Here is a 60,416-nt window from a genome sequence, read left to right on the forward strand (position 1 = left end):
GAAAAAAAAGCCAGATTTGAAAAAGAATTAGACATTATGGCCAAGAAAGATTTATCCCAGGAATGCAAGGCTGGTTCAATATCTAAAACTGCAATCAATGTCACATACTTTCTTTTCAGACGCTTCTGTGGCATGTGAAAGTTCCCGGGCCAAGGAGCAAACCCATACCACAGCTGTAACCAGAGCCACAGCGGTGACACCACCAGATCCTTAACTTGCTGAGCCACCAGGAAACCCACGTAATACATACATTAACAGAATAATTAGAACACCACACGCAATCATGCTGACAGTCACAGACACAAAAAGCATCTGCCGGACTCCAACATCCCTTCCTGATGAAAACACTCCTCAAAGCAAATGGAGGGGGACTTCCTCAACCTGAGAAATAAAACCCCCACTGCCCACATCGTACATATTCGGTGATGAAAGACTGGGTGCTTTTCTCCTAAGAGCAGAAACTAGACAAAGATATTTGCTCTGCCACTTCTGTTCAACCTTGTGCTGGAGGTGCTGCCAGGAAATTGGGCGAGGAGAAAAGGAAGAGGTGCAAATATCTATTCACAGATGTCATATCCTATATAGAAAATCCTAAGGAACCCTCAAAAACAAACAAACAAACAAAAACTAATAAGGTTGCAGGAAACAACCCATCCTTATTATCATCCAGATCAATAAACCCCCCGGAGTTGCCCTCTACCTCCTCCTTCTTCTGCTCTTCACACACCCCCTCCCCATTCCTTTCCTTGTCCTTCCTACCGCCAAGTCTTCATCCAGGAGCCAGAGTGACCCCTCTAAAGGGGTCCTTTCTCCTGGCGCTCAAAGTCCCTCCTTGGCTTTCTGTCTCACTCAGACTGGGTCACGGTTCTCACTGTGCAGGATCTGCCCCCACCCCACCCACGGCCCTTTCCTACCAGCGTCTCTGGATCCTGGGTTCTGGGTTCAGTGCCTCATTTCTTCCAGCACCACTGACTCAGGGTCTCTACGGGGCTGTACCCCTGCCCAGAACCCAGCTGCCCCAGCTAAGTCCTGCCTGCCCCTCACTTCCTGTGGGTCTTTGCACAAATGTCCTGCTGCATTTTCCTTGCCCGCCTGCCCCCACACCCACCCGCCTAGCTTTCCATGGCAGGGATTTGTGGTCTGCTCTCTGCTGTGAGCCAGAGTGAGGCCATGCCTGCACAGGAGTGTTCGTGGATGACTGGCTGTGGCCCCCGGACTGGTATCACTTGATAACCTGGGGCTTCCCTCCGGCTTCAGATGCTGGGTGAAGCGGAGGCTGGGAGCCGTTGTGGCCTTCACTCTCAGGGCACCCGACTCACAGGACACTGTTTCTTCTTGCTGTCCTCCAGGCTTGGGGTTCTTGCACCCTGGTGTTTTGTACAGTAGCCAGTAGCCCTTCCTTAGTTCAGCTGTGGGGTCCTCCGATAACCATCACTTACACAGACGGTTTCATGGTGTTATTATAATTATTAGCCCAAGGGAACGCCCATCCTGGCTCAGTGGAAACGAATCCCACTAGTATCCATGAGGACACAGGTTTGCTCCCTGGCCCCGCTCAGTCAGTTAAGGATCTGGCACTCCAGTGAGCTGTGGTGTAGGTTGCAGATGCCACTGCGATCTGGGGTTGTTGTGGCTGAGGCGCAGGCCCGTGGCTGCACCTCCAATTAGACCCCCAGCCTGGGAACTTCCATATGCTGCCGGTGCGGCCCAAAAAAGACATATATATATGTGTGTGTGTGCATATATATGTATAAATTAGCCCAATACAGGCCCTCTGACGCCCACTTTGCCGGGACGAAGCCAGCCCCCTTTGGGATGTCCCTATGGCTGCCCTCGGGGTAAGAACACCGCAGTTGGTCTCAGGGGTCCAGACGCCCACCTTCCCTGGACGGTGCCCCGGAAGCCATGGCTAGTGCCCAACGGGGGCGCTCCCAGGGACAGGTGCTGCTGGCAGGCCCTACGCGCTGCGGGGGCGGGGGTTTCCCTGGCTGTCAGTGCTGCGGGGGACGAGGTGGGGAAGGGGTATTCTAGAGGCTGCTTGCAGGGTGGGGTCCCCGGGCTCCCGCCCCGCTACGGCAGGAGGCGCCCTCAGGCTCCTTCAGTTGGGTAGGGGGGTCTCTAGGCCCGAGGGCCGCTATGAGGGGAGGCGTCCCAGGGCGCTGCGCTCCTGGAGGGAACCCGTCCCCGCCCCCCGGGCTGCTTCTGGGGCGCGGAGGCGCGGGCTCCGAGAGCATCCCGAGGTCGAAGTCAGCCTGCAGAGGAGCTCGGTCGGTCCGGTGGCGGCTGAGGGCCCGTGGTCCCGGCGGCCCAGTGTCAGGGAGCGGTAGGCGCGGCCCAGACAAAGAGATGCTGCGGGACCCGCCGGGGCCTGTCCACCCGCGCCGCCCGCGCCGCGCGCGACCACGCGCCCGCGCCAAGGGGCGGGGCCTCGGGCGGCGCCCACTGCGCCTGCGGAAGGGGGCGGGGCGAGCCCGGTCGGCCTCCACTGCGCCTGCGGAAAGGGGCGGGGCGGGCGCGGGCCGGCGGCCGCTCCCACTGCGCCTGCGCCGGCCTCGGCGGTGCGCGCGCTCCCGCCGGTTGGCCGCCTCCTCAGCCTCCGCCGCCGCCCCCGGGTCCGCGCACGCGCCCCCCGCCCCGGCCCGCGGCCCCGGCCCGCGCCCCCCGGCTCGCCGCCCCCCGGCCCCGCGGGCCCCGGCTCGGCCGCGCAGCATGCAGCAGCAGCACCCGCGGCGGCGGCGACGGCGGCGGCTCTGAGGTGAGGCCGGGCGGCGGCGGCGGCGGCGGCGGCGCGGGCGCGGGCGGCGGGGGGCGCGGGCGGTCGGTGCCGGGCGGCCGGGCGTGGGTCCCGGGCGCGGCGAGGGTGCGGCGCCTTTGTTGCGGCGGCCCCGGCGCCGCCCGCGCTGCAGCAGCGGCCCTTTTGTGTGCAGATGGTGGACGCGGGCGGCTGCCCGGCCGGGGAGGGCTGGAGGAGGATGGAGGCCGCGCCCGACGGCGCCGTGGACATCGTGCCGCTGGACCGCTACGACCCGGCGCGGGCCAAGATCGCCGCCAACCTGCAGTGGATCTGCGCCAAGGCCTACGGCATAGGTGGGCCGGGGGCGCGAGGGAGGGGCGGCGGGCGCCGCGGGCCTTTGTGCGGTGGCGGCCGGCGCGGGGGCGCGGGGGCGGCGGGGGCCGGCGCCTCCCGCTGCTCGCGGGCGGAACCCCTCGCGCTCGGGCGGGGGGCGCGGGCGGCGGGGGCGGGAACCCTGGGTCCCAGCCGCTCCCGAGCCTTGGGGACGTCAGGTGTGGAACGGCCTGGCGAGGAGGGGCCTGGCCGTGGAAGGCGGCGTGGGAAGCGCTCCCCCCGGTGAATCCCCGCGGCGCCGAGTCCAGCTTGGGCGGCCTAACGTGCTTAGGGGATTAGGGCGCTCCTGTTTCCAGCTCTGGGCGCGTTGCAGACGCAGCGGTTCTCCTGGTTGCTGGGCTCCGACGGCTTCCTCGTGTGAATTTCAGGGGCTTTGTTCCAGGGTTAGCGCTCAGACTTAGTGCTGTGCAACCTTCTCTGAATTTGAAACGTGAAAAAAAAGACCGTCCAGGGGACGACATTCCTGAGTCTAGAGCCGGACCGAGGTGGAGGGAGAAGCCTTTCAGGAAGGCCTGTGGTTGGTCAGTTTGGGAAACTTGCTGAGCAGGTGTCGCCCTGGGACAGGCCCTGGCCGGTCGGGGTGGCCCGGGCGGGGGACGGCCTCCGCCGTGAGCACCCAGGGGCCCCGCGGGCCTCAGGGCCGAGGCCCGCGTCTCGGTGAAGGTGGGCTTTAGAGGCGCGAGGAGAGCGTGTCCCCCGCGCTTTGGGAGGTTCCAGCGGTGCAGCTCTGTTTTGTTCTCCCACGGAGCTTTATTCAGTGTCCACATATGTGATAGCGAAACGCTGCTTTGGGGACCACACGGAAGGGCCGAAAAGCGCGTACCAAGTTTGAGAGGCTCTGGGTGTGCAGCGGGCAGTGTCCTACGCGGCCGGGCCGGCGGGGCCGGCCGGGCTGGCGGGGCAGCGAGCGGCGGTCCCCTGGCCGCCCCTTCCCTCGAGTCTCGCGTGGGCTGTCGTTGGCTTTTCTGTCCGTCTTGCCGCCCTCGTTGACATCAGTAGACTGTATGGTTTCGAGGTTCGTGTTTTGCACCCGTCCTAGCGCCCGCTTCATTCCGCTCGGTTCTTGCGCTCTCCCGACCGCCGCCTGGTCCCCACCTGCTTTTGCCCTGCTGTGTCGTATTTCCCAGGAAGCCTGACCCCTGCGCGCGCGCGCCGCCTCCCGTCCGCCGCTCTTCGGGGCTGTGCGCTCTTGGGCATGGCTCTTGGGGCGCATGTGCAGCGTTCACTCCTGTGTGTGTGTGTCTTTTAAGATTTTGCACATGGAGGAGGCCAAGGTTCTGGTAATGAAGGCCTTGTAGACACAGATACTCTGAAAAAGCTCTCTCCTTGTTTGCGCTCGTTTCTTAGGCTTAGTGGATGCGTTTCCGTCCTGTCGCATGTCGCTCTGTCGTTCTGCGTGGGGTGTGCCAGCTCTCTGGCAATAAACATGCATCTCTCGGTGTCACTGTCGGATTAGCCGAGTTTTATTTCCAAATTGCTCTTGAATACTTGCTGACTCTGGAGATAATTAACTCAGAATCTGATATGAAAATTGGCTTTAAAGCCTGGGAATGACGAAAGGTGGGTATTTATAGAGCCGAGCGGGAACAGGGGCTGAGGGAGACTGGAGGCCCGCTGAGGTCCTCCGCCTGGGCTGCGTCTGACCCGTTGGCTGTGGTGTGCTCGTCAGACACTGATTGCAGGACGTCTGCTTCCCAGTCACTTTTGCAAAATGAGACTGCTTTTCTGTTCCATACCTTGCTTAAGGAAGGGAAGCAGATGTGTGTGTGTGTGAGGCTGCTCTTTAAGTTTACAAATTCGGGTGATTCCGATTCTGCTGACCAAGAAGACTGGCCTCGGCTCCACTGAAGTGATGTCATCAATTTCACCGGCACGTGGGCGCGTGGGAGCAGCGGCAGCTCCGGCGGGAGGTTCTTTTCTCGGCCCCTGGCTGGAGGTCCTGGCTTCCGGGAGGCGGGTGGGGGACGGGAGGGCAGTGTAGCCCTTGCCTCCCCACACTCTTCCTGGTCCCGGGGCCTGTTCCTGTCGTCTTTTGGACGTCTCCGTGCGCCTCCGCTGAGCTTTGAGTGGGGAGGCGTCATCCTTTCAGTCAGCGTGCTTGTTAATTGTTAATTAATTATTTACAACCATGTAAATCAGCTCTTGGGGGTGATGGCGAAAGTTGCTGAAATCTGGGCGTGTCAACGCACTTGTTCGCTAAGTGGCTCAATGGAACCCAACCGCCTTTTCTTCGTGTAGGAATTGAAAGCGCGCAGACACTCTAGGCGGCCAGGTGCTCTGAGGCTGCGTTGTTTTGCCTTTGCCTTTTGGGAGTCTTGGGGTCCCTGGGGTCGCCGCCTGAACCTTGTAGTGAGGGGGGGGCCCAGGAGGGCTCCCCCTTGGCCAGGCCTTGAGGTGGCATGTGGTTGTGCCGAAACGCTTCCTCCGGGTTTCTTCATCTCTGCTGCCACAGCCAAGAACTGTGGGCCGGCCTGTGCTCTTATTTTTAGATTCTTCTCCTCCTCTTTGGGGGTAACTCTTGTTTCATTGACAGTGTTTTAATTATTCCTTTAGAAATAATATATTGGACACGCTGAAAGGTACTCGCTTCACAGGATCTAGTGTCTGTACAGGGTCGTAGAACCTGTTTAACTGGAATGTTTTCGTGATGTCCTTTTGGGTGAACATTGTAATTAATTGGTAAGTTTAAGAGGGTGACCTGAAGTTTATTTTTAGACTGGAGCGCTAGACTGGGGCTACTGCATTCCTGGCTTTTGGTTCTAGTCCATGACCTCAGGAAATTGAAAGGTGTTTAGGCCTTGGTTTCAGGGCCGCTGGGGGAGTAATAGCTTCTGTTATCTCCCAAGGAGCAGGTTGGAGAAGTAGCCCAGGAAAAGCGCTGGTGCTGCTCCGTCGCTCAGTGGTGGGGGTTCCACCCGCTGAGCAGCCCTGGAAACCCAGGTGCAACTCACTGGAGCTGAGCTGCCCTGAACCCGGCAGGCGGGACAGAGGGGCCACCGGGTCAGTCGTTCCTGGCAGCAGGCGCCACAGGGCTGTGCAGAGCCCACTGCCAGGGAGGGGCTGACACCCGTGTCCTGTCGCTCTCGTTAATTAAACTACGGCTGTGGACGCCTGTGTGGCACGCGGAGTCCGCCTGTGGCCCCTTTGGCCTGTGTGGCCGTTGGCGGGCGGCGCGTCAGGCCGCTGATTCTGGCTGATTCTGGCTGTCTCTGTGTAGGCGTCCCTGTCTGTAGGAGCAGAATCCCTTCTTTGCCACCTCCAGGGGGTCAGCGCCTTCCTTTGTTGTGCCCGAGCTTGGTTAGAATGGACAGCCTGCCCGGGACCCCTCTCCAGGCCCAGCACTGGGGGTGAAATCCGCCGTGACTCCCGTGCCTGGACCAGTGGGAGGTGTCACTGGGGAGTCCTAGTGGGAAGGCCTGCATCGGAAGCTCGTCGCCAAGGTTTTTATGCTGATTCCCCCAGGTTACTGGTGTGTGAGTTTAGATTGTATGTTTCAATAGTCGTGTGCTTAGCAAGGGATCTGGGTGCTGCTGAGTTGGGCGGTTCCAGGGCAGTGTGGACGCACCTGCTCCGTGGTCCTGGCTCCCAGGGGCTGGGTGCTGGCCGGTCTTGTAGCGCGGCCTCCCCTCTGCTTGGGCGGGCTGAGAGCCGTCCGGGGCCCGCGAGGTCCGGGGTTGTGGTCGTCCCGTCTGGGACAGAGTCGGTGCTCCGGGGCGCGTCGGATGGGTAAGAGTCGGGACGCCTTTGGCACGGGTGGGATGGGAAGATGTGCTGGGCGGTTCTGTCCCGGTGGCCAAGGGTGGTGCCGTTTTATTTCCAAAGATAGGCTAGTCTGTCCACGTGCTCGTTCTTGTCCTGATGCCACAAATTAAATGCCAGCCAAAGAATGTGCGTCTGTCTCTACCTCACACGGTCCTGATCCTTTAAATCCGAGCCACCTCAGAAGGGCTGTGCTCTGCGCTGCTGTTCAGGTGGTGCACCTTTTCTTCCAGAAGCCCCACTGCTTCTTGGGCCTCCGGATGGCTCACAGGCCCTCCTGCTGTCGACTCTCTTGCTGGCCGTATCACATTCATAGTGCCAGTGTCCTTTTTATTTCCTCGTTAAACTGTTAAAAACTCAGACTGTTGTCACTTTGCATGTGGTCTGAAGGTCCCCAGGCTGGAGCCGATGTCATGTTCATTGGGCAGGACCACCCTCGGAGCGTGTTCTGCACTAAGAAGGTGCAGCGGGGAAGCTCGTGTGCTCTCATTAGTTGCTTAAAATTCCCGTGGTCTGTTGACACGTACAAAGGAGAATGAAATGCAGGGACTGGAGTTCCCCTTGTGGCCCAGCAGGTGAAGAACCTCATCGGTGTGCATGAAGATGTGGCCTCGCTCCCTGGGTTAAGGATCCGGTGTTGCTGCGAGCTGTGGTGTAGGTCGCGGTGGGGCTTGGGTTTGGTGTTGCTGTGGCTGTGGTGCAGGCCGGCAGCTGTAGCTCTGCTTTGCCCCCTAGCTTGGGAACGTCCATATGCCGCGGGTGCAGCCCTAAAAAGACAAAAAAAGAAAAGAAAAGAGATGCAGAGACTGAAAGATGGCAGCTGTGTTGAGGTAGAACGTGGGCTGTCAGGTGGGCACATGGGGACCACGGTGCCTGGGCTGCAGGGGGCAGGGGGCGCCGGCGGAGGGCCGCTGGGGGAGGCTTTGGCGGATGCTCATGTTTGGGCAGAGTGGAGGGCGTCCAGCCAGGCTGCCTGCAGAGGAAGCCGTGTCCGTGGGCACTGAGTCGATTAACCTCCTTGTGACAGAGGATTTGTGGCCTGAAATAGTAGGTGATTAGTTTGGCCATCAGAGTGGGCCAGACTGTTCGTGGCGTGCCGAGCTGGCTGGGGTTTCTCCTGGTGCGTGCCTGGGAAGGTTTTTGCGTGTGTGGGCAGGGGGTGATGTGAGCGAGAGCCTCCTGGCAGGGGGCAGTGGGTAGAGCTGCGGCCCCTGGGATTTGCGGGGGCTCGTCCTGGCCCCCTCGGGCTGCCAGGGCAAGAGCCCCTGGACGCGGTGCTCAGGAGCGTCAGGCGTTCATGTCTCACAGTTCTGGAGGCTGGCCGATCAGGACGAGGGGGCTGGGAGGTTCGGGGTCTGGCGAGAGCTGCTTCCTGACTTGAGCGGGAGCGTCCTTGCGGGGCTCGCATCCCACTCACGAGGGCTGCACCCTCAGCCCCCACTGCCTGCCAAAGCCCCGTCTCCTGATGCCTTCACCCGGGGCTTCGTCTCAGTATGCCTGGGGGGCACCAAGTCCATGGCCGAGCTGAGGTCACTTGGCTTCAAGTACCAAGGCCTCGGCCAGGCTGTCCGAGTGGGAATAGGAAAGGCTGAGCCAACAGGTGTGACGAAAGCAGAGTCCTCAGCCTGGGCCGGTCGGCGCGTGGGGGTGGGAGGTGGGCCGGCACGAGGAGGTCAGCTGGGGGGCCGCCAGGAAAGGGAGCCAGAGAGACTCCCCAGAGGGGCCCTGGAATGTTCCATTCGGGAAGGTAAAGCTGCGTGTGGCTCAGGAGGGCAAGAAGCAGGTGAAGGAAAGGGAACAGAGACACCAGGACGGAGGGACGCCGCGTCCTCCCTGCTGGCGGGAGCCCAGAGGCCCGCTGGGGTGCGAGTCGGGGTGCACGTGCGTCCACTGCTGCAGGGTTGTGGGGAGGGGCGCCCGGGGGAGGGCCGGGGCGGGGCCTCGGGGTGCCCAGAGCTTGCGGTCGGGTGTGGGCGGGGGCCGTGGAAGGTTCTCAGGAGGGCAGAGCTGCGCCACATCCACACGGGGGCTCTTTGGCGAAGTCTCTGCCGGGTGGGGGGGCAGGGCCGGTGTTTGGACACGGAAGAATTTTGTTTTGAACCTTTGAGGAGACCCGCTCTGTGGAGGGTTACTTTCCAAACAATAAAACGCACACATTTCCCCCCTTTGTGGGCCGAGCTGCGGCCTGTGGAGTTCCTGGGCCAGGGATCAGACTCGCGCGGCAGTCGGGACGGAGCCGCTGCTGCCCAGCGCTGGATCCTCAGCCCCCCAGATGCTGGAGAGCAGCCGGGTGCCGCAGGTCCCCTCGCGCGCCGCGGGGACGCCTAAATAAATGCACTCGCTTTTGAGGGCATCGTCCGGGAGCGCCCGTCGGGGCGCAGCAGAAGCAAATCCGACTGGGATCCGTGAGGATGCGGCGTCCAGCCTGGCCTGGCTCGGTGGGGGAGCGCCCGTGTTGCGGCGGTGCAGGCCCAGACTTGGAGCCGATCGCTCGTTGCCGTGGCTGTGGTGTAGCTGCAGCTCCCATCCACCCCTGGCCTGTGTTAAGCCGATGGAAACGCCCCCGAGGACAGGACCGCAGGGACGGCAAGACACGGTCATCACCTCCAGGGGTTCCCTTGAGCCCCCCCCCCCCGCCCCCGGCTTCCAGCTTCTGATGTGCCCGTGGCTGCAGAGCAGGTTGGTCTTCGTAGCGAGTCGTGTGCCTCTGACGCCCACGGCAGAGTCGTTGGCTGTGGCTGCTCTGGGGACTCCTCCGCGTGTGCGGCTCTCTCGTGGGCGCTGGCGGTCGTTGTCATGGTTGGGTACCTCCATTTTCGTCCCTCGCTCACTGGTGGGTGACACTTGGTTGGCTTCCCGTTTCGGCTGCTGTGGCCGGAGTCCCGATGGCTGCCCGGGGAGGCTCCTGCCGTCTCACCGCTGTGGCTCTAGCTGCTGCTCGGCAGCGTGGGTTCGACCCCGGCCCAGGAATTCCCACGTACTGCCTGTGTGGCAAAAAAGGGAAAAAAATGCCAAAACAACCCCATACCAAACGCCCAGGAGAGAACTAGTTTTGTCTGCTGTGGAGAAAGCTGTGAGTGTTCAGGTCTTCGTGTGGACATAGGTTCGCACTGGTCTCGCTAGACGCCTGGGCGCCGAGGTCCTGGGTCACCCGAGTGTTTAACTCCTCCGCTGCTTTTCAAAGCGCCTGTGTCGTTTTTTATTTTCAGCAGCGAGTGTGAGAGCTCCGGTTGCCCGGTAACCTTGCCAACACGGGGCACTGTCGGTCTTTTTAACAGTAGCCCTTCAAGTGCCAGGGTGGGGACACCTCCCTGTGGTTGTGGCAAGTGCGTTTCCCTGGTGACCAATAACGGTGAGCGTTTCTCAAACCTGTGCTTACGGGCCAGCTGAATCTCTTTTTGCAAAGTGTCTTTTTAGATTTTTGGCCGACTGAAAAAATGACACTTTTATTTTGAGCTAATCGGGTGCTGACGTGCAGTTGATCGTAGGGTCTTGGGCACCTGCAGCACGTTTCCCCCGAGGTAACTTCTTGCAAAACCTCGATGCATCACAGAGGGAGTATTGACGGTGTTTGATTAGATACAGCGCCTCCCACCCCGCAGGACCTCGTCCCTCCCCGAGCCTTTTATAGCTGCACCTGCCGCCCTTCCGTTTGCTTTGGGCTTATTTTGCCCTGCTTCTGGTTTCTTGTTTTTTCTTTCTTTCTTTTTTCTTTTCTTTTTTTAGGGCCACACCCACAGCATATGGAAGTTCCCAGGCTAGGGGTAGAATGGGAGCTGCAGCTGCCGGCCTACACCACAGCCACACGGCAACACGTGATCCAAGCCGTGTCTGCGACCCACACCACAGCTCACGGCAATGCCAGATCCTTAGCTCACTGAGCGAGGCCGGGGATCGAACCCGAGACGCCATGGATTACCGCTGAGCCACAGCAGGAACTCCTCCTTCTGGTTTCTTGAGCGTGGGGCTTAGATTCTTAGTTTGAGGTCTGTCCTCTTTTCCAGTGCTCTGAGTTTTCTCTGTGGTGCTGCCATGTGTTGATATGTTGTATTTTCATTCTGTTCTCTGTATTGTTCTTTTGTATTTTTTGGTATTTTTTTTTCCTTTGATACTTTGCATTTGATTCATGAATGATGTAGAGGTGTAATTTCCAATTGCTGAGATTTTGCTGTTTTGGATTTCTGTTGTTAGTCTGATTCCGTTATGGCAAGAGAACATGCTCTGATTTCTGTTCTTTTAAAGTTGTTTGGGTTTGTTTTACGGCCCAGGACAAGGTCCGTTTTGGTGACTGTTCTGTGGGTGTTTGAAGACCTGCGTTTTCTGTAGTTGGGTGGCGTGCTTTACGTGGCAGTTAGATGCTTTTTATTGGTCGTGTGGTTCAGAAGGCTCTCCTCGTTGATTTTATCCCTTGTCAGTCCCTGATGGGGGATGTTTGAGGCTCTGTACTTGCAGTGCCTATTTCCGTCTTAGCTCTCTCTTTCTTTCTTAAGTGAGTTCTGAGGCGCTGTAGTTTGGTGCACACACATTTAGGATTGCAAGTCTTCTTGGCGGATGACTCGTTTACTCGCCCTGTCTCCAGTAATTCTCGTTCTCCTTTATCAGATATTAATGCAGCTGGTCTGAGGCTTTGGAGGCTTTTTTCCACCGTATTTGTCTGGGTAGCCTTTTTATGCCTTTACTTTCAACCTACCTGCATCGTTGAATTCGAGGTAAGTTTCTGGTAAACACCGTATAGTCGTGTCGTGCTTTTTAAAGCCACTCTGCCAATCTCTGTCTTTTCCTTGGTGTCTTTAGCATATTAATGGTTAATATAATTACTGCTCCGTGACTGCGTATGTCTGCCTTTTCTTCGGCTGCTCCACCGCATGTGGAGTTCTTGGGCCAGGGATCCGATTGGAGCCGCTGCCCCAGCAGTGCCGGAGCCTTCAGCCCACCGTACTGGGCCAGGGGTCAAACCTGCGTCCTGGTGTTGCAGACACCACGGATCCTGTAAGTGCCACAGAGGACTCCAAGCCTGACGTTTTATTATTTATTTTCTGTTCGTTTTCTGTTTCTTGTTTTGTGTGGGTTTTTTGGGGGGCCTTCTTGTGGATTACTTGGCTGTTTTTTATGATTCCATCTTGATTTATTTGCATCGTCTTGGGGTATGTCTCTTTCTATAGTTTTCTTAGTGGTGCTCTGCGTATTACAGTACACTTGTGACTGACAGCAGTGGACAGGTATTGTTCTACCATTTTGAGGGTGATATGGGAACCTTTTTTCCATTAGGTTCCTCTGCTCCCCCTGCTTTTAAATATCACCATTGCCTTGAGCACCTGAAAGTGTTGCAGTTTTTCTTTTTTTGGCTGTGTTTGTGGCATGCAGAAGTTCCCGGGCCAGGGATTGAAGCAGCACTACAGCAGTAACCAGAGCCACAGCAGGGACAGCATGAGATCCTTAACCAGCTGAGCCGCCATGGAACTCCCATGTTGTAGATTTTGCCATCAGATATAATTGAGAAAATTCTTGAGGAAAAGGATAACCTATTTATATGTAGAACCCATTTCTGTATATTTTTCTTCCTGATTCTCTGGATTTTTTTGGTTGGTTTGTTTGTTTGGCTTTTGTCTTTTTAGGGCCGCACCTGCAGCATATGGAGGTTCCCAGGCTAGGGGTCCAGTCAGCGCTGCAGCTGGCAACCTGTGCCACAGCCACAGCCACATCAACGTGGGATCCACGCCATGTCTGTGACCTACACCACAGCTCACGGCAGTGCCGGATCAGCCCACTGAGCGAGGCCAGGGATTGAACCCTTATCCTCAGGGATACTAGTCGGGTTCGTTAACAGCTGAGCCATGATGGGAACTCCTCTGATTCTCTGTTTTTTTAAAAATCATTTTCTTTCTGTTTGGAGAATTTCTTTTAGACATTGTTTTAAGGTTTGCTAGAGACTTTTTTTTTTTAAGTTTTCCTTTGTCTGAGGATGTCTTTATTTCTTCTTTATTCCTTAAGGATAATTTCACCAGATATGGAGTCAATTGACAGTTGTTGCCTCAAGCACTTGAAAAACGTGCATCGCTTACTTCTGTCCTCCACGGCTTCGAGGAGAAACCTGCTGTCACTTGAATCGGTGTTCCTTTATCCATAATGTGTTATTCTTTCTCTCGGGTTGCTCCAGAATATTTTCCTTGTCTTCAGTTTTCCGAAGTCTGATTATGATGTGTCTTGGTGTGGATTTCTTTGGGTTTGTTCTATATGGGGTTCACTCAGTTTTGTGAAATCTCTGGGCTGGTGTCTTTCTCCGTATTAGGAATAGTTTTCAGCCATTGTTTGCTTAAATACTGTTTCAGCCCTACTCACTTTCTTTCTTGGGACTCCAGAGATACACACGGTGGATCTTTTTTGTTCCTGGACATGTCCCGGAGGCTCTGTTCATTTTATGACTTTGAGTATGTTTTCTCTGCTGTTCACATCGGGTAAATTCTGCGTCTTACTCCTCAAGTTCACTGATTCGATTCTCTGTCCTCTCCACGTCAACTTACTTTGGCCACACCTGTGGCATGCAGATGTTCCCAGCCAGAGATGGCCCCCATGCCACAGCAGCAACCTGAGGCATAGCAGTGACGACACTGGACCCTTAACCCTCTGGGCCACCGAGGAATTCCGCCACTTTAACTATGGAGACTAGTGAGTTTTAAAATTTGTTATTCTGTTTAATCAGATTTTGTTATTGTTTTTTCATTTTTAGGGCTCCTTTTGTGGCATATAGAGGTTCCCAGGCTAGGGGTCGAATCGAAGCTACAGCTCCCAGCCTACGCCGCAGCCATAACAACACCACATCCGAGCCCACCTGTGATCTGCCCCAGAGCTCATGGCAACGCTGGATCATTTAGCCCACTGACTAGGGCCAGGGATTGAACCTGCGTCCTCATGAATACTAGTTGGACTCATTACCACTGAGCCACAACAGGAACTTCCAGTTTATCAGTTTTTATACTTTGTTCTTTTTATAACTTATTTGCTGTTTTTTTTTCAGTTTTCATTTGTTTTGTAATTGTTGTAGATTCATATTTCGGACGTTGTCTAAAGGCCTTTGTTGGATAATCCAGCATCTGACTCATCTTGGTGTTGGTGTCAGTTGATTCTCTCCTCATTAAAGGCTTATTTTCTTGGTTCTGGGTGTGATAGGTGACTTTCTTATTGTTTGCTGGTCATTTGGCTGTCATGCTAGGAGACTCTGGGTGCTCCTGAGGTTTTTTGTGGAGTAGGCAGACTCCCGCTCCTCTCCTGCCCACGTGTGGACATGGTTCCAGTGGCAGCCTAATGTTCACCGTCCTTGTGAGGCACCTTGTTGTGATGGTGGGTCTGGTGCCCCCGCTGCGCCTGCTGGTGCTGCTTTAGGAGGGGATTGCCCGGTGCTTCTGGGTGGGTGGGAGGCTGTTCTCTGCTGCAGGACACGGAGCGTCCAGGCTGGGTGCTCGTTATGGTGGGGTCCTGGTCCGACCGCTGGACTCCCCTGGTGCAGAGTGATGAGAGGGTATTCCAGGGCTGAGGGGGAAGGATGGAGCTTCCAGGCTGGGTGCCTTGCTGAGGCAAGTGTCCAGGCTGCTGCTTAGTGGGGCGTCCTGTTGATCCCGTGCTGGTTCTGCCAGCCTGGCCTCTGTGGCAGGTCTGGGGCAGGAACGAGCGTGTTCCACTCACCTTCTATTTCTAGGCTGAGGTCGGGAGGTACCAGGCTGGGGTCACCTTTTGGTGGGGGTCGTGCGGCCCTCTTGCTGTGCTCCTCCAGTCCTGGCGTCCCAGACCGGTGGGCCGTCCTCTTCCAGCTCTTGGAGTCCCTCTTGGTAACCCTGTAAGTTATTTCCAGGGTTTGCGCTGTGCCAGGGAGCGAGGAGTGTCTGGTCTCGGCGGCATGTGCTCCTGGCTGCTCTCAAGGTTTTCCTTTGTCTTTGGGTAGGTCAGTGTTACTGCGAGGTTCTTTGGTGTGTGGATTAACTTTTTTTGTAAACCCTGCCAGGGTTCGTCCCCGTCTGCCCCGTGTTTTCTTTCCTTTCTGCCGGGGTCTCTAGTCACCCCTGTGGCGCTCACAGGGTCTGTCATTTATCGTCTCGGCTGTGTCTTCTCTCCTCTGTGTGTGGCGTGCTGCTGAGCAGCCCTGGGTATAAATCCAGTGGCTGCACTTTCCTTGGTGTAATTCTTACTCGGTTCTTTTTCTGCTCTGCCGAGCGCTCTCTCTCTAACAGTCTCCATGTTTCTACCAAATTTAGGAGTCTTGTCTCCTCTCCTGCCACCGTTCGAGGCACAGGCATTGAGGGTCTGCCGGATGCCTCCCGTTGGCGTCCTCTGGCCCTGGGCTTTTCGTTTTATTCCGTCAGTTTTCCTCTGCTCTTTAGATGGACCGTTGCCGTTGATCTGTCTTCAAGTTCACTGACTCTTTCCTCTGCCGTTCTCTTCACCTCTTTTTGTTTTTTGTTTGTCCTTTTTTGGCCGCACCACGTCGTACGGAGTTCCCAGGCCAGGGATCAGATCTGAGCCGCGCTGGTGACCCGTGTGGCAACACTGGATCCTTTAACCCACTGTGCTGGGCTGGGGACCGAACCGGCATCGTCCTGGTGCTGTAGAGACGCTGCCACTCCTGTTGTGCCACAGAAGAAACTTCCATTTTTGCTTCTTAAAAATTAAATTTAATTATTTATTTGCTTTTGCACTTTTCAAAGGTTGCTTTCCACGTGCGGTTATTACAGGCCGTTGGCTCTGTTCCCCGGGGTGTGCAGCACATCCTTGAGGCTGTCTTGCACCCAGTTGTTTGTACCCCCAGTCCCCCCCACCCCCTGCCGCCCCGCTGGTAGTCACTGGTTTGTTCTCTGCATCTGTGAGCCCACTGCTGTTTTGTTCATCTTTTGAATCTGTTGTTGAATTTCTCGTTGACAAGTATTTTGCGTTTCTGAAAGGCGGTTTTTTGAAGTAGGTTTTGCTGGTCTGTCAGTGTCTCTCTGTCCACTGTGTCGGGAGGGCCCCGCAGCGCCGTGCTGTGAGAGCTGCGGTCTGGGTCCCTCAGGCCTGGCTGCTGTTGACGCTCCTTCCCCCCGAGAATGGGTCGTGTTTCTTGTCTTTGTATGTTGAGTGATTATGGATTGTGTCCCGGACATTTTGAATGTCGTGTTGTGAGGCTGTCTTCTGGGTGCTGCTACCGTCTTTGGGATGATGTTGGAATTTTTTCGGTGGCTTGTTTGGCAGCTGGGTGGCCGTAAACGTCGTCAGGCTCAGACCAGAGTCTGGTTTGCCGTCTGTGGGCGGTGGTTTCAGTTCTGTCCCCTGGACCCGCCCGCGTACTCACGCCCCGCGGCTGTGCAGGTTCACGTGGGAGCCTGAGGTCCTCTCCCGGCTCTCTCTGGTCTGGGACTCTTTCTACGCCTTCTGGCTCCAAGGGACCCTCCTCCTTGCCCTCTGGCTTTGTACTTCAGCTGCCCACTCTGTCACCATGCGGTTCTGCACTGCCAGGGCCACCGCTGGGGCAGCCCGCTGAGGGGAGGGGGGAGAACAGCAGGCACCCCTCACGCCCCCCAGGCCAGTTCTGTGGGTTCTCTTAGTGCTCTGGCTGCCTGTGCTGTGACTGCAGTTCGGGGAGCAGGAGGCTGGGACAGGGATCAGGGACCCCCCCCCCCCGACTCTCCGGCTTGCAGGGCTCCCTTCCAGTCCTCTGTCACGGCTCTGGCAGAGCCAGGAGAGGAGAGGGGCTCTGCCCCGTGCCCTCGCCCGCTCTGGTTTGCCTTCAGAACCCCAGGGGTCCAGAGTGTTAGCTGTGGTCCGTGGCAGCAGCTGACCCAGGCTGTCGTCACCTTGGTGGCAGCGCGGTGGGGCCTGCTTCTGTCGCTGCTTGTCTGCTGGCTTTGGTGCCAATGCCTGGTCTTTCTGCTTTCCTGCTTCTGCTCATCCACGCTGCGTGTTTAAGGCATTTGACCATCGTAGGCGTCACGCTTGGGCTGTTTCCTTCCTCCAGGAGGAGGCTACGTTTGCTTCCTGACCCCACGGGCCCTGACCCTTTGCTCCAGGGCACGGGTTGGGGTTCTTCAGAGCTGGGCCGGAGGCCGTCAAGGGCTGCCCCCCTTGAGGGTCCCTCTTTTTAGGGTGCTGCCTTTGAGGGTCCCAGCCCGGAGTATGTGGGGGGCTACTGGGGTCCCTGCTCCCTCGTCAGGTCCCGGAGTCCACATCCTGTCCCTGAACCTGGACGTGGGCAGCGTCCCCTCGTTCCTGGCTCCCCGGAGCGGCCGGTGACCCTGCCCTCTGGTGACCCCACCCCGGCGGGTCCGTTACGTCTGTGCCGCCTTGGACTTGTCACGCTAGACGAACGGTCTGGCTTCGGGCTCCACCTTGCCGGGAGACGCTCCGTGTGTTTGGTCGCCTTTCGATCGGCGGCCCTGCGGGGTAAGGGGGTTCCGCCTGTGTCTCTTGGCACTGGGGGTGCTCCCGGGCGCCTGGGTTGGAATCCCGGCTGCTGGCCGTGGGCAGCGTTGCTCATCCGGGGAGAGGGGCTGCGGTTAGTGCCCGGCCGAGGCTTTGAGGTGTGAGCCGAGCGGGTCCTGCCTCAGGTGGCAGAGACCCGGGCCTCAGCGCGCACGCAGCCGTGCTCCTCAGCCTTCCCGCTGAGCGGTCCTGCCCCGCGGGGCCGCTCCCCTGCCAGGCCCTGTCCTGCCCCGGGAGGGGCTGTCCCCAGGTTGCTCTCAGGGCCTCAAGATGGAGGCGGGGGGGGGTGTTGGGGTGGCCGGTCTGCCTCCCTCCCCAGCCGGGTTCCAGGGCGTCCCCGGGTCCCGCCGCCTGCCCCTGCCCGGCCAGCGCTGCGGGTGGGGCCCCGGGAGGGGCTTTTCTGCAGCCCTCTCCTCAGCAGCAGCCGCCTCCTCTGTGTTAGGTTTTTGTTCCCTTACAGAATGTTAGCTCTTCCCTCTTGGAGCGTGGGGGGTACACCTGCGGATGTCTTTGGCAGGTTCTTTTTTTTTTTCTTCCATTTTTGGAGCTCCCAGGCCAGGCATCAGAGCCGAGCTGCAGTCGAGACCGGAGCCATAGCTGCGGCAGTGCTGGATCCTTGAGCCACTGTGCCGGGGCCAGGGAGCGAACCTGCGTCCCAGTGCTCCCGAGGCACCACCGAGTCCACTGAGCCGCAGCAGGAGCCCCTTTGCCGGGCTCTTTCGGCCTCTGGGTCGCTGTGGGTTGGGGTCTGTGGCCTTCGCCCCAGCAGCAGTAGGCTTCCTCCCTGTCTTCTTCATCGGCTGCATTTGGACTGTGTTGGACATTCTGACTCTTACATGTGAGGCTCTGGGTCCTGTTGACATCTAGAGAAGGTTGACTTTTTAAAAAGCAGGTGGTTGAGTCAGGTTGAGGTGTGGGTCCCGATGCCCCGCCTGCTGTGGGCCGTGGTTCTGGTGGGTGGATCCCTGGCACCCTCGGGAGCCCTCCCTTCTGCCCGCGCTCGTTAGCTCTCAGTGTCTGGGCCACGCTGCCCTCAGCTGGGGTCCCACGTGGGCCACTTGGGGCATCCCGGACAGTAGCCACGGGTTCAGGGTTCCTGATCCACCCCTCTTCTCTGTGATCTGCACCCCCCCTCCCGCCCCGCCAAGGACCCCCCGGCGTCGCCCTTCCTGGCTTTTGTTTTTTTTAAGTAGAGTTGGTGTGCAGTGTTCCTTTAATTTCTGCTCTACAGCAGCTTGACCCAGTCTCTCTCGCCCACACCCGTATATAGACACACATTCTGGCGTTCGTATTCTGTTCCACGTGTTCTAACCCAAGAGATTGGACACAGTTCCCTGTGTTGCAGTGGGACCTCATTGCTTAACCATCTAAATGCAATAGTTTGCAGCTACCAACCCCAAATCCCCGTCCATCCTACTCCCCCACACCCCCCCGGCAAACACAAGTCAGCTGTCCATGTTTGTAACCCGTTTCTGTTCTGTAGGTGCATCATTTGTGCCACATAGTAGATTCCACATGTAAGAGATACCTTGTGGTATTTGTCTTTCTCTTTCTGACTTTCTTCACTTCGTATGAGACTCTCTGGTTGTATCCATGTTGCTGCAATTGGCTTTATTTTGTCCTTTTTTATGGCTGAGTAGTATTCCATTTGTGTGTGTGTGTGTGTGTGTGTGTGTGTGTGTGTGTGTGTACACTGCATCATCCCTTTTTTTCCATCTTTTTAGGGCTGCATCTGCATTGTATGGAGGCTCCCAGGCTAGGGGTCTCATCAGAGCTGTAGCCGCCAGCCTCCATCACAGCCACAGCAACACAGGATCCGAGCCGCATCTGCAACCCACACCACAGGTCATGGCAACGCCAGATCCTCAACCCACGGAGCGAGGCCAGGGATCGAACCTGCGTCCTCATGGATGCGAGTCAGATTGGTCTCTGCTGAGCCACGACGGGAGCACCTCCCACATCTTCTGAATCCATTCATCTGTTGATGGACGTTTGGGTTGTTTCCTTGTCTTGGCTATTGTGACTAGAGCTGCAGGGAACATAGGGCTTCGTGTGTCTTTTTCAAGGAGCGCTTTGTCCGGATACATGCCCAGGAGTGGGGTTGCTGGGTCGTGTGGTGGGTCTGTATTTAGGTTTCTGAGGAACCTCCATGCTGTTCTCCATAGTGCTTGTACCAGTTTACAGTCCCACCAGCAGTGTGGGAGGGTGCCCTTTCTCCACACCTTGTCCAGCATTTATTTGTGGACTTGTTAGTGAGGGCCATGCTGACAGGTGTGAGGTGGGGCCTCGCTGTAGTTTGGATTTGCGCTCCTCTAATAATCCGTGACACGGAGCATTCGTTCGTGTGCCTGGGCCGTCCGTGAGTTTTCTCTGGAGAAATGTCTGTTGAGGTCTTCTGCCCGTTTTTCGATGGCGCTGTGTTGTTTTGCTGGCGAGTTGTAGGAGTTGTCTGTGTCTTTTGGAGATTAGGCCCTTGTGGGGTGTATCGTTCTCAAAGATGTCTCTCATTCTATGGGTGGTCTTTTTGTTTTTTACGGTTGCCTTTGCTGTGCTGGCTTTTTGACCAGAAGCCAAGCCTGCGTATCCCTGCAGCTGAGCTGCCTCAGCAAAGGGGGACAGAGAGCCTGTGGCGCCCACCCACCCTGACACTGTCACGATGCGGTTTTGTTACTGGTGCTCATTTGGTGTGTGGGGGGGCGGTGGGCTCTGCCCGGGGGGGCCAGCTGGCAGCTGTTCTCTCTCTGCCCTGGCGTCTCTGGCCTAGAGGTGGGTGTGGGTAGGGTCCAGAAGTAGGAGGGCTGGGAGCTGCGTCCTCCTTCACTCTCTCTCTCTCTTTTTTTTTTTTTTGGTCTTTTTGCTATTTCCTGGGCTGCTCCCACGGCACATGGAGGTACCCAGGCTAGGGGTCCAATCGGAGCTGTAGCCGCCAGCCTACACCAGAGCCACAGCCACGCGGGATCCGAGCCGTGTCTGCGACCTACACCACAGCTCACGGCAACGCCGGATCCTTAACCCACGGAGCGAGGGCAGGAACCGAACCCGCAACCACATCGTGACAGTGGCAGAGTGGGTGGGCGCCACAGGCTCTCTGTCCTCCTTTGCTGAGGCAGTTCAGCTGCAGGGATACGCAGGATTTTTATTTTTTCCATCATAGCTGGTTTGCGGCGTTCTGTCAATTTTCTCCTGTGCAGCAAGGTGACCCAGTCACACATACATGTATACATTCTTTTTTCTCACACTATCCTGCTCTGTCATAAGTGACTAGATACAGTCCCCAGTGCTACACAGCAGGATCTCATTGCTTATCCACTCCAAAGGCAATAGTCTGCATCTATTAACCCCACATTCCCAGTCCATCCCACTCCTCCTCCTTCCCCTTGGCACCATAAGTCTGTCCTCCGAATCCATGAGTGTCTTTTCTGTGGAAAGGTCCATTTGTGCCATCTATTAGATTCCAGACATGAGTGATGTCATATGGGATTTGTCTTTCTCTTTCTGACTCAATTCACTCAGGATGAGAGTCTCTAGTTCCATCCATGTTGCTGCAGGTGGCATTATTTTGTCCTTTTTCACGGCAGAGTAGTATTCCATTGTGTATATATACCACTTCTTCCTCATCCAGTCGTCTGTCGAGGGACATGTGGGTTGTTTCCATGTCTTAGCTGTTGTGAATAGAGCCGCAATGAGCATGCCAGGGCATGTGTCTTTTTCAAGGAGCGCTTTGTCTGGATATATGCCCAGGAGTGGGGTTGCTGGGTCGTGTGGTGGTTCTGTATTTAGCGTTCTGAGGAACCTCCGTACTGTTCTGCATAGTTGGGTTGAACCAGTTTACAGTCCCACCAGCAGTGCAGGAGGGGTCCCTTTCTCCCCAGCCTCTCCGCTTTGGGGAGCTGCGGCCCTGGTAGGGTGGCCATGCTGACAGGTGTGGGGCGGGACCTCGGGGCAGTTTTGATGGGCGTTCTCGCCCACGCGGGGATGCTGGCCCCCTCCTCCTGCGTGGAGCCGCCGTCTTCCTCGGCGCCGTGGAGCCGCGTTCTCAGTCCGAGGCGCCGAGCCGAAGCCGGGCGCCCGCAGGCCCTTCTGGCTCGGTCTGGCGTGGGGCTGGCCCCGGGCCGTGTCCGAAGCTCTCGGGTGACGGAGGCTCATGGTCTTTGTTTTCCTCGGGCTGCGTTTGAGCCTGTCTCAGGCTTCAGGTTGGGGTGGCCCCCGCAAGGGCACGTGCCCGGGGCTCCTGGCCCATTGCTGGGTGACAGGACGGGACAGAGTGTGATGGGCGGTGGCAGGGTCAGTGCTTCCCTGACAGTCCCTCGAGCCTGTGGGTAGTAAGAATGGTCCCTGACACCAGCGTGCGTTTCACGGGGCACCAGGCCCTGCTCTTCGTCTTGACTTTGATTCCGTCCTCGCCCAGCCCAGCCCCAGGCGATGGGCATCCTTGGTGTCCGTCGTTGCCGCTGGAGGCTGGGGTCTGACCGGCCAGGGACGAGGGGCCCTTGGTCAAGGCCAGGCCAACGTGCTTAGCAGCGTCCTTCCTGCGCAGTCTGCACGCTGTCCTGCCTTCAGGGGACCTCGTGCTGTGACCCTCTGTGCGCCCGACCAGCTGCCGCCCTCCGCCCCTTCTGCCTTGAGCTCTGACCCGGTTTACTGCAGACTTGTCAGCGTCCGCTGCTCCTCTCGTGGCCCCGACCCGAGAGCACTGCGGCTGCTCTGGCTACTGATTCTTGGTGGATGCCAGGCAGGAGTCTGTGCAGACGCCCGTCCCCGAGCCTCTGTCCCGTCAACTCCTCAACCAGCTCACGGAGGCAGGGGCGTGGCGGGGTCGGCCGTGTGTCTGGGGGTGACGCCCCGGCAGCAGGCCTGGCGCTCCCGCTAAAGGTCTTCCACCAACAGAAGGCGCTGCGCCTGGCTGCCTCCCCGGGGCTGGTGCGCGGTGACCCTCGGGGCCCTGGCCCGACTCGTCCCGCCTCTCCTGGGCCCCACCCCCGCTGCTTTCCCCCGCGTCAGCACAGATGCGCCTGGAGCTCGCGGTGGGGACGGTGCTCAGTACTGTGCGTGACCCGTGTCCCCAGCTGCTGTGCGTGGCCCGCTTGCGTCTGCCGGTGGAGGGTCGGGGTGGCCGTGGTTGGTCGCCTGCCCGTGTTCCTGGCACCCGCCCTCCGCCTGGCTCTGGCGCGTGCGCTCATGTGGTGACCTCTTCCCGCTGCAGATAACGTTCCCGAGGGCCTCCGGGACCCCTTCTACACCGACCAGTACGAGCAGGAGCACATCAAGCCCCCGGTGGTCAAGCTCCTGCTGTCCGGCGAGCTGTACTGCCGCGTCTGCAGCCTCATCCTGAGAGGGGACCAGGTGGCTGCCCTGCAGGGCCACCAGTCTGTCATCCAGGCTCTGTCCCGGAAGGGGATTTACGTGATGGAGGGTGATGACAGCCCCGTGACGGAGCCCGACCTCAGCCACGCGCCCATAAAGATGGTGAGTGGCCCGGCCGGTGGGGGGGGGGGCTGGCAGAGGGCACCGGATGAGGCTGCCACCTGTCCCCCTGCAGCACCACAGAGTCCCCCGAAGCTGCGGGACCTGATGCCGTGAGGGCCAGTGGCTGTTCTGGGGAAAGGGAGGCAGGGCTTCCTTTGGGCTTGTTTTTTTTTTTGGCCGTGCCCATGGCCCGTTGGAAGTTCTCGGGTCAGAGACTGAACCCGCACCCCAGCAGCGACCTGTGCTGCCGCAGTGTCCACGCCGAGCCTTCACCTGTTCGATTGTTTCCTGTGTTCCGTACAAGTGTTTTTGCCCCAGTACAGAAATCAGTCCAGTGTTTCTCCCCGAGCGCCCCGTCCCCCTCCTTCTCTGAAGGCTGCTCCACTGGCGCCACTCTTGCGGGCTCTTCCAGGTCCGAGCGCATCTGCGCACCAGCCCCGCCGCGGTGCTTGGGCCCAGGCTGCGCCGCGCGCTGTGGTGTTGAGCCGGCCCTTGTGGATGGCGTGTTACGGGGCGGCAGGAAGCTCCTGGGTTCGGGGGGGAGCCAGCACGACAGCCTGGCAGGGCCCCTGGCGCCTCTTCCCCCAGCGGAGCCGTAGGGACGCCGCAGACGAGGAGGCCGCCGGGCAGCGGGGCCTGAGCCGCTCGTCCGGAGGGAGGGGAGCCGCGGACGCGGAGGGCGTCTGGGCGGCGCGGGGGCTGACGGTGCTGTGCCCCCAGAGCGCCCACATGGCCATGGTGGACGCCCTCATGATGGCCTACACCGTGGAGATGATCAGCATCGAGAAGGTGGTGGCCAGCGTCGAGCGCTTCTCCACCTTCAGCGCCTCCAAGGAGCTGCCCTACGACCTGGAGGACGCCATGGTGTTCTGGGTCAACAAGGTGAGGCCCGGCCGCCTGCGGGCGCGGGGCGGGCGCGGGGCGGGCGCGGGGCCGGGGCGGTGCAGCCCGGCGCGCGGCCTTTGTGTCTTGGTCCCGCGTGCGCCGCGACAGGTCTGGTTTCCGGAGGCGTTTTGCTGCTACGAGGTGCCTTCCACGTCTGGAAGCTTCCAGTGCTCGCCTGCGCCGTCCGCCTGGCGTCCGTTTTCAGGAGCGGGTGGTCAGCGGGGCCCCTGGCCGCAGCCTCCGGTTGTCCGCAAGCTGCTCGTGTGCCAGAGGTCTCCCGTCAGGGGCTCTGCACGGCCGAGGCGCTGGACACGAGCGGCTTCTCGCCGGGTGTGTGAGCGGCAGACCCCTGCGAGGTTCCAAGAGGCGGGGTAAAGTCAGAGCCCGCGGGGTGAGCGGGAGCACGTGGCAGAGCCTGGCGGGGTCTGGCTGCCGCCCCTCGAAGGGCCTGCCTCCTCCTGGAGTCAGGACGGCCGCCCTGCTCCTTACTGGGCTTCCTGCCCGGCTGCAGGTGAGGGGAATCGGGGCCTGAGAGACGCCTGGAAACCCTCACCCTCCAGCAACCTGGATGGCCTCTCCCGCAGCGAGGCAGTGGCTTCTCCAGGCCTCCTTGTGGGACCTCCGGGTCCTGGTTTGGGCCGGGAAGCTGGCCAGTGCCCACAGGGCCGCCTCTGGGTGGCGGGCACCTCGTCTCCGCATCCTCTGGCCTCACGAAGCAGTGCCCGCAGGAAGGACCCCGCGAGAATGGGGCTGGAAAACGGTGCTCAGGAGCGGTGCGGGCTGCGTGGGAGACGGAGGCTGGGCTCCTAGACCTGAATCCAGCGTGAGCTTCCTTCCTGGGGCCAGAAGCTCCCCCGTCTCCTTTGACAGCTTTTATTGACTTCGTCCCTCTTCGCAGAGAAACGGCAGGGTCATCAGAGAAAATGTAGACGCCGTGGATGAGCAGGCCTGGCGTGACTCCATGACCTCACCACCCGCCGTGCTCTACAGCAGAGCGCGCTCGGTTCCCTTGGGGTGTATGTGCTGGGGTGTGACCCACACACGGAAAGGCACAGCCGGGGTCTCCCCAGGTCTGTGCTGGCGGCGAGGGGCGAGGGTGGCGCCCAGGCTGAGCCGCCACCTCCCCGTGGCTCTGGGTCGTTTCCTTCCCACGGGTTCCGTGTGGGCACTGGTTGTGTTGACGCTGATGTTTATTTTTCAAGGCTTTTTTTTGGCCGCCCTCATGGCACATGGAAGTTTCTGGGGAGTTCCCATGATGGCTCAGTGGTAACGAACCCAACTGGTATCCATGAAGACTCAGGTTCAATCCCCGGCCCCGCTCAGTGGGTTAAGGATCCTGCGTGGCTATGGCTGTGGTGTAGGCGGCGGCTGCAGCTCCAATTTGATCCCTGGCCTGGAACCTCCACCTGCCGCGGGTGCGGCTGTGAAAAGACAGGAAGAGCTCTTGTTGCTGTTACTTCTTCATTCCCTGGCAGAGCTGAAGTTAGAGAAGCATCTCTGTCTGGCTGCTTGTCTTCCTCTGGGCCGAGCTGCCTGTTCTCTTGGGCTGCTCCTTTGCGTGGGCGCCTCGGCCGTTGCTTTTCCCCACTGCCCGGGAGCTCACGTGTTCAGGCTGCACCCAGTTGCTGTGGGTGTCTCTGCGCCTCCCCGGGGGTCGTGGCCTGTTCGCCTGAGGACTCGGCTGCTGGGCCGGCAGCCCTGCTTTGTCTCCTCTCCCGTGAGTTCTGGCGCTTCCGCCGTGTTTTCGAGAAACGCACCATTTCCGATTCCAGATCCTTCTCTAGCAGACGCTGCCTCCTGACTTACTCTTGGACAGATTCTGGTTACGGCTCCCGGGCGGCCCCCTGGTCCCCACTTCTCTGCGTGGTTGAGAGGCCTGCCTTGGCCAGGTCCGCGGCAGCTGGGGGCCCTTCTCGGGCGGCGCCCCCTTCTCCCAGGTCGGTTCCCGCCGCAGTTTCTCACGACCGTCCCTTGCCTTGCCCAGCGTTGGTACTTTGATGCCCTGTGGTCCGTGCTTCTGTTCCCTTAGCATCCATGGGAGGCTCTCTCGAGTCAGGAGGCTCCTGCATGCCCGCTGCGGCCCGCAGCTTCCCCAGCCGGGTTCTCGGCATCACACCAGCCGTGCTTTCCCGGGGCCCCCCTTGGGGGCGGTCCCCGGAGGCAGGTGAGAGGTGCCCCCATCTGTGGTGAGGTCTCGGCTCCCGAGCCGGGCCGCCTGACGGCTGTGCCCTACACTGAACGTCGCTGGGCGTCACCGAGGTTGAGGCTCTCACTCAGGCGTGATGTTGGCGAGGCTGCTCCCCAGCGCCCGTGGCAGGTCTCCGGGCGCTCCTGGGTCCTTGTTCCCAGGGTTGCTACCTGAGGGCTTCTCCCACCCCCTGGCCTGCTCTCGCCCGGGGTGGTGGTCGGGGTCCTCCGTGTGGCCCCTTCCTCCTCCTGTTGGGCCCTGTGTCCTGGCGTTTTCACCCCCGTCAGCAGCTCTGAAATCACAGGGGTGCCATCAGGTGGCCCCCGTGTCTCCTTTTGTGTGGCAGAGACGGTCCCGCCGCAGCCTTTATTCTAAAAATGTCATCGGGGTAGAGCTGACTCGTTGTTGCCCTGGTTCCAGGTGTACAGCACGTGACCCGGTCACGCGGGCACACAGGTGCCTCCTTTGCCCGAGTGGCATCACAGAGTATGACTCCATTTCCCCGGGCTGGGTCCTAGGTCCTTGTCACCCACTGGTTCTGCGGGTTCTGCGGGTTCTGGGTCCCTCCCCGCACTTCCCCTTCCGTAGCCAGAAGTGTGGTTTGCGAATCTTCTTGGAAGTTCATCGGTCCAGCTGTTTCTCCGATTCCCCATCCGAGCGAGGTCACGCTGTGGTCTCATTTGCCCCACGTGGGGTGAGAGTCTCTGGTTACATCGGTGTTGCTGCAAATGGCATCAGTAGGTCTTTTTGTGGCTGGATGGCGATGCCCTCTCATCTTGATCCGCTCCCGTCGCTGGGCGTTCGGCGTGCTGCCGGGTCTGGCTGTGGCCAGGAGTGCTGCTGCGAGCAGGGTGCACGCCGCCTTTTCCGGGTCCTGTGCAGTCCCGGAGGTTGTGGACAGGCCTCCTGCGCGCCCTCATCTGAGACTCGCCTCCACTGCTGTTCAGAGACCCCTTGGCTCTGCACTGGGGTCCCCGCAGTGCACCTGACCCGACCCAGAAAGGCCCACGCCTCCCGCTTCTGAACAAGCCCACGCTCGGGCCCCGGGGGGAGCACCACTCCCCGGGGCCCGCCCGCCCGCCGGTGTCTGGGCCGGCCTCTGTCCCGGGAGCGCTGGAGTTCTCCCTGGACCGTCTTGCTGGGGCTCTTGGCATTTTTTATTGACACCCAGCCCGTGGCTTGAATCTCTCACAGACCCCACCCCACCCCCGGCTTTCCCGAAACGTGACGTGTGCCGTAAATGGACCCGGTTCCTTGAATCCTGACGCCGGCTCTGGGTTTCACGTTCCCAACCAAGGCAGCATTCCCATCCCCGAGCGGTTCCTCTGGGCTCCTTGCACTTAGTCTGCCCGGCCCGGATAGCCGCTGATGGCTCCCTTCCCCCCGAGACTAGTTGCGTCTCTTCTGGGTTCTGGTAGAGACGGGATCCTGTGGCCTGCCCTCTTTCTGGGTCTGCACCACAGCTCACAGCAACCTGGATCCTTCACCCACTGAGCGAGGCCAGGGACCGAACCCACATCCTCATGGATCCAAGTCGGCTCCGTTAACTGCTGTGCCGCGGCAGGAGCTCCATCACGTACCTCTTCTTTGAGTCTGCCCCAAAGCATGGCGAGGGGTAGCTTTCTTGGAGGTTACCTGAGATGTGGAATTCGAAACCATTATCAGTTGACTTTTTTAGAAAGATAAGATGTGGAGTTCCCTTGTGGCTTAGTGGGTTAAGGATTGGTGGTGTCACTGCAGTGGTTCAGGTCGCTGCTGTGGTGTGGGTTCCATCTCTGGCCTGGAACTTCCATATGCCGCAAGCATGACCCCCCCCCAAAAAAAAAGTTGAGATATAATTCACCTGCCGTGGAATTGACTAAAGTGTACGTTCAGCATTTTTTAAGATACTAGGTTATGCAGCAGTCACGACCGATGCCAGACATTTTTCTCACAGCCTGAAAGGATGCTGGGCCATCCGTGGGTGCTGGCTGTTCTCCGCTCCCCAGCCCTGCCGCCACCGGCCCGCATCCTGTCTCTGGACCTGGCCGTTTGAGCATCCCACCTCGGTGGCATCTACCGTGTGTGGTCTGCGGCGCCTGGCCTCCCGCTCGGCTTGGCGTCCCCCCGCCGTGTCCTGCTGCGGCTCTTTTGCTGTCCCTTCGCGTGGTGCCAGCACTCGGTCGTTTGGGTGACGCCGAGCGCTGCTCATCCAGCCTCAGCCGACGGGCACTCGGGTCCTGCTCCTGGCCATCGTGGGCCCTGCTGAACGTCCACGCACGCGCGCGTGTGGCCTGTCGGGGATGGAGCCGCCGGGTCACACCGGCACCGACAGCCCACAGGCCTGGCCAGCTGTCCCCACGGCGCCGCCCACCTGTGTCCCGCCGGCTGCACCCGCGGGGCTGCTTCTCCGCATCCTGGCCGGCGCTCGTGTTCTGGGTGTAGATGCTGCAGGCGTCCCGCAGGGCGGGAGGAGGGCCTGTGGTTTGGAGTCACGCTTCCCGGCTGGTGGCGCTGGGCTCGTGTGCCTCCTGGCCGCTCGCCGCTCTTCTCCGGAGAAACGTCTGTTCGGATCCTTCCTGTTTTAAAATTGGATTGTTTGTCTTTTGATTAGTGAAGGCATTCTCTCACAAGAGAGTAGACTCTAGACACCAGCCCGTGCGCTTTGTGTGTCCTCTCTTGTCGGGCTCGTGTGGCCCCTGGCCCGGGCACTCGCTTGGTCTCCAGGGTCCGGGGCCTTGTCGCGCGGGGAATGGGCTCACTCTGGTCTCACGGGGCGCGTGGCTCCTCCCACTGCTGCCGCGTTTCCAAAATCCCGCTCATTGACAGCACAGTCTGTCGAGTCAGAAGATCCTTCCCACGTTGGGAAGCTGGCTCTCTCGTTTACGGCAGAAACGAATTTTCTAAATTATTTTATTTCCAGTATTTTATTATGAAAAATTTTTAATATGCAGAAAAGTTGAAAGAGTTAAACTGAGAACGCTGTACCAACCGCCTAGATTTTATAGTGAACACTTACAGCCAGCTAAACTCAATGAACTTATTTTAAAATTTATACTGATTTTTTTTTTTTTTTTGTCCTTTTAGGGCTGCTCTCGCAGCATATGGAGGGTCCCAGGCTAGGGGTCTGGTCAGAGCTGCAGCCGCCGGCCTCCACCACAGCCCCAGCACCACAGGATCCGAGCCGCGTCCGCGACCTACACCCCAGCTCACGGCACCGCCGGATCCTTAACCTGCAGAGTGAGGCCAGGGATCGAACCCACGTCCTCACGGACCGTTCGGATTTGTTAGCCCCTGAGCCACAGCAGGAACTCCTGGTTTTTTCATCCTTTAAAAAACCGTTTTTCTGCGTTCTCAGTTTGATTCGCACGAGCTGACTTACTGGCTGCTGTTGAGGCAGCGGCTGCTCGGGGCTGCGGGGTTGCTCCGGACCTGTTGGCGGGACGGCGTCTCTCCGTGGAGGTGTTCCGCCATTGCCGTGCTGGCCTCCTCTTTGAGGTCATAATTCCTGAAGAGACGGCTTTGGGTTTTGAGCCGTTGCATCCGTTGCTCGCGGGTGTGTGGCGGGAGTTCGCAGGGTTACTCCGGTGGTCAGGGCACAGGCGCGCCCGCAGGCGTCGGGGGGTGTCAGCAGGACCGGCCGTCGGCCGCCTCTGCTGTCGGGGACGAGCCTGTCACCCGTGGAGAGCAGCGCTCCGGCGCTCAGAGCCACGCGGGCTTTCCGGGTCCCGTCGAGGCACAGGTCCTGGGGAGCGCGTCGTGCAGGTGCGTCCTCGGCCTCGAGGGTTCCAGCGGCGGCCGGCGGGCGGGCGGGCTCTGGGTGGGGCGGGGAGATGCAGCGCCGCCTTTGTAACGCGTGTGCTTTCCTCTGCTTTAGGTCAATCTTAAAATGAGAGAGCTAACAGAGAAAGACGCTAAGCTAAAGCAGCAGGTACTGGAAAGCCCAGCTCACCAAAAGGTAAAGGGTAACCGTCCCTCCCGGAACGTGCCCGCCGACGTGGCTCTCGGTTTAAGAATCGGCTCAGTCGTGCTCTGTTCGCCCCTTCGCCTGCCCCTTGTGGGGGGTGCCCGGCGCCTGCCCTGGCGCCCTTTCTCCTGGGGCGGGTGGGGGCCCCCGACGCTCAGGAGGAAGGGACGGAAGGGTGTGCGGGGCCTCTAGCCGCCAGCACAGGAGGGGCAGGCCCGCCGCCGGGGCGCCCTCGCAGCCTCACGGGCCGGGAGCCTGGCGTGGGGTTCAGGCAGGCCCCCGTCAGGGGACCAGGGAGATGAGCCCTCCCGTCCTGTTCTTCCCGACCTGCGGGCCTGAAGCCGCGTCCTCGAGGCCGGCCTGGCCTGGCCTGCCGCCTGCCCGCCGCTCCTGGGCTGCGGAGCGAGCGAGTCCCCGGCCCCTCCCTCCCCCTGGACTCCAGGGATTGTCTCGACCCCCTTCCCTTGGCCTCCCCATTCCCCAGGTGGGCAGGGGGCGCTCGCCGAGCCTCTCCCCGAGTGTGGTCGGGGCCCCTCGCTCTTGGTGGCCAGCCGCGTGCGCATCCAGAGCGTCCTTTGCTCGCGCAGCGGCTGGTGTCGCGCGGGTGGCCGTCCACTGCGGTCATCTGCCAGGCGGCATGTCGGGCCGCGGGCACCGGACAGACCTTGTCCCTCGAGGACGCCCGCCCGTCCTGTGAGCGCTGGGGCGGGGCTCCTGGTCCCCACGCAGCTGGCCCTGCTGACCTCTTCTCCTGCCTTCCTTCCCGCGCCTCCCGCAGTCTCCCTCCAAGTGGTACTGGAAGTTAGTGCCCGTAAGTGACCTCGCACTGCCGCCGCCCAGACAGCCGTCCTGTCGCCGTCACCTGCTTCCATCCAAAACCGCGCGCGGCCGTTTCTCTGTGGACTGTCCTCCCCGTGTGGTGGTGGTGCCGGAGCAGCCCGGTTCTGGGCAGGGTGGACGGGGCGAGGCCCGTGGGGACTCAGTGGCGTTTTAGAGCCAACGACAGGCAGAGTAAATTTACAGGCGGTTTTGTGTGTCCTCTGTGGACTTTCAGTCCTCTCTTTACCGAGGAGCTGAGAGGAAGAGGACAGGGTCCCCCCCGCTGACAGGGCCCAGGGGGAGCTGAGAGGTGAAGGCAGAGCCCCCCCCCACCCCCGACGGGGCCCAGGAGGAGCTGAGAGGTGAAGGCAGAGGCCCCCCACTGCTGAGCTGAGAGGTGAAGGCAGAGGCTCCCCCCCACTGACGGGGCCCAGGAGGAGCTGAGGGGTGAAGGCAGAGCCCCCCCCACCCCCGATGGGGCCCAGGGGGAGCTGAGAGGTGAAGGCAGAGGCCCCCCCCTGCTGACGGGGCCCAGGGGGAGCTGAGAGGTGAAGGCAGAGCCCCCCCTCCCCGACAGGGCCCAGGAGGGCCCCGCCGTCTGGTTTCCCCTCGGCTGCTGTTCTTCCCCGATGTTTCTGCCCCGAGGACCTGGCCCTGCAGTCTGGCTCTGCCCCCCTTGGCGACGCACTCTGGAAGCAGGACCCGTTTGTCACACTGTCCTGCGGCAAAACTCTTGCCACTCCAGGTGGTCCATTTTACAATGGAATGTTGGAGAACGAATTGTTTTGCCCACTCCTTTTGCCTGTCCCTTTAGTTTAGTTATTTGGGTCAAACATCCTTAGCATTCTGTCATCAAGGAGGAACCGTGGATCCAGGCTGTAAGCGGGATCTGTGTGAGCAGTGAGAAACAGCCCCGTTTGTGGCCGTGGCGACGTCTGCTGCTCCTTGGAATGTCTCGCTACCAGAGGGGGACGCGTCTGGATGGGTGTTTACATTCCTCTCCACGGAGTCTTAAATCCCCAAGGCCCCAGAGCCACCTGCTCCCTTCTGAGGCTCACCGCAGCCACCGTCAGAAGTGTAGGGCCCGACAGGAGGCAGGGTTTTGGGTGAGAGTTTTCTGGAAGCTGGAAGATGTGACCCAAGGCAGAGACCCTTCAGCTTTCCTCCCGTGAGGCTTTCCTCCGAGCAGGGCCGCCTGGCAGGGTCCCTTCCCGGGCTCGCGTGCTGCCGTCCATCCTCGGCCGAGAACACGCGCTTCCCTGCATGCCGTGCTCGCCTGTGTGCTGTCTGTCTGTGCGTGGAGCCTGCGCATGCCTCGTGCCCTGCATGCGAGCCCGAGAAACAAGTTAGAGGCCACGTCGAAGCCGGGGCCAGTGACCCGAAGTGGAGGAGGACAGGCTGAGGGTTCTGCCCAGAGGCCAGTGCTGACCGCCCTGCCCTGTGCCCTCGCTGGGCGACGACTCCGGGTCCCAGGCTGCGGGGCAGCGCTCGTAGGGTTGAGCTCTGAGCGGCTCTCAGGTCCGCGGGTGGCGGGCTTTCTCCCTGGGGCTGGCGCTGTGTCCTCCTCCCTGGGGAGAAGGCGGCTGCGGGAAACGCCACGCTTCCCTGCGGGGGGGCCTGGCGGCAGCGGGGGCTCAAAAGACCCAGGCAGCGAGCAGAGACCTTGACCCCCGTGCCTCTGCCGGGCGCACTTTGCCTGCACGCGGGTTCCTGACGCTCCCGTGCACCTGCCGGGGGCGGGTTGGTGTGTTTGGTGGCGTTGGGTCCGACCTGGCTTGCCGACCCCTCGGGCTGGGTGACGGTGCTCCCCTGCCCCCCCTGCTTTTCCCAGCGGCCGGGGTGATGCCGGTCGTTTTGCGAAAAGCAGCGGCAGTGCGGGTCTTGCAGGGGTTCGGATGCTCCCCTGGAAACTTGTTTCTCAGGCTCATGGTACACGGGCCTCTGCGTGGAGGGCCGCCTGCCTCCTCCCCTGGGCCTGCGTGGCCCCGAAGAGCGAGGTGGCCCTGGTGTCCCTAGCAGCTCATTGCTGTCACCCGGTGTGGCCACAAAGCCCCACCACTGAATCTTGACGGCGGGCCAGGCAGAGTGTGCCGTCTGGGCATTTGGGCTCTTCCGCGTGATTCGGCTGCTCCGAGTTGTGCGGCAGGAGCTCTGCTGACCCTAGACCTCACGGCCTGCCCGTGGTCGTGGTGGTGCAGGTGCCGTCACGGCACGTGGGCTGCCCGCGCCGTGACCCTCTTCCTGTTCCCCGCTGCAGGTGCGCTACCGCCGAGAACACCTGTCCGCGAGGCAGCCGCCCCACTTCCCGCTGCTGGAGGACCTGATGAGGGATGGCAGTGACGGGGCCGCCCTCCTGGCTGTGGTCCACTACTACTGCCCGGAGCAGATGAAGCTGGACGGTGCGTGGAGAGGGTCCCTCTGGCCGGGCCTGGGCCTCCAGAGGACGGTGGGCCTGCCCCGGGGACGGCGGTGAAACGCCGGAGGGTCACCGAGTCCTTGGCTCCAGCCGGGGAGCTGCAGCCGGGCAGGTCTCAGGCCGCACGCGGGCCGTTCAGCGGGCGGAGAACATGGACTCTGGGGGACGTGGGTCGTGTGTCAGGCACTCGTCCGTCCGTCTCAGGGGCTCGGACCTTGTCCTTCATGCTGCAGGCGGCTTAAAAGGACGAGGCTGTGGTTTGGGGACGGGAGACCAGGGCAGATGCCGACGGCTTACAGACCGCGAGCCATCCCTGCGTGCTCGGGGCTGGCGGCGTCGCCACGTGGTGGCGCTCACACCTGGCCATGGGCAGAGGTGTGAGGGGTGGCGAGGGTGCCTGTCCAGGGACCGTGGGCACCGCATTCTGATGGAGGTTTTGCTAAGCATCCTTCTCCCTGAGGGAGGGGCCAGGTCGACAGATGCCCCAACTGCCAGCCGCATGGGAATCTGCCAGACTCGCTGCGGGCACTGAGCGGATGCTGCCCCTGCTCCTGACCACACGCAGAGGGCTGGGCTGAGGGGTTCTAGGACGCACCGCTGCCCTTAAGGAAAGGGCGCCTCCGGCTCCAGGAGGGCCTGCGTCTCTGAGCGAGGGCCCCTGAGTGGATGCTGGCTGCCGCAGGCCCGTGGGGCCGTGTGTGGTTGGGAGCCGTGACCAGGGCCCTGGAAAGGACCAGGGGACCTAGCGCCGGCCAGGAGAGACCCGGAGGCTCGCCCGACGCCCTGGCCATTCAGGAGGAGGGAGCCGCCAGGCGGCCTCACGGGTGGAAGGGGGCCGAGGCGTAGGGGATCCGGGCGAGACCGAGTCTGGGCCCTGAGGCTCGTGGGCCTTGCTCGGCAGGGCTGAGGGGAGCGTGGCCGTGGGAGCACGTCCGCAGCCCGGGCACGCCTGCCACGCAGAGGAGGCGCTGCCTGGGGCCGGCAGGGGCCGCAGGGGTCTGAATGTGAGCACAGGGCTCTCCGGTGCTGCCGCCCTCCAAGGAGGGCCTCGGGAGGGGGCGCTCGTGCGCACCGGCCTGGCCCTGGCTCTTCCCTCCCTCCCTCCCAGGGGCTCTCTGCAGTCGGCCTCGCCGCTCCCAACTCGGGTAGTTCTGGCTTTGCCCTGCTTGCTTCTCACCTGTCTGTTGGGGTCTTAGGACAAAAGGAGTTACTAGGGCGAGAGAGTCGTGGACTAGGAAACAGAAGCCCCTGGGGGCGGGGGCGTGTGGCGCTCACTGCTCTGCCGGCAGCACGCAAAGTGGGTTTTCAAACCCGACAGAGTGCCGGGGGGAAGGGAGCTGAGCTGCCCCGGTGGCTTGAGTATAGACCTGGCCGTGAGGCAGGTGAGAGTGGAGGGAGGCCCGGGGGTCTGAGCACACGGGGGGCAGGCTGGGTGCAGTGCACTGTTGTTGGGAGCCTGCTCTTTTAAAATGAGCATTTGGGGTTCCCTGGTGCTGCAGCAGGTTGAGGATCCAGCCGGCTGTGGATGGTTCGATCTGTGGCCCGGGAACTTCCAGGTGCCGTGAGCGCAGCCAGAAACTAAATAAGAATGGAAAATAAAACACGTAAGCGTGGGCGCCCTACAGAAACGGTCTTGATGGAACAACTTGCGCAGACTGCAGAGAGTTGCTAGTTCCCGCAGCAGCAGCAGCACACGGCGTCCTTCTCCAGACCCTCAAATCTTCACTGCTCACAAACCAAAGGAGATGCTTTAAAGCGTTTCCTGGATCAAAGTGGGAATCCCAGTGGAGCTTTTCCAGCGGGAGCTCTGCAGGAGCAGGCGTTCTCGCCTGCTTTGGTCCCTGGCACGTCCCAGCCCGCTAAGGCAGGGTCGGGCCGAGTCGGTGCCCGGTGGGTGTTTGCTGAGTGGACGACACACACGCCGGAGCTCAGGGTGCAGGTGGTGGCAGGTCCGGGAGCAGGTCACCTCGGGGCGTGTTCTGGACAAGGAGTTCAGCCCGTAGTGTACCGGGCTGACCGCGGCGTGCTTGGAAAGAACACAGAAGCAAACCAAACGCTGAGGGCAGCCAAGTGAAGCGTAGTCTCCTGGCAGCCCTGGTCGGAAGCCAGCCAGCGCAGGAGGCGGAATCGCAGGGTCCATCCTGGAGGAGGCGGCGTGTCTGGACCCTGACAGGCCACCGGATCGGGGAGGGAGGAGGCGCAGCCGACAGGCCCAGGAACGCTCCCAGATGGCAAGCTGGTCACCTGTCAGGGGACCCAGGTTGCCGGACTGCAGGAGCAGCACGAGAGGAGGGTGGGCGCCGCCCCTGCCAGCCTGGATGGCAGGTCCCGTGGGACGTCCTGGAGGAGGAGCTGCAGGCCTTCTGCGCCGTGAGCTCAGCCCCGGGGAGGGGACGCTGGTGAGGCTGGGGGCCAAGGTGCCGTCTGTGGGGAGATACAGTCAGAGCCCCCACCCCGTGACACCAGCCCCTTCCTTGGACGCAAGAACTCAGCTGGGAAAGCAAAATTTCGCAACTTTGAGAGGAAAATATAGGAAAATGTTTTTATGGTATCAGTGTTGGGATGGATTAAATTATAAAATAGGACAAATAATAGGAGAGCCTTATATTCAACCATATGAGAATTCGGCGTGGTGACAGAGACACATCACAAACAGAATTAAATGATAAACTATGTCCATAAAAAATATCTGTGAAGTTCCCGTCATAGCTCAGTGGTAACAAACCTGACTAGCGTCCATGAGACTGTGGGTTCGATCCCGGGCCTCACTCAGTGGGTTAAGGATCTGGCGTTGCCGGGAGCTGTGGTGTAGGTCGCAGACACAGCTCAGATCTGGCGTTGCTGTGACTGTGGTGCAGGCTGGCAGCTGTAGCTCTGATTGGACCCCTGACCTGGGAACCTCCAGATGCCGCAAGTGCGGCCCTAAAAGACAAAAAAAAAAAAAAAAAAAAAAAAAAAGGATCTTTATACAATTGTTTTGCAACCGTAATACACAGAGAATTCCTACAAGTCAGCAAGAAAAAGATGAGCAGCGCAAGGCAAGGTGAGAGCAGGGTTTCACAGGAGAGGAAGCGGGGGGTGGCTGTGGGCCGGCCAGTGCGCCCTTGGGTGCAGAGCCCCTGGAGCCGCATCTTTATGTTGTCGTGTTTCGTGGTCAGAACTCGAGAAAGGAACCGTCTCTTAGCAGTGGCAGTGCACCCGGTTCCTCGGCTCGTGGAAGGTTCCCTCGAGCTCCGAGCTCGCGTGCACGGCCCGGATGCTGCGCAGGCAGCGTCTGCGGAGACTGCAGGTCGGCGCTCCGCACACACTCCTCCGGGAGCAGTTATCCTCAGAGAAGGCCTGTGTCTCTGGTCTTACTCGTTTCCTCTCTTAGGCCAGGTCGGGTCGTCTCGGCACAGCCACTTCACATTCGGTCTTGAGCTGTCTCTGGGTGTCGTCGTGCTTCCTGTGCGGGGGGCCGCCTCCCTCCGCAGAGCCCGTCCGGCCGGCATGGACCGGGGCTGGCATGGACTGGTCCCGGGCCGGGGCCTGGCCTCCTGCAGAGCAGCGGGAAGGCGAGGCTGTCCTGCACGCGCCTCTGGGCAGCAGAGGGAGGCTTCTGCTGTGCGGCCTGCTGACGCTGGGGCTCAGGAGTGTTCCCGTGCTGCCCTGTGCATCAGCCAGGGGGCCCCGCGTTGGGCTGCCCTCTCCAGGTCATGGAGACAAGCAGGAGAAGGGCTGGAAGAGCAGCTCGGCTGAGCGTGGGCTGGCCCGACGCAGCCGGGGCCCTTAGACAGAAAGGGAGTTGTTCCTGTTCGTGCAATGCTGGAAGCCCGGTGTAAATTTCAGCTAAGTTCTGTGTGCTTTTTAGATGTTAGCACTTAAGTTCACGTCCTGGAGAGTTTTCCTTTCTTCGTAGATGTTTTCTTTCCATGTTTAGCATTACTTACGATTGACGTCTGCATCTCTTCCTGCTGCTGCCTCTTAAGACAGCACCTCTACCTTCATTTCAGATGTTTTCAGTTCAGAGTTATGCACACACACACTCAAGACACACGCATGCGCACACACACGTGTGAAGCCCGATGTCTTTGCAGTGAATCCGCGTGTCTCTCTGCCTCTCAGATATATGCTTGAAGGAGGTGCCGTCGATGGCCGACAGTCTGTACAACATCCGGCTGCTGAGAGAGTTCTCCAACGAGTACCTCAACAGGTGCTTTTATCTCACCCTGGAAGACGTGCTCTACGCGCCCCTGGTGCTGAAGGTACGAGTGAATCCTTGAGCGCACAGCCCTAAAGCCGTGTGCGGAAAAGCTGCTTATGTGTCTTCGGTTTTTCTGTTTTCCTTTTAGCCAAACGTCATGGTTTTTATCGCTGAGCTCTTCTGGTGGTTTGAGAACGTCAAACCCGACTTCGTTCAGCCCAGGGACGTGCACGAGCTGAAAGACGGTGAGTGGCAGGCCTCCGAGCGGCGGCCGCTGGCTCTGCGCGGCCAGGTGCAGTCCCCGAAGGCGGCCCCCCCGGCTGCTCGCTGCACAGCACGGGGCTCCTCTCGGGGACCAAGAGCTGGCACGGCCCGGGTCCCCGGCGGCGGCCGTCCTTGTCCCACAGCGCCAGGTCCAGGGGCCGGTGGGGTCGCTGGGGAGGAGGTCCCAGGTGGCCCCGGTGCGGCTCCGTGGCAGGAGGTACTCTCCCTGATGCCAGCCTCACCCCGTGGCTCTGATTTTTGCCCCTGTAACAAGGAGGAACAGAGTCGGTTTTACCACAGGGTAAAATGAGCTGCCAGCCTTGCGAATCCGTAAACGTTAAAGGACGACACGGGAGAAGGCCATCGTGCCTGTGGTTTCTTAGGAAGAATATAAAAATTTGAGCTGCAGAGGAGAAGAGCAGTAATTAGCACATTAAAATTCAGACCTTTTTTTCATGGAAAGATGATGCAAAGAGTTAAAAAAAGAAAAAAACCAAGCAGCCCCCAGGGCTGGACGATGCCGCAGAACGCCCCCGCCAGCTCGGCGGGGCCCCGAGCCCGCCAGCGCGCCCCGTCTAGGTGAGAGGAAGACGCGCCTCGTGAACGTGGGGCCAGCAAGGCATAGATGCTCTGGAGGAGTGAGCACGAAGGGACGCACACGCGTGCCCACCGTGTCGGCGAGGCGGACCCTCCCCCCGGGCCAGGGCTGGGCAGAGGCACAGGCCAGCTTCCTCGCCCACCCATCAGGGCTCCAGAACCTGGGGGAGACGTGTCCTCTCCTGAGAGGCCCCTCCCGCCGTTCCCACCGTGGTGTCTGCACCTCTGTGGGCCCTGGGACCTCGCCGCTTGCCCAGGAGCCCTGGCTTCCTCCCTCCTGTTGATTCACCCCGAGCACCAGCTGGCACTGGGGCCCAGCCAGGAAATGCACCCGAGCCCGGACCTGGGGCCCGGCCTCCGGGAGATGAGCTGCTTTACTGCAGAGGCGGGGAGGGCTGCGTGGAGGCTGTTGAGTGGGACAGGGAGCGGCAGGCAGCCTCCTGCGGGCAGCCTCTCATCTTGGGAACGAGAGTGGGACCCACCCAGGAGGCAGCGCGCCCTGGGCTGGGGCATGTCTGGTGGGTCTCATGGGCCCAGCCTGTACCCCCGTCGGGTGTCCCCGCCTGCCTCCTGTCCCGTGGGTCCTGTGCTGCCAGGTCACGCTCTCTGATCTCTGGCTGGAGGCGAGCCGAGCCCTGTGGACAGGCAGAGTGTGCACCTGTCTCACCGGAGCCTGGGGCAGTGGGCCTCCCGCGAACTGGCGCCAGGCTTGGGGCTCAGCCCTGGCCCCGTGGAGCCTTGTGGGGGCGCGTCTGTGCCTGTGGCCTCCTGTCCTGTTCGGGGCCATTCCAGCCTCTGTCACCTCCATCACCTTGTGTGTGGCCTGTTGTGCCTGTGTGGTGGGGCTGATGGCCTCCAGTGGCATCTGTCCACCGTCTGAATCCACCCGTCTGCTCACCTAGCTCAGGCCTCCCTTCTCCCATCCGCGGTCATCGGGGTCCCCGTGCGGCTGCATATGGTGCTGGGCCCTGTGCAGCCAGTCCCGAGGCGTCCCTTCATCTCGGGATGAAGTGCTGAGCTTGCGCCGTGACCGCGTGCGTGCCTGATGCACGGCTTGAACATGCGGTCGCTGGGCGTCCTGTGAGCGGGGCACGCGGGCTCAGCTGTGTCCAGCACATGCCGGGCCTCGTATTTTGAAGGTGGTGGTTCTTCGTGGTCCTGCCCGTGCCCCTCCTGCGGGTACCTGCCTTAGGCTGTGGGGCTCTTTCCCGCCCCGATCCCTCCACGGCCTGGGCCCTGGGAGGCGCCCTTCCTGCGTGGCATCCACCGTCTGGGACGTGCTCAGTGCCCCTGAGAAGAGGCTTGTGGGGAGGGACTTGGGGTCCTTTGCATGCGCTTTGGCCTTGGCCTTCGGGTCCTCGCTCCTGGGGCTCTTGCCGGACCACCGGGTCCAGGTGCAGACCTGGCTCGGCCCCTTCCTGGTTTCTTCGCTTGGGACTCGCTGGCTGCCTCTGTTCACCTGGGGAGGCCACGTTCCGTCCCTGTGTCCCTCACGCCCAGGCCCTCGGCCGCCGCTCCTGCTCCTCGGGTCCTGACTGTGGTCTCATCCATGTCGATGCGGCCCTTTCGGGCCGGAGGCAGCCCGGACGCCTCCGTGTGGGTGGCCTGCCCTGGGCTCCTCGACCCTCTGGCGGATCAGCGATCCCAAGGTGGTGGTGGCCCCTCACGTGGTCGGGGCCGGGCTGCTTAGCCGTGTGCTGCACGGGCCGGGCCCTCCTGAGCCACGTGTCTGGGGATCCTCCCAGGTCAGCACCCTGCCCTGATCCAGGACTCTGGCTGTGGCTCAGCCCCACTGGTCTCGCTCTCAGGTCCAGCCCGTGCACAGAGACCTGGTGGCCGGGACGGGAGCCCGGCCAGGTCCCCTAGGCAGGGCCTGGGGCGGGGGGCCTGCTTCGGCTTCGCAGAGTTCCAGGGGGTCTGAGGCTCGAGGTTTTCAAGGCCCGTGGGTCAGGGTCCACGTGGCTGCCTCCTGGCAGCTGGCCTCCTGATCCTTGTCCTGGGTCAGCCTTAGCTCTCCCCCCAGTGTGTGTCACTGCCCGTTGCTGTCCCTGTCATTCTCCTGGGTCTCCTCAAGCTCCGGGGGTGCAGGGCAGCCACCCCGTCCCAAGGTGCTGGGAACCCCCTCCTTGCCCTCACCACCCAAGCTGCTGCGCTCTGCCAGACTCCCCCAGGGGACTGCCACCCTGCCAGGGCTATCTGGGCTCCAGCTGCCACATTGCTGGGTCCTTGTTGCCAGCTGGATGGATGGTGAGGGGTCCAGCCCTTTCACCTTGGACTGCCCTGGCCCCATCTCTCTTGGGGCAGCCTTCTGGGGGGTAGCCTCAAGATGGGGTTCCTGTTCAGACTGGAGCTTCGGGCTCGGCCTGATCTTCCCACCCAACTGCATGGGCAGCCAAGTGCCCGCTGAGATGGTCGGTCACGTGCTGGGCCCCAACGGCCGGTCCTTTCCTCAGCTGAGGGGCCCCAGTGATGAGGCTGCTGTCGTGTCAGAGCCACGTCCTCCAGTGCAGATTTTGTTGTTCTGGTCTCTGGTAGCTTTTGTGGTGCAACATTTGTCGTGTTTGTAACAGAACAATACACGTGTTGACCTGAAACCAGGTATCTTGGGGGAAATTTGGTTTCAAGTAAATTTGCATTATTTTTAGTGCCTATAAAAATGGACTTCTAAGAGTTCCTGTCGTGGCGCAGTGGTTAATGAATCCGACTAGGAACCATGAGGTTGCGGGTTCAACCCCTGGCCTCGCTCAGTGGGTTAAGGATCCGGTGCTGCCATGAGCTGTGGTGTGGGTCTGGGACACGGCTTGGATCCTGTGTTGCTGTGGCTGTGGCGTAGGCCAGTGGCTACAGCTCCGATTAGATCCCTGGCCTGGGAACCTCCATATGCCGCGGGTGCGGCCCTAGAAAAGGCAAAAAGACCAAAAAAAAAAAAAAAAAAAGACTTCTCAAAAAGATTCTTCTTGCAAATGTGACTGTAAATAATATAGCTATTTCTGTAAATTTGTTGTTTCTGCAGCTAAATCAGTGTCACACCAAAAAAGCAGTCGGCCTCCTGTTCCTATCTCCAACGCCACCAAGCGCAGCTTCCTGGGCGGCCCTGCAGCAAGCCCGGCCGACCCGCAGCCCCCCGCCCAGCTGCAGGCGGAGGGCTGTCACCGGCACCCTCTCGAAGAGCCTGAGCACGTGTAAGCCTGCCTGCTTTCGGAACCAAGCCGCCGCCCCGTCTCCCTTTGCTTGCTGGCTTGTGATTCCTCGGGAGGTGCCTTTTCCGAAGGGGAAGGGGTCGTAGAAACGGCGCCCAGGAGTAGGTGGTGAGGACGGGAACCTTAGCGCGGACTTGAACTTACCATGAACACCTGAGGCTCCTGTGTGACAGGCTGTCCCAGGGGTCCGCGGGCCCCCTCGCTGCAGTTTGGGTGTTTTCCCCAAGTTTGAAATCCTTGGGGCTTTTTCGTTCGTCTTTACAGTAAGTAATTTTTCCCAAAGAGCCTGTGGACGCAGGCTTGGTCTCTGGCTTCTCATGCATTTGTTTCCGAACGTGAGGGTGGAGGAGGTGCTCATTTTCTTCCCGTCCTTTTTGCATTCAGGGGGAGAGGGGCGTCTGCTTTCAGCCCGTCGCATCCTCTGTTGCCCCTGAGACAGAAGCAGCAGAAGGCGATGCAGGGAGAAGAGCCCCTGGGTAAGAGGCGCCCTCTCCTGCGGGCCCCCTTCGCCCCGCCCGAGCTCTTTCGCGCAGTAGCTCAAGATGCTCCCACCGTGACCCTGGTGACTTAGGCCGGAGGACAGTGGCGGGACGCGCGCTCATTTCCCTTGCTGCGCTTAGAGCTTGTGGTCTTTGCCGTGACGATACTGTCACAACCTGATGAGTTGCCTGTGGAGCCCAGAAAGTGGCTGGTGCCCCGAAGCAGGGGCCTCCAGGGACGGTCTCCGATGGGTGGTTTCATTGCCCGGGACGGCGTGTGCTTGAGTCCGGCCTGTAGTGGACGTCCAGGCCTTCCCTGCCGGGGACCCACGGGCTGCTCGTGGATGGCCCCCAGCCCCTTGTTGCGACAGTGGGGAATCCTGCCGGGACGACCTGCTCTCCCTGAGCACTTCGGGGCGCGGCCCCTCGGGGGGTGGTGGTCAGAGCGAGGGAGGGCCGCGCGCCGTGGAACCACCGCCTAACGCGCTGTTCCCTCCACTTGCAGACCCGCGGCACCGCTCCAATTCCTTAACCCGCGCGGACGGGCAGCCCCGAGGTGCAGCCGTCGCCTGGACGGAAAAGAGAAGCAGGTGAACCGTCTGTGTTTCAGAGACGCTTCCCCCTGCAGCGGTGTTCGGCTGGCACGGCGGTGCTGCCACACGGGTCCCAGGACCCGTGGGGCTCCCTGGAGGCCAGAACTGTCCCCAGGACGATCCTGGGGTGCACGCGGAGGATGCTGTCACAGCAGAGTTCCTCCCAGCCAGACGTGGGGTCCGGGCAGCCAGCGGAGAGGCCGCCTGCGCGCGGAGGCGCTGCTCTCTCTACCGCTGTTGGTTGGTTCTAGAGAGCGTGGCCATTGGCCTGGAGTCTAGAAAACGGCTCGGCTTTCCTTTCTGGGTGACGAGTGCGGTGAGGCGGTGCAGGCGCCTCGGGGCCTCTGCCGGCCCGGGGGGCGGAGCTGGAGTGTCTGAAGCCGAGGGCCCTCTGGGCTCCTTTTGTGCCGGTGGAGGAGGGTTCACGTCTCCTGTGTTCGAGACTCGGGGTCTCTTGGTGCCTCGTGTCCTTGTCGCTCACGTGCTGGGGCAGCCTCCGGGGCAGGCGGCGGCGGCCGGTCCCACGGGCTGTTTGTTCTCCCCACGTTGCAGGCCTGTGTCGCAGCCGGGGCCCTTCGCCCTCCATCACGCCGCCAGCTGCGACGTGGACCCCGGCTCCAGCGACAGCGTCAGCCTGGCCCGCTCCATCAGCAAGGACAGCCTGGCCTCCAACGTCGTGCATCTGACGCCGCAGAACCAGCCGCAGCCCGCGGCCCCCAAGGCCGGCGGGAAAGGCCTCCTGAGCAGCGTCGACCTCGACGACGAGGACGAGGAGCTCCTGGCCATCGTCAGGACGGACGCGGCTCCCCGGGGCGGCGACCCGCGCCTGCCGGCTGGGGCCAGGTCTCCGCAGGGGCTGGCGGAGCCCTTGGCAAGTAGGCCCGACAGTTTCTTCCTGGAGCCGCTGATGCCGGCCGTGCTCAGGCCGGCCAAGGAGAAGCAGGCCGTCACCAAGGAGGACGAGTGCGGGGAGGGGCGGCCCAGGGCCTGCCCCCCGAGGCGGTCTGGAGAGGGCCCCCAGCCCCCGGGGCGCAAGCGGCCGTCCGGCACTCACGGCGGTCGCGACTGGAGCAGGACTTTCAGCCCCATCTCCTGCTCCGAGCTCCCCGCCGGCTTCGAGCCCGTGCCCGCCGAGGCAGGGCCGCGGGCGGCGGGGGAGGCCCGAGGCGGGGCCCTGGCCGGCAGCGGGCTCGAGCCGTTCTCTCAGGGACAGCCTGCCGACGGCTTCTTCCTTCACGTGGCCAGAGCCGAGGAGGACGCGGAGGGCAGGTTCCGCGGGAGCTGCACGCGCAGCCCGGGCGCCCGCGGCCCGGAGCCCTGGGCCACCCTGCGGCAGGACTCGGACTCCGACGTCGCCGACCTGGAGGACGCCGAGCAGGACTTCGCCGGCGAGGACCAGCCCGCGGCGGCTGCCAGGTCCGGTGGCGGGGAGGAGGAGTCGGCCAAGCTGCAGGAGGACCTGAAGGTGAAGGAGCACGAGGACAAGGACGATGCCAGCGGCCGCTCGAGCCCGTGCCTCAGCACTGTCTCCCAGGTGAGCAGCGTCTCCGCGGCCAGCGGGAGCGTGAAGATGACCAGCTTCGCCGAGAGGAAGCTCCAGAGGCTCAACAGCTGCGAGACCCGGTCGAGCACCAGCAGCTCGCAGAAGACCACGCCCGACGCCTCGGAGAGCGGCCCGGCCCCGCTGACCACGTGGAAGCAGCGCCGGGAGCAGAGCCCGACCCGGCAGGGCAGGGACCACGCCAGCCTCCTGGCCTCGGAGCTGGTGCAGCTGCACATGCAGCTGGAGGAGAAGCGCAGGGCCATCGAGGCGCAGAAGAAGAAGATGGAGGCGCTGTCGGCGCGGCAGCGCCTGAAGCTGGGCAAGGCGGCCTTCCTGCACGTGGTCAAGAAGGGGCGGCCCGACGCGGCCCCTCAGCCGCTGAAGGCCGAGGTCCTGGCGGGCACGTTCGCCCAGCACAACGGGGACGAGCTGGGCGGGTCCCGGGCCGGGGGCCTCCTGGGCAAGGAGCAGGGCCGGGAGGCGCTGCTGGGGTCTCCGGACCTGGACGCGGAGGGCCTGGCCCTCGTGCAGCTGCACCGGCTGAAGGACCCCGCCGGCCTCCCCGAGCTGGAGGGGAGCACGGCGCTCTCCGCGGCGCTCCTGGAGGCCGGCGCCGGCGAGGGGGCGGGCGCGGGCGAGTGCGGCCTGTCCCTCGAGCGGCTGAACGAGGCCATCAGCGCGCTGCGGCAGGCTCTCCTCCGGGTCTCCCAGCAGCAGGAGCAGCTGCTCAGGTCCCCCACGGCGCCCACGCCGGGCCCCAGCGGCGGCTCCCAGGACCCCCAGGCCACGGCGGCCGTGGGCTCTGTCGAGCCCCTCTCCCCCACGGGCTTGGCCGGTCACCGCAAGCCCCCCCGGCTCGGGCAGGGGCGCAACTCCCGCGCGGGGAGGCCGGCCGAGCTGAAGGTGCCGAAGGAGCGACAGCAGGGCCCCTCCCGGAGCAAGACCCCCACGCCCGGCGTCGAGACCCTCCCGCACGCACGGGCCTGCGCCCCTCGGACGCCCTCGGACCTGGGCTGGGACGGTGCCGCCGACTTTGGGAGCGAGGCTCAGGAGAAGCGCTTCTTCGACAGCTACAGGCTCCACGCCGACAGCAACCGGCGGACGCTTGTCGCGTCCTCCTCCAAGGACACCAACATCCTGTCGGAGCAGCTGGGCTTCAGGGAGGCCCTGGAGGGCGGGGGGAAGGAGGCGGGCCTCGGCGCCCTCGCCGCCCCGGAGAAGGAGGACGCGCCCCTGGACGAGCCCCCGAGGAGCAAGGCCAGCCTCATCCAGGTGGACCTCTCGGACCTCAGGGCCCCCGACGAGGACGGGGAGGCGGAAGGCCGCGAGAACTCCGTGGACCTCGGCAGCGAAGGCGACCAGAAGCCGGGCGTCGGCTTCTTTTTCAAGGTAAGTTCGGGACAGGTGCCACCCCCGTACCTCCGTCGGGAGGCGTTTTCCGAGGACCGGGAGAGACGCGTGCAGCTTGGCTTGGGGGGCCCACGGTCCCCACGAGGACCCAGCTCCCCAGAGGAGCCTGGCTCGGACCAGCAGAGCCTTCCGTACGGGTGCGAAGCATGAGTCTCGTGGCTTTGTCGCCCGTCACAACACGCTTCTCTTTTGACGGTCTTCCCGCCACCCAGAGTGAAAACGCCTCCTCCTCGCTCGCAGGCCCCCAGAGCAGGCGATGGCCACGTGGAGCCTCTGGGCCAGGGTTTGCTGAGCCCTGTTGCGGGGCCTGCGCGGGCTAGAAACTTGGGGAGACGCTCGTTTCTGTTCGTGCGCGACTGGTCATTGCTCTCTGGGGGAGGGAGCAGCGCCTGTGCCTCTTTGTCATCCTGGCTGCCCGGGAGGCGGCCGGCACAGCGCAGCGCCGGCGGGCCTGCCTTCCAGGGGACGCGGCCGGGTGTCTGCAGGTGACCCTCAGCAGGCGAGTGGCCATCCAGCGTCAGTGCCCGTTGCCCGCGCGGTTTGTGGGGCAGGTGGAGCTCCGTGTCCGCAGGCTCCCGGGGCTTTGGCCGGCGCGTCCTTCTGCTCGTGTTTCCGTGTCCGTGAAGAGGAGTGAGACGTGCCCGGGCCCCGCTGGCGCTGTCTCGCGGTGTGATGGGACCCGCTGCGGGTGCCGCCAGGGTGGGGCCCGCCGGCTCTAGGTGGCTCTGCCTTGCAGGACGAGCAAAAAGCGGACGACGAGCTGGCCAAGAAGCGGGCGGCCTTCCTCCTGAAGCAGCAGCGCAAGGCGGAGGAGGCCCGCGTGCGGAGGCAGCAGCTGGAGGCGGAGGTCGAGCTCAAGAGAGACGAGGCCCGGTAGGTGGTCGCGGCACGCGCGGGCCCCTGATGCCCTCGCCGCCCGCGGGTGCCCGGGGCTGACGGCCTGCCGGCCGCTCCTCCCGCCAGGCGCAAAGCGGAGGAGGACCGGATCCGCAAGGAGGAGGAGAAGGCGCGGCGTGAGCTCATTAAGCAGGAGTACCTGCGCCGGAAGCAGCAGCAGATCCTGGAGGAGCAGGGCCTGGGGAAGCCCAAGGCCAGGCCCAAGAAGCCACGGCCCAAGTCCGTCCATCGCGAGGAGCCGAGTGGCGACTCCGGACCCAAGAGCGCCTCCACCCGTGAGCACCTCGGCCTGCCGGGCGCCCCCCAAGCTGGGGGGGTGGGGGCGGAGGCCTCTCCCCTCGGACCGAAGGGAGAGTCAGGGCCGAGCGCTCGTGGCCGGGCCGTGAGAGGTGTGGCCGCAGGGAGGTCCCCCAGCGCCGGGCCCGGCGAGGCCGCACGAATGTCTCACGAGCATTTCTCGTCTCTGGTCTCTGGCAGCCGACAACCTGAGCCGGGCCCAGTCGGGCTCCAGCCTGTCCTTGGCCTCGGCCACGACCACGGAGCCCGAGAGCGTCCACTCGGGGGGCACGCCTTCCCAGCGGTGAGCAGGCCCCTCCGGTGGGCAGGGCTGTGGGCCATGGGCCGTAGCTGTCGTCCAGAGCAGCGGCAGCCACTTCCTGGGTTCAGTCCGTCTCTTCGTTGTCCCTGTCCCGCCCGCCCAGCGCCCCCTGCGCTCTCGGCGGAGCTGTCGGGGGTGCGTTGACGGCGTCTCGCTCTTCATCCTTCCACCGCGGGCCCGCGTTCTCCCGGCGGGGACGTTGCTCCGCGCCACCATGGTCACACCAGCCCTCCCATCGGGTCCCCTTCCGCCTGCCTTGGGGCCAGCTGTCCGAGCGTGTCCGCGGGGCCCAGGGCCCTCTTCCTCTCCGGGTCTCCTCCCTGCGGGGAGGTCCTCAGCCTGCGCTGTTCCCTGGGCCTTGGCTCCTGGGCTGCGTCCAGGCCGGGTAGGCCGTCGCCTCGCCCTGTTGGGCTTCCCCACGCTTAGGTCAGGGCCGTGCGTCTTGCAGGGAGCCCCGAGAGGAGGCTGGGTCTTCCTGGGGCCCCTGCCGCGTGTCACCTCGACCGCGGACCCCTTGTGATCGAAGGCTCGTCGGGAGGCGCTTGGGGTCGGGACCCTGTTGATGGCCCTGAGCGCCCGCCCGCCGACCCCCTTCGTCGCCGCTGCCTCCCCTCGGCAGAGTCCCTGCCTGTCCTTTACTACGCGTGGTGTGTCCTGTGGCTGAGGGACGTTGTCCTCCACCTCGCGTGTCCGGCAGTTTCTTGTCACCCGGGCTCCGTGGAGGACGCCTCCTCGGCTCTGGGCTCTGTCTGCAGTTTTGTTCAGGTGGCCACTTACCTGGGTTGGGTTCACACTTGGACCGCACCTGCCTCTCAGGCGAGTACCCGTCTCACTGCTGTTGGGTCCGCTGTGCTCAGCAGAGTCTGCCCTGCAGGGACGCGGCGCTGGCCACCAGGGACCAGAGGCACTGCGCCTGGGGGCTTGGGCTTGGCCCACTGCTCCCTCCTTCTTTCCCGGGGGTCCTGTGCCTAGGTTGGCAGCAGCCCAGATGGTGCAGGCTGGACCCTCGGTCCCCCAGGCAGCAGGGCTGAGTCCGTCGTCCTGTCGCGTTGGGATTGCGTGGGGCGACCCTCCCTGACGGGGTCCCTCCCCTCCAGGCTGTGCGCCTCCGTCACCCGGTGGTGCCCGAGGGGCTGGGGTTTTGTGTCTCGCCCAGTTTGTCATCACGGTCCCTGGGATGGGGGCAGGCCGGCCTCTCTCCCCTACCGCTGCCGTGCTTCCCTCCATGGCCGGCAGCCCTACTCTGCGGATCCTGCAGCATGGCCCATTTCGGGGGGGGGTCCCCCAAGCCAGCGCCAGCTGTGGGCGAGGGATGTGCCCGCCACCATCCCAGTCTCCCCTCTGTCCCTTTTTCTCAGCAGAGTTGAGTCACTGGAAGCCTTGCCCATCTTGAGCCGCAACCCCAGCAGGAGCACGGACAGAGACTGGGAGACGGCGTCCGCGGCCTCCTCCCTCGCCTCGGTGGCCGAGTACACAGGTGACGGCCTGCTGCCACCGCGGGTCCCGGGGAACGGGCCTGGAGTCCGCACTGCCCCAGGGCTTAGGCGGGTCTCCTGGGTGCTCTGGAACGTCCCCCTTGGAAACCTTACTGTTTTCTGCTTTTGTCTTTTTCATGTCAAAGGAGCTGGAATTAGAAAAGCAAGGCAGTGTCTTATCATGTGAACCTTTTCCTTCGTTTATTTAAAATCTATAACAGGATTCTCTCATGTATTTGAGGTGGCTTTTACTTCCCATTTTCATTTTTTTTAAGTTTTCTTTTCTCTCTATGTCCACACCCACAGCATATGGAGGTTCTCAGACCAGGGCCGAATCGAAGCTGCAGCTGAGGCCTATGCCACAGTCGTGCCAGTGCCGGAGCCGAGCTGCATCTGCGACCTACACCACAGTTTGCAGCAAAGCCAGACCCTTAACCCACTGAGTGGGGCCAGGGATCGAACCTGTGTCCTCATGGACTCTAGTCCCTGGGCCACAGCATACTTCCCACCTTCCAGACACCGTGAACCTCACTAACTCGGCCTACCCGTTGCTTGGTTCTGCGAAATCATTGGCTTTCTTTTGTGCGCGTGTCTGTGGCGTAAATGTTAATTTTGCAAATGTTGGCCTGGTTTTCATAGGTCCCAAGCTCTTTAAGGAGCCCAGCAGCAAATCAAACAAACCGATTATTCATAACGCCATCTCCCATTGCTGTCTGGCTGGAAAAGTGAATGAACCCCACAAGAATTCAATACTGGAGGCAAGTATCAGTCGTTAGCGCGAGCATTCGCGGAGAGGAAGCGTGCTTCTGGCCGCCGGTCTCGTTCTCCCAGGGGCCCCTCTGCTTACGCAGCCCAGGCTTCTGGGCCTTTGCGGTGGGGCAGCTCCGCGGAAGAGGATGCAGACGAGTGAGGCTGTCCGGGGCGGGCAGTGGGGGGCGGGTGGGGTTTCTCTGCAGGGCGGAGCGCCAGCAGGCCTGGTTTGGTGGCTGAGGGCAGGTTGGCTGTGGGTGGAGGAGGTGGGAGGGCTTTGTAGGAGGGACTCCGGCCAGCTCGGCGCTGGGGCTGCTGGCGAAGTGGAAGTTTGGGGTCAAGTGCTGGTGGTTTGTATCCTGTTATGTGGACTGTGCCCCCTCTGCTATAGCAGGACTGCCAGGCCTCGGTCATGAGTGGTGAACAGGGCAGCGCCAGCACCTAGAAGGTTGGAAGGCAGTTGGTGGTCGAGGGTCCGGCTTCGGGCTGTGTGTCTGTGAGCTGACTGAAGGTCAGGCTCGGGGTGGCCGCACAGGGGCTGGGTGCCCCTCCTTGTTACGTGTCGTTGTGCTGCTCCAGCCCCTGGGTTGGTCAGAGAGCGAACCACCTGGGTGCAAGGCGGCCCCCTCAGGGTCACACAGGTCACGCCAGCTTGGCCGCCGTGGTCTGCTCGGCCATGACATCCCAGCGGACAGCCACACACGGACCGGAGGGCATGGCTCAGTCCTCGAAAAGCCAAGTCCACAAAGGCAGATGGTGCCCAACCATGGCCGCAGCCATCCCGAGGCAGGGACAGGCCATCTGGCGAGAGTGAAAGGGGCGCCTGCAGGGGCGGTAGGCTGGTCAGCGGGTCTCATTAGGCAGTCTTGTTTGCTCAGAGGCCTGGAGCTGGGGGCTGCCCTGCAGATCTGTGGGGGCAGGCACAGGCACAGGCACAAGGAGGGGCCTGATTCTCCAGTTTAGGCTGGAACCTGGGAGTTGGAGGGTGGAGGTCGCAGGGCTGCTCCTGGGGACCAGGCCTCTGTGGGCTAAAGGGACTGGTCTTTGCATTGAGTGAGGCAGGGGCGGGGCTGGGCCAAGGGGCCACATGGGGAGGCCAGAGGGCCTGGTCCGGGGTCCCGCCTTGCATCTCGTTCTGGTCGTGTTTAGGTACAGTCGCTGTGTAGCCGAACACTTGCCGTGCTGCCGTCAGGGCTCATGGTGGTGTAACGAGCGCGTGTTGGTGCCTTGTTCCCTTTATGACGGGGCGACTTTGCCTCGCACGTCTGGGCAGCGTTCACCTGTCCGTCTGTGGGTGGACATCTGGGTTGTTTGGACTTGCCGCCTGTTCCGAATGATGCTGCTGTGGACATGGGTGTGCCGGCTCCATGCGAAGCCTGCTGTAGTTTCTCTCCAGAGCACGACTCGGAGAATTGCTGAGCCACGTGGTAACGAACTCTCTGAGCAGCTGCCCCGCCCGATTTCCACAGCGGCCGTAGCGCCCGCCCCTCCCCGCTCCAGCGGCTTCTTCACGCCCTCACCCACACCTGCTCTTGTCTGTCTGCGTCTAGCCCGGTGCTTGTGACCGCCGCCCCGATGTGGTTTGGATCTGCGTTTCCCTGACGGCCAGTGATGTGGGGCATCTTTTCATGTGATTGATTTTTCACTTAATCTTTTTTTTTTTTTTGGTCTTTTTGCCATTTTTGGCTGCTCCCGCGGCATATGGAGGTTCCCAGGCTAGGGGTCGAATCAGAGCTGTAGCTGCCAGCCTATGCCAGAGCCACAGCAACGCGGGATCTGAGCCCCGTCTGCAACCCGCACCACAGCTCACGGCAACGCCGGAACCTTAAGCCACTGAGCAAGGGCAGGGACCGAACCCGCAACCTCGTGGTTCCTAGTCGGATTCGTTAACCACTGCGCCACGACGGGAACTCCACGATTTTTCACTTAATCTTAAAAGCCTTTTTTCCCTTGGCGGCTTGACTTCTTCCTAAGTGACACCTCAGTGGTGAATGATGCTCCAGTGAACGGATAACTTGGAATTTTGCAGTCGGAAGGGAGGAGGGTGTCCTGGTAAAGAGCCCGCCTGGCGGGCGGGGGGTGGGGGGTGGTTAGCTGTCTGCAGGCCCCTGGGTCAGGCCTGGGCGGCCGAGACACTCACGCTCCGTCCCATCCCTCACTCGTTCCTCACAGGAGCTGGAGAAGTGTGACGCCAATCACTACATCATACTGTTTCGCGACGCTGGCTGCCAGTTCAGGGCACTTTACTGCTACTATCCCGACACTGAGGAAATCTACAAACTGACGGGCACGGGGCCAAAGAGCATCACCAAGAAGATGATCGACAAGCTGTACAAGTACAGCTCCGACCGGAAACAGTTCAACCTGATCCCGGCCAAAACCATGTCCGTCAGTGTGGACGCACTCACCATCCACAGCCACTTGTGGCAGCCCAAGCGGCCCGCGGTGCCAAAGAAGACCCAGACTCGTAAATGACCCCGGTGCGGGCAGGAGCGAGGACATGCCGGCCGATCGATATTTATTATGTTCATCCTTTTGGGTACGAAGTGTGCAGAATCACAGACCTTTTTCAAAGAGGCTTCTGGACCCGAGGAAACCCTCCCTCAGCTCCCCGCACGCAGGGTGGCAGTGGAGCCGGAGCGAGGAGCCGGCTCCGTATCCCGTGGCTCGTGGCCGCCCTGGTCACTGCGCTCAGGGGGGCTCCCGGAGGAGGGAACGCGGGTGCAGGAGCTCCAGCGGCGGCTCCTTTTACTTGAAGTTCTCCTTGAGTGTAGATTACAAGCGAGTTGCTTTCCTTTCTCGTCTCTCGCCTGCCCCCCTTTGCACATGACCTGCCACCCCTCTTGCTGGCCAGCTGTGATCTCGTGAGTTAGGGACGGAGAGTCGGTCTCAGGGCAGGTGTTTGAATGCCTCTGAGAGAGAGATTCGTACGGGACCTTTTTCATTTGGGAACTTGTATTGATTGATTGATTGTGTCTACTGCCAATGTTTATATCCAGTTCCAAGGTTTCTGAAGAAGAATTCTTGTTCCTTGCTGCTCAGAAAAAGTTTACCGAAAATACCAGTTCACTAAAAGCACTGAAATCTGCCAAGTCTGTCTTCTGCTAAGTACCGTTTACACGTACAGCGGGCCCTTGCCGCCACGTGGCCGTGGGACGTGGATGCTACGCTTGCCAGCCCTGGCCTCGTTGAACTCAGGCAAGTCGAGCAGGTGGCGGCCTCGTGACGTTTTGGGCACAGCGCTCCAATGAGGTGTTCACTTTAATAAAGACAGATTTTGGTAAAGTAGAGTATTTTTCACTCTGAGCATGTTTCTCTTAAAAGGTGATGCACTTAAGCTGACGGTTCTCATAGTGTTTTCATCACTGTCCCGGCCCGATTCTCGCTTTGGAAGAGCAGCGCGCCCTCAGAGGGGCGTGCAGGTCTCAGCCCAGCTTGCGGGTTTTGTTTTGTCGCTTAATTCAATTCAGTGGTGATTTGCAGCCTCTCGGAACTGTCCCCCAAGGAAGCAGGCTGTCCTGGGTTCTCTCTGTGCTGGTCCCAGCGGTCACCGGTGCCTCCCTGGACCAGATGGTCCCTGGGGCAGGTAGGTCCCCACCTGGCCTCTGCCGACACCTGTGCACCCGACCGGCTGCTCCGACCGCCGGAAGGTTCTGGAGTCACTTATGTTAGTTTTGCACATGCTTTTTGGGGAGTGTTACTTGAATCTTTCTCAAACCGCGGGAAAAAACAGAAGGATCAATAGGAGAAGTCAGACCAGAAGACTGTCGGTGGTTTTAGGTGAAAAGGGGAGCGCACCTGCACGCGAGGACGCAGAGGCCCCCCCACCCCTGCCCTGCCCCGGCCCCTCGGCGATTTCGGCCGGAGCGGGCCCTGTGTCCGGCAGCCCTGCCTCCGCGGGCGGTGGGAGGCTGTGCGGCTCCTCCCGCTGCGTGTGCACCGGCCCTGGGGCTTCCCCTTCCCGTGCTGTCCACGCGTGTGCTTTGCTTCCCCCTGTACGTTTGATATTATATGATTATATTTATTTTAAGAAGACACTGAAATGTAATAAATTAACTAATTTCCTTTTATGGTCACGTGTGTGAGGTTGTCCCGGCTCGTTTTGTTGGCCAGTCTCCCAGCCCTGCTGAGGAGACGCTTCATGTGTCTTTGAGTTATAACCAGCTTCCTTTGAGTTAACCAGCACACTTTTGGTTGACCAGCATCCTTGTGTTAACCGGCACACTTAGTTAAACCAGCATCCTTATGTTAACCAGCACACTTAGTTAAACCAGCATCCTTATGTTAACCGGCACACTTAGTTAAACCAGCATCCTTGTGTTAACCGGCTTGCTTTTGTTGGCCGGCATCCTTTCCGTTGGGAGGTCACACCCTCCTTCCAGAGCAGTGAGGGCACACGTGTGGCAGTCCCCTGCCGCTGAGTCGGGGAGGTGGGCGTCTCTCCCGGCACCGGCGCCGGCCTGGGACGTCGCCTTCCTGCCCAGCCTCCGGCCGAGCGGGCTCTCTCCAGACGGCCGGTCAGCCCGCGGAGCCCTGCAGGGCCTGGACCGCGCCGCTCCCGGGCGCCCGCGTGTTGGCGGCGGCGGCGGCGGCGTTGAGCTCCGTGGCTGCCGGGGCCTCCCTGCGACCAACGTGCTCGCTCGCCAGCCGCGCGCGTGGCGCACGTGGCACGGTGCGTGCGCGGGGCCTTGGGGGTGACCTGGGGGCGCGGGCGCGGGAGCTCGGGCTGACCGCCACCTGCAGCGCGGGCGCCCGTCGGGCCTCGGGGCCGTCGGGCCAGGCCGGGTGAAGAGCAGAACGGGGGCAGCGCCCGCTCGGGGTGGGCTGCGCGTCCTTGGCGCCGCGGCGCGTATCTCGGGGGGAAGCAGCTGAGATAGGATTTCCCCCGAGATGAACGCGGACGCCTTTTGTAACGGACGCCGCCTTACCTCCTGAGGCGGGGGAGACCCTGAGACCTGGGGGCTCTGCGGGGGGGGGGGGAGCACAGCCTGCGCTTCCCTGTCGTGGGCGGGGGGTGTCTCCGAGGGCGGAACCTGCCCCGTAAGAAGCTCCGCCCCTCCGGCCCCCTCCCTCTTTCTGTGCTCACCCGGGCGGGCCGGGGGACCCCCGCTCGTCACCGCCTTCTCTTCTGGACAAAGAAGTTACAGTTGCAAGTGGGGTGTCTAAAAGCGGGCAGGGCCAACGGGCAGGAAATGGAGGGCAAGTGGCAGCTGGAGCTGCCCGAGGCTTGGCCGGGGCCGTTGTGAGAGCCGTTCCGGGAGAAGACGGCGGGAATTGAGGTGCTTCCATTGCAAAGAAAGAGCCACAGCTTAAAACCCGCGTTTTCCATGGAAGCGAAGCCTCTGCAAGCATAATTAGGAAGGTCGGAGGCTAACAAACTTGGCCTTGGAGTCCCGGCTTCACGTGACCCATCTGGCGACTGGCTGTCTGCACCTGGAGACAGTGGTCCCTTTGCCCAGGGTCCCTTTGAAGAGCAGAACGGGTGAAGAGCAGAACAGGGTCCCTTTGCTTGGTGGGAACAGAGGTTGTCGCCCGGGCCCACCTGCGGTGCTGGGGTGTCAAGCCCGCTCGGCCCAACGCCACCGCCCTCCAGGAACCGCTGGGTCGTGCTTCCTACTTGCAGCCCCTTCCCTTCCCCTGGACTGGAAATGGGTCACACGGGCAAACACGCCCTGCTTTCTAGACAACTGCTGCTTTTCTTTTTTTTGCTCTTCAGGGCTGCTCTCGCGGCCTGTGGAGGCTCCCAGGCTAGGGGTCCAATCAGAGCTACAGCCGCCGGCCTACACCACAGCCACAGCAATGCGGGATCCGAGCCGTGTCTGTGATCTACACCACAACTCAGGTCAACGCCGGATCCTTAACCCACTGGGTGAGGCCAGGGATCGAACCCACGTCCTCATGGATCCTACTTGGGCTAACTGCTGAGCCTCAACAGGAACTCCTAGACATCTGCTTTTTATGTTATTTTCGTTTATCTAAAAAATGACCTGTGTGTTCCCATCGTGCCTCAGTGGAAGTGACCCTGACTAGCATCTGTGAGGACGCAGGTTCGATCCCTGGCCTCGCTCAGTGGGTTAAGGATCCGGCGTTGCTGTGGCTGTGGTGGAGACCGGCAGCTACAGCTGCAATTCGACCCCTGGTCTGGGACCCTCCAGATGCTGCAGGTGCGCCCTAAAGAGACGTGGTGATGGAAGCCACCATGACGGCTAGTTCTGTGAAAGTGTTGGATGCGGGAAACGGTTGAGAAGCGCACCAGGGAAACGGAAGGCCGCCCTCTGGTGCCCGTGCACCGGGGCGGGGGTCGTCACCCACACTGCCACAGGGCGTGGGACGTGAGCCCGTGCCCCTGGGCCTGGACGGCCGTCCCGCCACACACCGTGTCCTCACGGAGCCTCGTCTTGGCTGGGCTCAGATGTGAGGTGGGTTTCGTTTTGGCCGTGCCCGCCTCATATGAAAGTTCCTGGGCCAGGGGTCGAACCCACGCCACAGCAGCCACCACGGCGAATCCTTAACATGCTGCGCCACCGGGAACTGAGGTGTTAAGGGCAAGTTGACTCCTGCCCCGTGTCCCTGAGAAATAGAGACGCTCAGATCTCAGAGGCGCTCAGCTGTGCTGCGGGTGGCGGGGGACACCCCAGACCCAGGAAGCTCGGGGGCGGGGGAGGCTGTGCGAGGAGACGGTGCCCTCTGCCCACCCGGCGCGGGACAGCCCACGAGCCCTGGGGTGTCAGAGCTGGTCGACAGGTGCCCCTGCCGCGGCCGCTGTCTGTCTGCAGCTCAGGCGGGCGCCCGTGGGGTGACACGACTGCCCCCGCGCCTGAGAGTGAGGCGCCCTCCAGGCGTCTGCAGAGCAGGCCGTGCTTCCTTTCTGGGGGATTCCTGGTCCCCTCCTCTGCCCGCTCTCCGCTGGGCTGCTTTAACCAACGGCCTGCTTCTTCTTACCGATTCATAGACATCTCAGAAATTGTCCAGTCCAGATTCAGGAGTTCCCGCTGTGGTGCCACAGGACGGCCGCGGCCCTGGAGCGCTGGGGCGCAGGTCCAATCCTGGCTGGCAGAGCGGGTCAAGGACCTGGTGTTGCCGCGGCTGCGGCGTGGGTCACAAGTGCTTCTCCGATCTCATCCCTGGCCAGGAAACCGTGTATGTGATGTGGGATGGCCAAAAAGAAGGCGGGAAAAAAAAAGATCTTATCACGGGAGCCGCGTATATGCCAAGTCCCGGCAGGTGTTTTGCTGCTACTCTTGGTATTTGGATAGGACCCTCCTTGGGGTTGGGCAGCTCCCCGGAGAGGAGTCTGTTTCCAGCTGTCCGTCTGTTATTCTGTTTTGTTTTTTTTTTTTAAATTTATTTTTTTATCATTATTTCCCCCAACACACTTTTCCCCCCACTGTACAGCATGGCGACCCAGTTACACATACATGTAGACATAATTTTTTCCCCCATTGTCATGCTCCGTGATAAGTATCTAGACATGGTTCTCAGTGCGACACAGCAGGATCTCACTGTAACTCCATTCCAAGAGCAATAGTTTGCACCCATTAACCCCAAGCTCCCAGTCCCTCCCACTCCTTCCCTCTCCCCCCGGGGAACCACAAGTCTGTTCTCCAAGTCCACGACTTTCTTTGCTGTGGAAAGGTTCATTTGTGCTGTATATTAGATACCAGATATGAATGATATCATCTGGTATTTGTCTTTCTCTTTCTGACTTACTTCACTCAGGATGAGAGTCACTAGTTCCATCCATGTTGCTGCAAATGGCATTATGTCATTCTTTTTTATGGCTGAGTAGTATTCCATTGTGTATATATACCACATCTTCCTAATCCAGTCATCTGTCGATGGACATTTGGGTTGTTTCCATGTCCTGGCTATTGTGAATAGAGCTGCGATGAACATGCGGGCGCATGTGTCTTTTTTCAGGAAAGTTTTGTCCAGATATACGCCCAGGAGTGGGACTGCTGGGTCCTATGGTGGTTCTATGTATAGTTTTCTAAGGTACCTCTATTCTGTTCTCCATAGTGGTTGTACCAGCTTCCATTCCCACCACCAGTGCAGAAGGGTCCCCTTTTCTCCACACCCCCTCCAGCATTTGTTCTTTGTGGACTTGTTAATGAGGACCATTCCGACTGGTGTGAGGTGGTATCTCATGGTAGTTTTGATTTGCGTTTCTCTAATAATCAGGGATGTTGAGCATGTTTTCATGTGCTTGTTGGCCGTCCGTGTATCTTCCTTGGAGAAATGTGTATTCAGGTCCCTGGCCCATTTTTCCATTGGGTCGTTGGCTTTTTTGCTGTTGAGGTGTGTAAGTTGCTTGTATATTCCAGAGATTAGGCCCTTGTCCGTTGCATCGTTTGAAACTGTTTTCTCCCATTCTGCAGCTTTTCTTTTTGGTTTCCTTCGCTGTGCAAAAGCTTGTCAGTTTGATGAGGTCCCACTGGTTTGTTTTTGCTTTTATTTCTGTTGCCTTGGGAGACTGACCTGAGAAGTTATTCATAAGGCTGATGTCAGAGAGTGTTTTGCCTGTGTTCTCTTCCAGGAGTTTGATGATGTCTTATATTTCAGGCTTTCGGCCATTTTGAGTTTATTTTCGTGCATGGTGTGAGGGTGTGTTCTAGTTTTATTGATTTGCATGCAGCTGTCCAGGTTTCCCAGCAATGCTTGCTGAATAGACTGTCTTTTTCCCATTTTATGTTCTTGCCTCCTTTGTCAAAGATGAATTGACCATAGGTGTCTGGGTTTATTTCCGGGTTCTCTGTTCTGTTCCATTGGTCGGTATGTCTGTTTTGGTACCAGTACCACACTGTCTTGCTGACTGTAGCTTGTGAGATTGCCTGAAGTCTGGGAGAGTTATGCCTCCTGCTTGGTTTGTTTCTCAGGATTGCTTTGGCGATTCTGGGTCTCTTGTGGTTCCATATAAATTTTTGGATGGTTTGTTCTAGTTCTGTGAAACATGTCATGGGTAATTTGGTAGGGATTGCATTGAATCTGTAGATTGCTTTGGGCAGTATGGCCATTTTTACAATATTAATTTTTCCAACCCAGGAGCATGGAATATCTTTCCATTTCTTTACATCTTCTTTAATTTCCTTGATTAAAGTTTTATAGTTCTCGGCATATAGGTCCTTTGCCTCCTTGGTCAGGTGTATTCCCAGGCATTTGATTTTTTGGGGTGCAATTTTAAAAGGTATTGTATTTCTGTATTCCTTTTCTAAAGTTTCATTGTGAGTATACAGAAATGCGACTGATTTCTGCATGTTAATCTTATATCCTGCTACTTTGCTGAATTTGTTAATCAATTCAAGTAGTTTTGGGGTTGAGTCCTTAGGGTTTTCTATGTACAGTATCGTGTCATCTGCATACAGTGACAGTTTTATCTCTTCTCTTCCTATTTGGATGCCTTTTATTTCTTGTGTTTGTCTGATTGCTGTGGCCAGGACTTCCAGCACCATGTTGAAAAGCAGTGGTGAGAGTGGGCATCCTTGTCTTGTTCCAGATTTTAGTGGAAAGGCTTTCAATTTTTCTCCTTTGAGTATTATATTTGCTGTGGGTTTGTCATAAATGGCTTTGATTGTGTTCAGGAATGTTCCCTCTATACCCACTTTGGTGAGAGTTTTTATCATAAATTTTTCTTTTTTTTTGCTTTTGCTTTTTTTCTCTTTAGGGCTGCACCTGTGACATATGAAAGTTCCCAGGCTAGGGGTCTAATCAGAGCTGCAGCTCTCAGCCTACACCCAGCCTACATGGAGGTTCCCAGGCTAGGGGTCGAATCGGAGCTGTAGCCGCCGGCCTACGCCACAGCCACAGCCACGCGGGATCTGAGCCGCGTCTGCAACCTACACCACAGCTCACGGCAACGCCGGATCCTCAACCCACTCAGCAAGGCCAGGGATCGAACCCGCAACCTCATGGTTCCTAGTCGGATTCGTTAACCACTGCGCCACGACGGGAACTCCAAGATAAGATTTTTTTTTAAGATAATTAATACGCAAAATATAATAGAAATACCCATTCATGCTCTTTGGTGTTTGACAAGCAGAAGTTCTGAGGAATCGTCCGGCTCAGTGATCCAGGTTCTAACGAGAACTTAAGAAATCTTTCTTTACCATGAGGTTACAAAGGGTTCTTTTTCAGTGGCCTCACCCGTGGCATTTGGACGCTCCTGGGCCAGGGATCACATCTGAGCAACAGCTGCGTCCTACAAGGTGGCAACACCAGATCCTTTAACCCACTGCGCTGGGCGGGGGACTGAACCTGAGCCACTGCAGTCCGATTTTTAAGCCTCTGCGCCACGATGGGCTCTCCTCCCAGGTGTTTTTATAAAGTCAACGTCTAAAGCGCTCTTCCTCGGGCCTTTCATGTGCAGGCCTCTGCGCACGTGCAGCCCGTCTTTGGGGCTCGTGGGAGGTGGGGGGCCGTGTTTGTCTGTGCAGGTACCCCGCGAGCCCGGGGACCTTTGGGAGCACACCCCCTTCCCCGGCGCCACTTCTGCGGTGACCGTTCCTGCGCTGTGCGGAGCAGCGAGCCCAAGGCCGGCGTGTCCTCGTCCCCAGAGCTGCGACCGTGCTTGGCCCCGGCAGAGGGGGTTGGGGCTGCGGATGGAGCTCCGCAGGCGCCCGCAAGGGCGGGGATCCTGGGTGTCCAGGTGAGCCGGGAAGGCTCCTGGGAGGGAAATGACGGGCGCCCCCAGCCGCGCAGGCGGAAGGCAGACATTCAAAGGGACGCAGCTGATGTCACGAGGTGGAGAAGGAAGCACAGCCGACGGGCACCAACCCGGGAGAAAATGTTCAGATGGACCCAGACGAAGACGACCCCCTCCGGCGGCGGCGGCGGCGCTGAAACAGGAGTAAAGAGTCACGTGTGGGTCTAGGGTGTTTCGCGTGCGTGAGAGGCAAGCCACGTGCAAAACGAGGGGCTGATGCGGGCACTGATGCGGGCACGTGCTCCTCCCGATGAGTGTCGCGGTTGGAACCCTTGAGCTCTGATGGCACCGGCCGCCTTGCCCGCGGTCCCCGCCGGCAGCCGAGGCTGTCCTGCGCGCGGCCGGCCCTTGTAACGGGAGGGAAAGGGGAGCCCCAGCATCCTTGTCTGCAGAGACGCGAGCCGCCTCCTGGAACAGCCCCAGGGAGGGACCAGCCCGCAGGCCCCGCTCTCGACCAGCTGCGGTGGGACTCAGCGGGCAGGCCGGTCACAGGAGCCGAGGGCAGCGGTCCCGGCCCAGCGGGCCTCCCGGGGCTGAGACTCCGCCCGCGCTTCCAGAGCACCGGGCGCCGACCCCTCGCGCCGGCTGCAGGGGGGCCCCCGAGGGCTCTGCGGGCGACTGCATCAGCTGGTTCCGGGCTTGTGGGAACCCGGGACGAGGGGCCCTGAACGTGGTGCCT

At 60.8% G+C, this 60,416-nt stretch overlaps 1 protein-coding gene across 5 annotated transcripts; it reads left to right on the forward strand.

Annotated features, from left to right (window-relative positions):
* The first annotated feature begins 2,672 nt into the window (after positions 1 to 2,672).
* On the forward strand, positions 2,673 to 53,118 carry CAMSAP1 (calmodulin regulated spectrin associated protein 1). Of its 5 annotated transcripts, none has more exons than XM_021081208.1 (19): positions 2,673 to 2,755; positions 2,928 to 3,087; positions 22,533 to 22,795; positions 23,516 to 23,677; positions 29,725 to 29,805; positions 30,593 to 30,625; positions 32,891 to 33,032; positions 37,154 to 37,293; positions 37,381 to 37,477; positions 41,107 to 41,275; positions 41,678 to 41,769; positions 42,278 to 42,362; positions 42,918 to 45,297; positions 46,055 to 46,191; positions 46,282 to 46,490; positions 46,693 to 46,795; positions 48,172 to 48,290; positions 48,928 to 49,046; positions 51,211 to 53,118. In XM_021081208.1, exons 2-19 carry the CDS (start codon positions 2,928 to 2,930, stop codon positions 51,511 to 51,513), a joined length of 4,794 nt encoding a protein of 1,597 aa, XP_020936867.1. In that variant the 5' UTR covers positions 2,673 to 2,755; the 3' UTR covers positions 51,514 to 53,118. The 5 variants fall into 5 exon arrangements, with proteins under 5 accessions (XP_020936867.1, XP_020936868.1, XP_020936869.1 ...); XM_021081209.1 differs by having other exon boundaries at positions 48,175 to 48,290; XM_021081210.1 differs by lacking the exon at positions 30,593 to 30,625.
* The last annotated feature ends 7,298 nt before the right edge of the window (positions 53,119 to 60,416 follow it).

This window comes from Sus scrofa, unplaced genomic scaffold, assembly GCF_000003025.6.
Source record: "Sus scrofa isolate TJ Tabasco breed Duroc unplaced genomic scaffold, Sscrofa11.1 Contig1206, whole genome shotgun sequence".
NCBI lineage: Eukaryota > Metazoa > Chordata > Mammalia > Artiodactyla > Suidae > Sus > Sus scrofa.

What these genes read in the sequence shown, in the direction of transcription:
- CAMSAP1 (XM_021081208.1), top strand. Translation starts at nt 2,928, where the DNA reads ATGGTGGACGCGGGCGGCTGCCCGGCCGGGGAGGGCTGGAGGAGGATG. An exon ending in AAAGCCCAGCTCACCAAAAG is followed by an intron (nt 29,806 to 30,592) that starts GTAAAGGGTAAC and finishes CGCCTCCCGCAG; the next exon opens with TCTCCCTCCAAGTGGTACTG. An exon ending in GGGGGCACGCCTTCCCAGCG is followed by an intron (nt 46,796 to 48,171) that starts GTGAGCAGGCCC and finishes CCTTTTTCTCAG; the next exon opens with CAGAGTTGAGTCACTGGAAG.